The following is a 72,089-nucleotide window of genomic DNA, read 5'->3' on the forward strand; positions in this document are numbered from 1 at the left end:
CGTGGTTCAGCGGTTTCTTAAATCGTACCCCGAGTTGCCAGATCTGCTTGTGAAAGTACGCCGCCTGTCAGCTCATTTTCGCAAGTCGGCTACAGCTTCCGCCGCCCTTGCTGTGTTGCAGCAGCGTTTGCAGTTCCGGCACACCGACTGGTGTGTGATGTCCCCACACGTTGGAACTCTACCCTCCACATGTTGCAAAGGATTTGTGAGCAGAAGAGAGCAGTTGTGGAGTACCAGCTGCAACAAGGCCGTCGATATTCAGGTCAGACTCCACACATAAGACCTCAGGAGTGGACCTGGATGTCTGACATATGTACCATCCTGACAAACTTTGAGGAGTCCACCAAGATGGTGAGTGGCGATGACGCCATCATTAGTGTCAGCATCCCACTTGTCTGTCTTTTGCAATGCTCTCTGCAGAGAATTAAAGAAGAGGCATTGCAGCCAGAGTATGATAAGATGGATCAAGAAGCCGTAGCGGGCGATTACACACAGCCCAGCCTCATCTCATCCCAACGTGCATTGGGGGACTATGAGGGAGAGGAGGAGGAGGAGGAGGAGGAGGAAGAACAGGAGCTGCTATCATGCGTTGTAGACGGTAGTACCTGTACAAGTGTCATACCGTCGGTTCAGCGTGGGTGGCCTGAGGACAGGGGGGAGGAGGAAGAGGAGGAGGAGGAGGAGAGCATGGTCAGTCGTCATCTTGGTGAGGACACGGAAATCTTGCCCATTACCAGTCTGGCACGCATGGCTGACTTTATGTTACGCTGCCTTAACCGTGACCCTCGCGTTGTCAAAATGTTGGGTGACAGTCATTACTGGTTGGTGACACTTGTAGACCCCCACTACAAGGAGAACTTTCACTCTCTTATTCCTGAGGTGGAGAGGTCTACAAAAATGGGGCAATACCAGAAGGCCCTTGCTGCAGAACTCTTAAAAAAATTCCCATCTGAACACGCTAGCGGCAGAGGTCACAGTTCGTTGCCCAACCAAGGCGTACAGGCGAGAGAGATGCCACTCCAATCCAGCAGAGGCAGGGGAACACTGTCAACGTTCTGGGACAGTTTTCTGACACCCGCCCAGCTTACAGGCCCTGAGGCGCGGGGTACTCTCACAAGGAGTGGAAAGTTTCAAAAGATGGTGAGGTAGTACCTTGCCGATCGTACCAGCGTCCTCCGTGATTCCGCTGTGCCTTTTAATTATTGGGTATCCAAGCTGGACACTTGGAATGATCTCGCTCTGTACGCCTTGGAGGTCCTGGCCTGCCCTGCCGCTAGCGTGTTATCGGAGCGTGTTTTTAGTGCCGCTGGGGGAATTATAACTGATAAGCGCACTGGCCTGTCAACTGACAATGCTGACAAGCTGACCCTTATCAAAATGAACAAGGGCTGGATTGGGCCAAACTTCTCATGACCACCAAATGACAGCAGAGTAACATAAAGTCAAATCCACTGTGTTATTTCGGGAGGTGTATTCACATGCACCGCTTCACACCCACACATGGGTATACGCTTCCTCGTTTCGGCTGTTTAATCTTCTTCTCCTTATCCTCAGCCTCCACCACCACTATACCACCAGGGTGCCAGCATTGCAAGTTCCTCCGTCCTTATTTTTGGCAGCTTTTGCTTCAAGGCATAAGCAAATACTATGGGACACCCACTCCCCAATAATGGGACTTATGTTTGTAATATGCTGCACTGCATGGCTCTTGTAAGGGGCATTGCATGTTGCTCCGTCCTAATTTTTGGCAGCTTTTGCTGGGAAAGCATAAGCAAATACTATGGGACACCCACTCCCCAATAATGGGACTTATGTTTGTAATATGCTGTACTGCATGTGACGCGCTCCCTGGGCCGTGTGTACACGTGTGTGGGATACCCGGTGTCGGGTCTCTGGGGTCTGTAGTCTCCGTGGCGGTGACCCGGTCCCGTGGCTCAGGCTGGTCAAACCAGTGGCAGTCTTTCTTAGGTTTTGAGGTTAATTGTCCGACTGCGCCACCCGTGGATTGCGGTCAGGGAGTACCACCGCTGCAAGGCAGACCGCTGAGGCTGGTGTTGTGTGCGCAGCATAGAATGGGATAACTCCCCTCGGGAGGAGTATAGCCTCAGGGCAGTGAGTGTGGATGATGGGGGTGATGGTGCACGAGCGCAGCAGGAATGACTCAGAGTCTTTGCAGAGAAGTTCAGGGTCTTTACTGATGATTATAAGGTAGACCCTCCCGGGAGTACTGGCAAGCATAAGAGGCCTGGTCAGTCTGTGAGCAAGCAGGAGTTCCCCTGGCCAGGTGGAGTTGTAGGCCTCCCCGTCTGTCTGCACTCTTCCTGGCTACCTTGCTGTAAGCGGGTAGAAGTAGCCCACGTCCCTGAGTGTACCGTGTAGTGCTCACCCGTATGGCTGGTGACTTGGGGCCTTCTGTTAGCCTCCGCTCCACGTCGGCGGTGCTGGTCCCTTGCTTGTGACTGGGCCTCCGGGCTTCTATGGCCAGAGGACCTGAAATCCCCTGCCGGCTGGTTTCTGCTGCTGGATATATAAGTCCTCACAGCTTCGGACTCCTGTGTCCGGTTCCTATTGTCTTCTGCTCAGCTTCCAGCCCCTGGTCATTAGCTCCTAGCTCCTACAGAGCTCCTTGCTGTTACTTTCCCTTGCTCTCACTCTGACTCTGACTGTTCTCTGACTCACTCAACCCTGCCCCAGATCCAGTTTATAAGGGCAGAATTCTCCCCTCCCAGGATTGGGGCAGGAGGATGTTGCATGTTTAAGGGATCCTGACCAGGAAACCTCCCACTTGCTCTCCGACGTAATATCTCTATTACTGTGGTGACCAGACCCCTGGGGTGCCACACATGGCTCTTGTAAGGGGCATTTCAGTTCCTCATAATTTTTGGAAAGCCTTCCATTCACTGCTTAGGCCAACAGTGCACGGGAGACCCAGTTGCTATAAATGGAAAAAAAGGTTTAGTTATCGCCCTCTTACCTCCATGTCATTTCCAAGGGGCATTGGAGTGGCTCGAAATTTTTGGTAGGCATTGCATTCACTGTATGTCCTATAACTGTGTAGCCGAACCGCTCCTTTTGTTACAGAAGCATATCCTACAAGACATATCTGGTTGACTGGCCTGATATTGATGTGAATGGTCCCTGTTCCTCCTGCTCTTTCTCCTTTGCCACTACCTCATCCATCATTTATCACCTGAAGCTTTGTTTTAACGGGAGTCATAGAACTTGGATAGTAGCAGGAAAACATCCAGCAATCCTCGGAGGAGGTAGGATATGCGCCAAAACGCTGACCACCTCAGCCCTAGCCGCTACTACATACATGCGCTTACATTACAACAAAACAAAGCAGATGCTAACTTCTATCATCCTCATCATGCTCCTCACCTTGGCACTCTCAACTCCCCTGATGGAGAAGCCAGGGCCCACCGGAGGAGTCTGATAGTCCGGTGGGCTCGGCCAATGCTGCCCTAAAGCAGGCCAGGCTAAGAAAAGTGTGGGAAAGGTTACCGGGACAAATAGGGGTGGCTGGGGACCAAGTATGGACACCCGGCCACCCCCTGGAGGCTGGGGAGCAAGCGGGGACACCCGGCCACCAGGCGGCTGGGGACTGAGTATGGATACCAGGCCGCCGACACAGCCATGGTGTGGTGGCCAGATTCCGCCTCCACATGCCTAAAAGGCCCAATTTCAAGTTCAAGCAAGCAAGCAGCATGGTATTGCAGCCTGGGGGTGGGTGGGTGGCAGGCTGCATACTTTAGCTTGTATTGCAAGGAATGGGGGAGGTACAATTGAACACTGCCCTGGGACTAGAACTTGCATGGGGATAGTTGCAAGTCTGCATCTTCTGATGCGGTAAGGATCACTTATGATGGGCACACTTTTAGACAGTGACCTGGGAGTCAGAGATGCTTCCAGGGGTCTTCCCCATGCTGTTCCCTTGTCTTTTCAGCACTTTATGCATGTGTCACACAGCACATGGCCAGATAAGGTTGTAAAATGTTAAAATGACATTTAACGGTGAATGCATTTGTCATAGTTGAAAGCAATACAAAAGTGCAAAAACGCATAAAAAATGCTACTTGTGAACATAGCCGAAGGTGTGGAGGAGTATTTTTGTTTTTGGTCATTTATTTTAACTTATACACAAGTCTTTACACTGGAAAGGATGTTCCTTAACATATTTCACAGGAAAAAAGTTTCACTTTCGTTTTTGAACGTTTTATTGTGAGCCTGTAAAAGTGGCTTAATACCTCTGACCACGTTGTTGACAGCAGTGACCTGGGGGTCAGAAATGCTTCCTGGGGTGATCCCCATGCTGTCCCCATGTCATTTGAGCACTGTCACTATCGTTTTGGGCACTTGTTAGGCTTTTAAAAGACTGCCGGGGGTGCCACCGCAAAAATGCTCGAGTCTCCCATAGACTAACATTGGGCTCGTTGCTCGGGTCGAGCACCCGAGTATCACGGCGAGCTCGGCCCGAGCTTCGAGCACCCGAGCATTTTAGTGCTCGCTCAACACTAGTCATTTATAATACCCATGTAGAAACCATTGTGTCCCTTCAGGGTTTGACTGGGACCATTCCACCTCCCTGTAGCGAACTCCCCTTTGTCACACAAGTAAACATTTGTGTCCCACCTAGGTTAGGGTTTCAAATTTCATGCACACTGCCATAACTACAGAGTTCCAACTCAATGCCCATAACCCTTTTCTCCACATTTGTATTTCCATGATGCCTTCAATGCATTCATATATTCTCTATTACTAAGGCATTCTCTAAGGCAGGGATCACCAGCCTGTGACTCAGGAGGCATATGTGGCTCACGGGACCATGACGTGTGGCTCGTGGCTGTCTGTCAACTTGGTGCATTAGTAGCAGGTCTACCAAACTGCTATGAAGAGCAGGTCTCAAGATTGTGACTTTTGTGAGTGACCCCACAAAGAAGATTAGATCTGGATGCTCATATACTGTCATGCTAGGTATGGGAAGGACCCAGCGTACGATGATGATAAGAGGGGGGAAGTCCAGCAACTGGGGAAAGGGGGAGTGGAGACCCCTAGGTAGATTTTACAACACCCTGGCTCCCCTATCGTCCCTAAATAGGTTCCTCACCTATCGCCGAGCAGGATACCTAATCCCTGACTGAGTCTAGAGCTAGGCCCTAGGTAGGGAGGGGGAGGAGAGAGCACTAGTCAGCCCCACTGCAAATAAAGACAAGCAAGGTAAACAGACAAGGGGATACACTTAGCTTTGGGAAGACACCAGAGCGTTCACGACAATATTCACAAAGGGACTCCAAGAAGAAACTAGACGACTGCTAGAACTCCAGGCCTGAACAGAGGAATATACTTTTATCACCAGCGATTCTTTGGAGAGACTGGGTGTTATTTAAAGGTCCAGCAAGAATATGCTAATTAGCAGCAGAAAGTGGAGCCCACTGCTGGGTCCTAGAGAGGGAGGGATGGTGAAAGGATCAAGAAGGTATCTGCAAGGCCAAGCACAGCAACCTTCTACAGCTGGATTCAGAATGACTGTCTGTCACATCAGACACACCCGTGACATATACTGGCCTTGGGGGTTTAGAGATAAATTAAGTTTGAAGCTGGACAAAGGATGATACTGCCAGATAGAAGAGATTCTTGAAGCTGGAAGCTATAGCGTGGTTGGAGTACCAGATGCAAAAATACTGAATGTGGATAAAGTGGGAACCCATAGTTGCAAATATACTGCCTCGTTGTGATTTAGTGCCTTATTTTTTCAACATACCTGGTCTAGTGCTAAGGCTGACATCTGGCACATACTATACAGATTATGGGTCATGGACTGTAAATTGTGAAGCATAGGCAATTTGGTTGGTTCTGGTTGGTGAATATTAAGTTAGGTATTGCATAAAATTATTTTTAGAAATGTGTTAATTTTTCTGATATATTTTATGTTTTAGGAAAGTCCTGAGTTTTAGTTAGGGTTTTATGAATGTGTGTATAAGTTGGGGTTAACATTTAATTATACATGTCCTGTTATGAATCAGGGCATTAGGGTAGTGCAAGACTTTCATTTAAATTGACTTTCTATAGCTGTAATGGTGAGGGAACTAATTTAACATTAGTGCTTTTAAAGTTAGAGACACACCAGTGTTAACAGCATTCAAATACAGATCCAAAGTCATAAAATGAGAATTTATGGGTCATTATACAACGGAAAAGATAAGTTTAACTTTCACTAATCTAAGTACGGACGAATTTGAATTTAATCAGCAAAAGCAAACCATTAAAGGGGTATTTCAGAATAAAAACAGTCAGCCTTTATGCTAGAAATAGCGTCATCCCTGTCCATGGGTCAGAAAACATCCTTGTTCAAGAGGCACTGCTAATACATAGGTATCAGTACACACAGGATATGCCATGAATGTTTGATCGGTACAACCTTTATCATTTGGCACTGGCTTTATTCTGCCACTATGGACAGGTTTGAGTGCCACGATGAGGGTACATAAGGCTTCATTTGCAAGGAGATTATATGTTCTCCCCATGTTTGCGTGTTTTTCCTCCTGGTGCTCTGATTTCCTTTTACACCCCAAAGACATATTGATAAGAAACTTGGATTGTGTCTATAAAGCGCTGTGGAAATTAATGTAGATAAATGAAGAAGTAGATTAAATGAAAAACAAATGAAAATACTAAAATTATGCAAAAATATTTGCAGGACTCTGGTTGAGCAGTCACATTAGCAATCTGTGGCCATCAGACCACAGCATTGTAGACATCTTCTTTCCTTTAAACATCACAAACTCTTCTTTTGATTAGTAGAAAATGTGACACCACCAATGTGCCCCAATGCATGCATGATGTCGAGCTGAGATTACTACTCTGAAAATATTTTGGGGATTTCGGCAGGAAGGAGGGGGTTCGCAGGTCTCTAGTCCGGTAGCATGCACTGCAGAATGGCTGATGGACCAGGGTCCTGTGAATCTTTTCGCTCAGTGCTAGAAAATAGTAATTGTGACTTGTCTACTTATTGTAACTTGAACTTACATTGTTCATTAATCATGGCCTTCTTTAGTGATATATTGGAAATTTGACATGCTTTTCAGTGATCTACCATAAGTAAAAATAAATCTGCCAAAATACAAATTCTGCATATTAACTTCATTAGCATTGAATACTTTTGTTGAAAATTGAATTGGCAGGAAAAGGGTTAAAGAAACCATCCTATACTCACCTCACTGAGGAGAGCTGAGTATAAGGTTATGTTCACACAGAGTATTCTGAGGAATTAGTTTTTTTTCTTTTCCTGAAGAGGTTTTGAAAAATGCCCGGTGCGTGAGATGGGGGGAGGGAAAGCGCATGTCACTACTTTAAAGTGGATCCTGATGAAATCCACTTTAAACTAGGCACTGTCAAGTTCAAAGGCTGCAAAAAAAGCACCTTAGGATGAAAAAAAACTCTTCCAAAACTTTTGAAAACCTCTTCGAAATGGTTCAGGAAAAACAAAACTCATCCAAAACCCTCCTTAAAAAAAAAAATCAGTTCCAGAAATGGTTATCACTTGAAAAAGTCCCTCTAACAACTCCAGCAAAATGGTGGCCCACATGGTGAGAGCGAGTGAATGGTGAACGTGCCAGAAGGAAGATCAAAAATAGAAGAAAAAAGCAAGGAGACAGAAGACAGGAGATCGAAGAGCTGAATGCAAGAACGGGAGCGGCAGGATATGTAATAGCATGGCCGAGATGAAGTGAGTATAATCATTTTTTTAACCCTTTCCTCTAATGGCTGACCATTATTATGCTGGATTTTCCTTGAATTCTAAAATTCAAGCAAATACAATTTGCCTCGAATCGATTCTCTCATCTCCAATGATGACCATCCAATTTTTACCACAAATGAAAAACTGTAGAGTATGTCACATAGGTTGAAGACACAGGCCCATCAGGTTTCACTTTTCTCGTTCATGTAAAATAATTGAGAAGATATTTTAGGTTCTTATATACCCCTACTTAGTTCTAAAGGCCGGGTAAGCCATATTAGAGTATATATGTAACTGTTTAACTGGACGGATTTTCATCCCATAGAGCCCAAAGATAAGCAGCTTTACACAGACCAGCCCTCTCCCATGACCCTTTGACAAAGATTATGACGAACAAGACTCCACAAGGTGAGTAATGGATTTGGAGGAGATGTCAAATGCCACATTAAAATTACAATTCAAAGTCTCCCTAAAGTGAACTTTTTCTTTATTAATGCCTGGTTACCCTTACATCAGCTATAAGATATGGTCCACTAATCAACTGCAGCTAGATTTATATATGGACTGACAGGATAGATGTCTTGTCCATGTTTGTACAATCTGGGGCTTCTATTTTTACAATGTTTCATTATTCTTAATGACTCCACAAACATAGAGGAAAGTTTTAGCAGTATCAGTTTTCTTCCAAAATGCATCCTGTTAGAAGTTACCATGATAAATCCATGAAAATGTCTGGACAAAGTGGAAGTCAAAGTAATGAAAAAAATGTTGTACTCAAACACCATGAGAAATATCTGCTTTTTTAAGTATGGTCTCATCATGGGAACTCTTTTTTTTATATACTGGAGTTGGCACAGTTGATGGAGGTCCAGTTTCAAAAACTTAATCTGTTAACGCAGTTGCATCCAGCCATACGCTACTGATGAATAGCCATCTATGTAATACAGGAATCACCCAGGTCTGCCTGATTGAGAGCTGCTGCTTGTGGTGACTTTCTACTACGTCTAAGAAAGGGGGTTACAAAGTATGGACACCCCATCTAAGTTGCTTTGAAGAGACAGCCCTTTCAAAAAGTGACAATGAGGCAATTAGTTGACTTGTCCAGTTCCCACTTTCAGTACCCCGCAAACAACTGATTTGGCCAGGGGGAAGTCTAGACCAGCGAAACTGTTCCCCTTGTATTCTATAATTTGAGAGAATTGGGCCGATCAGAGTTTGATCAGAGTGTAAGCATTGAGTGATTAATTCTTTCAGATGACGAGAAGATTGACAATTAAATTTCTTCTCCATTCTGTCTGTCCGTGGAAATCGGACTGCACTCAGATATCATTAGAGTGCAGTTTGATGGCTTCCTCGGGATCATTGACTTTTATGGCTGAGTGAGATCTGAATATCTGATCCAACTCGAGCGCGCAGCAATTATTTCCTTGGACCGGCTCTGTCCAAGTAAAAAATCGGACATATGCACTGCCCCATAAATTAGCATAGGGATGAGTGCTATCTGCAAAAACAACAGATAGCACTCATCCAATTATTACGGTCGGGTATGTCGTAGAGTGCATCTTCTTACAGTCACCACTGTACTTACGAGAGCTTCAATCAGCAAGATATCTTGAGCAAACAGTATTTACTTCATACTGGTTAAACATGAGATACAATTAAGTGTCACACAGTCCGTGTGCTGCTGACATAACACATTCAGGAAAAAAAAGAAAACACAGGAAGTAAGAACAACCAACAATTGAGAGCTTTCCTCCCACCATACAGCAAGCATATAACTTTACACACTATCACCATCTGCTGTCTGGTTAGAATAAAGTCCTCCTTACACTTATAATAAGTCCTAATCTGTTGTATATGCCAACAGGGTATACGAACTCTAATTGAAATGTATTAAAATGTGGCAACTGTTCTAATGAGTTTCTGGCTCACCTTTCTGGCTTGTAGAGGGAGATCCTGTTTACTATAATGTAGTATAGTGAAAATTTTTTGTTGAGTTAACCTTTTAAGAAGAGTGATTTATTCCCATAGGACTAAGGAACTTCAGACAGATGCAGCAGTTTAGATCATTAGATTCAATATTATAGTAAAAATAGATTTACATAGTGTAAATTGAGAAAAGGTTGGACTCCAGTATTTAGCTGAAAAATGATTGAGCTGTGGTTTCTGCGCCCACTGACAGATCCCATCACAACAATTTATAACTACCTCAAATATCTGGGCGTCACATCGCGGTTTATTAGCTGCTTTCTTTCTAATAATTACGGGATTTCGTTAGATGAAAGATATGCCACACTCACCGTCCTCCCCGTGACATAAAATATATATATATAATTCAGATTTGCATGTGTAAACAAACTTCTATACCCGAGACGAGGCGACTCTCAACATTAATTATCTACTTTAAGACCAGTTTCTTGCCTAAATTTTACAGCAAATAGCCTTCTGAGGCGCGAGCCCTTATCTCCATTAAGCAGAAATATGTGTTTTTTATGCCAATAACTGTGGTAATGTGGTACATTATTGATAGGGTCTGAACTATTTTATGGCTAATTATAAAAAAATGAGCTGCTCATCAAAGTAACTTAATGTTTGAACTCTGCTTTAAAAAAAAAAAGAAGAAAAATCATCTTTTTCCTTCTATCTGACAGTTCACACGTTCCCTTGAACATCACAGGAATATTGTCTGAGTGAGGAATGGAATAGACCATGCTGGAGATTATGGTATTATCACACATTCTCTACAACGCTGTATGGCTTGATAAAACACAGGAAGCTTGTGTGTTCATATTTTATCTGCCAGAGACCGGAGACACAAGACTGCCAGTCATTGGCACATTGCAGAAGTAGATATATTAATAAATACATTCATACAGTGTATATATGTATGTATATATATGTTATATATGTACATTATATATACAGTATATATGAATATATATATATACATATATATGTATATATATGTTTATACATATATATATTTATATATATATATATATACATATATATATATATGTATATATATATATATATATATATATATATACAGTTGTGAGTTGTGCTCAAAAGTTTACATACCCCGGCAAAATTTTTCCTTTCTTGGCCTTGTTTCAGAGAATATGAATGATAACAAAAAAACTTTTTCTCCACTCATGGTTATTAGTTGGGTGAAACCATTTATTGTCAAACTAACGTGTTTTCTCTTTTTAAATCTTAATGACAACCAAAAACATCCAAATGACCATGATTAAAAGTTCACATACCCCTGTTCTTAATACCGTGTATTGCCCCCTTTAACATCAATGACAGCTTGAAGTGTTTTGTGGCAGTTGTGGATGAGGTTCTTTATTTTCTCCGATGGTAAAGCTGCCCATTCTTCTTGGCAAAAAGCCTCCAGTTCCTGTAAATTCCTGGGCTGTCTAGCATGAACTGCACGCTTGATGTCTCCCCAGAGTGGCTCCATGATATTGAGGTCAGGAGACTGAGATGGCCACTCTAGAACTTTCACTTTGTTCTGCTGTAGCCAATGACAGATAGACTTGGCCTTGTGTTTTGGATTGTTGTCATGTTGGAACGTCCAAGTACGTCCCATGCGCAGCTTCTGGGCTGATGAGTGCAAATTTGCCTCCAGTATTTGCTGATAACGTGCTGCATTCATCTTTCCTTCAACGTTTACCAAGTTTCCTGTGCCTTTGTAGCTCACACATCCCCAAAACATCAGCGAGACACCTCCGTGCTTTACAGTAGGAATGGTGTTCTTTTCATCATAGGCCTTGATGACCTCTCTCCAAATGTAACGTTTATTGTTGTGGCAAAAAGTTAAATTTTGGTCTCATCATTCCAAATTACCTTGTTCCAGAAGTTTTGAGGCTTGTCTCTGTGCTGTTTGGAGTATTGTAGGTGAGATACTTTGTGACTTTTGCGCAGTATTGGCTTTCTTCTGGCGACTCGATCATGCAGCCCATTTTTCTTCAAGTGCCTCCTTATTGTGCATCTTGAAACAGCCACACCACTAGTTTTCAGAGTCCTGAATTTCAGCTGATTTTATTTGTGGGTTTCTCTTTGCATCCCAAACAATTTTTGTCTCATCTGACCACAGCAACTTCTCCCAATAACTCACAGAATCATCCAGGTGTTCATTGGCAAACTTCAGATGGGCCTGCACATGTGCCTTCTTGAGCTGAGGGACCTTGCGGGCACTGCAGGATTTTAAACCTTTAATGCGTAATGTGTTACCAATAGTTTTCTTGGTGACTGTGGTCCCAGCTGCCTTGAGATCATTAACAAGATGTCCCCATGTAGTTTTAGGCTGATCTCTCACCTTCCTCATGATCAAGGATACCCCACGAGGTGAGATTTTGCATGGTGCCTCTGATCGATGTTGATTGGCAGTCATTTTGTATTTCTTCCATTTTCTTACAATTGCACCAACAGTTGTCTCCGTCTCACCCAGCGTCTTACTTATGGTTTTGTAGCCATTCCAGCTTTGTGCAGGTCTATGTTCTTGTTCCTGACATCCTTAGAAAGCTCTTTGGTCTTGCCCATGTTGTAGAGGTTAGAGCCTGACTGATTAATTGAGTCTGTGGACAGGAGTCTTTTATACAGGTGACTATGTAAGACTGCTGTCTTTAATGCAGGTAACGAGTTGATTAGGAGCATCTAACTGGTGTGTAGGAGCCAGAACTCATAGTGGTTTATAGGGGATCAAATACTTATTTCTCACCTCAAAAGGCAAATAAATTTATCTAATTTATACAATGTTATTTTTTGATTTTTTTTGGGATATTCTATCTCTCAATGCTAAAATTAACCTACCCTTAAAATTATAGACTGTTCATGTCTTTGTCAGTGGGCAAACTTACAAAAACAGCAAGGGATCAAATACTTATTTCCCCCACTGTATATACTCATCTGCATTGAAATTGCAAAACCAAGAAGGAAAAGTCGTGGAATGATGGAAATCACAGGATGGATAGACATGTTAATGATATGCAAACGGTGAAAAAATGGAAACAAAATTTACAAGGATCTCGATTTACTTAATATAGAGTATGAGCGTCATGTGCAGAAATCCCCGCACTTACTGCCTCGGATGCAATCGGTGAAGTTATTAATGGTTGTCTGAGGAATGTTCTGCCACACTGAATGCACTTGAGCAAATCATCAAGATCCGCTGCTAGCAGCATCCTTTGCAATTGTCGACAAATGACGTCCCAGATGTGCCTGATGGGAGATAAGTCCGGAGATTCTGCAGGCCATGGTAGCACGTTCAGGCCATGCAGGCTGCTCACAATAGTATGAGCACCATGAAGCTTGTCATTGCTGTGTTGAAAAACGGCTACTGGGACACATTTTGAGAAATGGTCGTAAACTGATTCCAAATGGATGTAAGGCCGATCTGTTAGGACCTGGAATGAAGACTACAGAAGTCCAGCACCCCACATTATACCAACGCACACCAAAATCCTGGGAGTAGGATGAATGTGACTTTCCATTGTAAAGCCCTCTTCATGGTGTTGCCCACGAGATCTCCTGACCAATCTCTGGTTGTCATGGTGCACAAGAAAAACCATGACTCATCACTGAAGAGGCCAGACCTCCATTCTAGCCTCCATTTCCATCTTGCTCTATATCGTAATAGCTTCTCAGAGTGGTGGAGTGAGGTCAATGGAAGACCTGGATGTCTGACTCGCAGTCAAGTGTCATGCAAATGCCTTCTGATGGTTTGTATGGCTTGGTATGTGATGTCCAATTTCACTTTCAATACAAAATAGAAATATTTTTGGAACCAGTGGTACTGTCATATCTCCACAGCATCCCAGGCTCTGTTTTTCAACATGAGAATGCCAGGGCACATGCGACTTGTATTACTGTTAGCAGCCTGCATAGCCTAAACGTGCTACCATGACCAGCAGCATCTCCAGACTTGTCTCCCATCGAGCACATCTGGGATGTCGTTAGTTGACTGCATTCAGCGTGCCAGAACATTCCTCAGATAACCATTATTAGGGTCCGTGCCCATGATGCGTTTTTCAAGCGTTTATGCTGCGGAATTTTTGCAGTGTAAACGCTTGGGAAATGCTTGGTAATCCTTCCCCCATGGTCCCCAATGAAATTCCGCACTTTCAATGCTTGTGCTGCGGATTTTTCTGCAGCGTTTTTGATGCGCTCAAAAATCCGCAGCATGTCCATTATTTACTCATGCGGAATTGCCATCTCCAATGCATTAGAGAACGCATGGCAATTCCGCATGTGCAAAACGCTCGAAAAACGCATGTCAAATTCCACACGCGTTTTTCAGAGCAAGGAAATGCAGAAATGAAGCAGAAATTTTCTGCTTCATTTCTGCATCGTGGGCACATAGCCTTAACCCAATTGATAGCAGCCAAGACGTATAAGTGCGGGGATTTCTGAACGTGGTGCTCATTCTCTTACAGAATAAATCGAGACATTTTGAAATTGTTGTTTCCATTTTTTCAGCATTTGCATATCATGAACATGTCCATCAATCCTGTGATTTTCATCATTCCATAACTCTTCCTTCCTGGTACTGAAATTTCAATGTTGGGGAGTGTAGTTGTGAATATATTGATGAAGAAAACTGAAAAGACTATTAAATGGTTTTGTTCTGGAGCTAAATATAACACACAATCCACATCGGCTTCTTTTTTCCAGGTGTGAAAAAACGAGGTAAAATATCCTTGTGTTTAGGTAGACAGCATCAGGTCTGGTGAATAGGAGAGCATTGTGTTCAGATCAAGCAGGGCTGTTTTTTCTATTGAAAATTTAGCGGCTTTAAGAAATAAAATGCCATTATTTATTCCAGCACATATTTAATTAGATTCTTACATTAGTAATGGATTACAATAGGCTACTGATTTTTTAAAATATGTTCACTGTTTGCTAATTAATTCTCTGGTTCTTATAGCATGACATGAAAAAAAAAATCCTAAAAAGCCAATATAGCTGAGTCCATTATTGGAACATATTGTGCTCTCTGTATTGTGTGTCCACAGTGCATGCTCAATAGCACAGCTTGCTGCCCTATTCCATTGTTAAGAATGCATGTTGTTTGAGGGTCAGGTACACATAATATTAGCTGGATTGTGCTGTAGTTTTCGTCTCTTTTTCCTATAATGGTATAAATACAATTTTTTTCACTTTTAAATGTTTTATATAGTAATAATAATAATTGTACATTAAGTTATGCAGTTTCAACATATTGTGTAGGGATGAACAATTCCGAGGAAAAAAGTGTGTTCATACAGGAAAACATTTCAAAACACTAAAAAAAGACTAAAACAAAAGCATTACAACATAAGGAAACAGGGAAGACAATTGACAAAAAATGATGGTTTTGTTCAATGGAGTTTCAGGTGAATACAAGAGTGATTTATTAACTGTGAAGTTACCTCATATGAAAATAGGTTCTCTAGACTTTTGAAGCCCAAAGATTTATAACATTATAAAGAAAAATCGTATAGGAGTTAAAGAGGACCTTTTACTTGCCGTAAATATATATAAATATATCTTAGGAAATCCTAAATGCTGCTGTTCTCTTGAATCTGGCCTTCCTTTTCTTTTTTTGGGTCCTTTCCATTATGGCCCCCTCTTCATTGCATAATAATTTAGTAATTTTATTCTGCTGGGTGAGGTTTTCAAGAAGACTACTCTAAAGAAAACTTGAGGACCACAACCACTTGGCTAAAAATAATAGATTTATATAGTCTCAATACTGCAAAGCCACTAATTGCCCAGAAAGGACACTCTGAGGTCTCTTAATGTATTGAATCCCTTTTGAGCTCTTTAGAGATGAGCGTTGTTCTACTCGAACTGTTCGCCAATCTCAAATTCGAGCTGTTTTGGGCGGTGTTCGAGCCGGTCGGCGAACACGAACAATTTGAGAAAAATTCGGCTGTTCGAGGTTATGTTCGATAACTGTTTGTGCACCAAAATCATAACTGGATTTTTTCTCAGTAATGATGAAAATTAATGTTAATACGCAGTTTGAGTGTACAGCGGGGTGGGGGGAGGGGCAGGGGATGGATCTCTGCAGGAGCAATGAAGATCTCCATTTTTTTTTCTCTTTCCCGCATTTGCAGTGGGGAGGTGCAATCTGTCAGCCTATCAGCAGCGCACACACGGAGCGAAGTGCTTTTTTTCACACAAGCAAGGGCATGTGTGATTGGCAGTGTATGTCACATGTCCTTGCCCTATAAGACCAAGCCATTTTCCCCGTCGCCACCATTTTCTCACTGCTGCAGCTGCGTGTTAGACGGCACCGCTGTTGCTGTGTGCGCTATACCTTGTTAATTTCAAGCCAATTTTCGCACAAATATACAGATAGCTTGGGAGTAGGGAATAGTTGTGATTGCAGTCCTTTAAGGACTAGGTTACAGCATTTCCTACGACTTTTATCAGGCAGGTCTGTGCTCTTAAATAGATAGATTGTGGGAGTAAAGACTAATTGTAATTGGAGTCCTTTTCAGGACTAGGTTACATCAGTTCCTATCAGTTTTTGCCAGGCAGGTCTGTGCCAGTGCTGTGCAAGTTTTTTTCACAGCATTTGGCTGAATCTAGCAAAGCTAATCCTTTTTGGCCTATTGCAGAGTGTGTTAGTCAGTGGAGTAGCCTATCTGTGTTGCAAGATATACCACCTGTGTATAGAATACCAATTTTTTTACTACACCTAGTGAAGTAAAATCTTTTGGGCATAGCATCATTCTATTAGTCCATCTATACTGACCTCCATCAGGTTGCAAACTGAATATAATTTTTTTCTGCATCTAGCTCTGAAAAAATATTTGGGCTTCTAGCGGTGTGTGGGACTTGGTCTATTAGTCCATCTATACTGACCTCCATCAGGTTGCAAATTAAAAATAATTTTTTTCTGCATCTAGCTCTGAAAAAATATTTGGGCTTCTAGCGGTGTGTGGGACTTGGTCTATTAGTCCATCTATACTGACCTCCATCAGGTTGCAAATTAAAAATAATTTTTTTCTGCATCTAGCTCTGAAAAAATATTTGGGCTTCTAGCAGTGTGTGGGACTTGGTCTATTAGTCCATCTATACTGACCTCCATCAGGTTGCAAATTAAAAATAATTTTTTTCTTCATTTAGCTCTGAAAAAATATTTGGGCTTCTAGCAGTGTGTGGGACTTGTTCTATTAGTCCTTCTATACTGACGTCTAGCAGGTTGCAAATTGAATATAATTTTTTTCTGCATCTAGCTCTGAAAAAATATTTGGGCTTCTAGCGGTGTGTGGGACTTGGTCTATTAGTCCATCTATACTGACCTCCATCAGGTTGCAAATTAAAAATAATTTTTTTCTGCATCTAGCTCTGAAAAAATATTTGGGCTTCTAGCAGTGTGTCGGACTTGGTCTATTAGTCCATCTATACTGACCTCCATCAGGTTGCAAATTGAATAAAAAAAATTTCTGCATCTAGCTCTGAAAAAATATTTGGGCTTCTAGCGGTGTGTGGGACTTGGTCTATTAGCCCATCTATACTGACCTCCATCAGGTTGCAAATTAAAAATAATTTTTTTCTGCATCTAGCTCTGAAAAAATATTTGGGCTTCTAGCAGTGTGTGGGACTTGGTCTATTAGTCCATCTATACTGACCTCCATCAGGTTGCAAATTAAAAATAATTTTTTTCTGCATCTAGCTCTGAAAAAATATTTGGGCTTCTAGCAGTGTGTGGGACTTGGTCTATTAGTCCATCTATACTGACCTCCATCAGGTTGCAAATTAAAAATAATTTTTTTCTGCATCTAGCTCTGAAAAAATATTTGGGCTTCTAGCAGTGTGTGGGACTTGGTCTATTAGTCCATCTATACTGACCTCCATCAGGTTGCAAATTAAAAATAATTTTTTTCTGCATCTAGCTCTGAAAAAATATTTGGGCTTCTAGCAGTGTGTGGGACTTGGTCTATTAGTCCATCTATACTGACCTCCATCAGGTTGCAAATTGAATAAAAAAATTTTCTGCATCTAGCTCTGAAAAAATATTTGGGCTTCTAGCGGTGTGTGGGACTTGGTCTATTAGTCCATCTATACTGACCTCCATCAGGTTGCAAATTAAAAATAATTTTTTTCTGCATCTAACCCAGCCAATAGTTTTGGCCTAATACCACAGTTTGGCCACTCAGCTCTGCTCGGTTACCATCCATTGTTTTTTTGTGCAAACAACTCCAGAGTTGTGAATTAGTTAACCACCAAAATGAGTGGAAAAAGGCCTGCTGCTGGTGGAAAGGGGAATAGGCGTGTTGGGAAGGGGAAAAAAGGTTGTGTCCGTGGGGTAGGTGCAGAAGAAAGACCATCTTCCAGCCAAACTAAAATGTCTACTTCTTTTAGCGGACAATGTGATAAGATCCCTTTCTTACGGCCACGCCAATCGCTACAAATTCCAGATGAGGCACAAAAACAGCAGGTGCTTCAACGGATATCAAGTGCTCCTTTAAGTGGGCTCTCCTCCACATTAACTTCAACATCACAAATACTCCAGTCCTCAAAGGTGTCACCCAAATCGCACTTGCTTCCTCACAGCTCCCAAATCTCCAGCTGCCCGTCTGAGTATGAGGTAGAACAGATGGTTGAGTCTGCAGAGCTGTTTACTCATACTATAGCCTGGGAATCAGAGGTCGACTCCAGCGCTTCTGTGAATCCAGACGAGGAAATGATCTGCACTGATGCCCAGAATCTTTATGAGTCGGATCCAGGACCAGACGCAGAAGGTTCTGACCATAATGTAGACCCTCATTCCCAAACTGTAACTCCTGTTGGTGGAGACAATGAGGAAGACGATGATAAGACTCAAATACCTGATTGGAGCGACAACTTTAGTTTTTTGTCAGGGCAGGAACAGGTTGGCTCTGAGGACGACGGGTGTGATAACGCACAGGGTGATGATGATGAGGTCGGAGATCCCACTTACTGTCAACCCACAGTCAGCCAAGAGATGAGGTCAGCAGAGGAGGTGGAGGAAGATGCTAGTGACGACGAGGTCAGGTTGCGCCTTCCTGGACAGAGACGTAGTACTGGAAGCACGTCAACAACTGCATCCTCAAACACAACTCTGCCTCTCACCACAAGTCGTGGTGGCTCTTCAGGTCGCATGGGTGCTAAGCCTTGCATAGCCTGGGCATTTTTTCAGATCGATAAAGATGACCCAACTCGTGTTATCTGTAACATTTGTCAGCAAAAGCTAAGTAGAGGCCAAAAAATACATAGTTTGAGTACTTCATGCATGAACCGGCACATGGACATGAAGCATAAGTTGCAGTGGGAAGCTCAGTGTGCTACAATGCGGTCTAGCCGGCCGGGCCAACCACCGTCTGCCATATCTTGTGCATCCGCGGCCTCTTCATCCTCTGTGACTGGGGGGACAGCAGTCACACCTGTTTTGGGGCGCACACCTGCCACCTCTTTACCCGCAACAGCCAGCGTGATTGGCAGGTCATCATTTTCTTTGGAGGTGGTAACACCAGCTGGTCTTGAGCGCTGTCCGACATCGATAGCACCACCTTTGGATCAAGGCAACCTAACATGTCCGCCTGCATCTTCCTCACAGACCGGCAGTTTGCCGGGGACACCCTTATCAACCCCGTCTAAGCACAATAGCCAGCCCTCGGTCCCTCAGATGTGGACAAGTAAAAGACCATTTCCTCCTAGCCATGAGAAAGCTAAGAGGTTGAATTTCACCATCTGCAAGCTCTTGGCTACAGAAATGCTGCCTTTCCACCTGGTGGACACAGAGGATTTTCGAGACCTTATGTCCGTCGCAGTGCCCCAGTACCAGATGCCCAGTCGGCACTACTTCTCAAAGAAAGGTGTGCCTGCGCTCCACCAGCATGTCGCACACAACATCACCGCTTCTTTGAGAAACTCTGTGTGTGACAGGGTGCATTTCACCACAGACACTTGGACGAGTAGGCATGGACAGGGGCGTTACATGTCGCTGACTGGGCACTGGGTAACTATGGTGACAGCTGGACAAGGGGCTGCTGTCCAAGTCTTGCCGTCCCCACGAGTTGTGCGTCAATCCTCTTTATGTCATTTTTCCTCCACTGCTTCTGCCTCCTCAACCTCCTCTCGGTCTTCCACCTGCACCCAAAGCCTGTCTGGTCATGCCACAAGCTTTCTAACTGCGCAGAAGGGATCCTGCACACCTCCTTACTATGCTGGCAGTAGGGCTCAACGTCATCAGGCGGTTTTTACATTGAAATGTCTGGGAAATGTGAATCACACAGCTGAGGAGTTGTGGTCAGCTCTGGAGAACCAATTTCATGAATGGTTGTCTCCACTGGACCTGAAACCAGGGAAGGCCGTGTGCGACAATGCTGCAAACCTGAGTGCGGCCCTTCGCCGGGGCAATGTCACACACGTGCCTTGTATGGCTCACGTGTTGAACCTGGTTGTCCAGCAATTTTTAGCCCACTATCCCAGAGTAGATGGCCTTCTGCAGAGGGCACGGTCGCTGTGTGCTCACTTCCGCCGTTCGCATCCCGCAGCTCAGCGACTTACATCTCTACAGAAGTCGTTGGGCCTGCCACTTCACCGGCTAAAATGCGATGTGCCTACCCGGTGGAATTCAACTCTGCACATGTTGCAGCGACTGTGGCAGCACCGACAAGCCCTGGTGCAATACGTTCTGACGTATAGCCTGGGCCAACGAGATTCAGAGGTGGGGCAAATCACGCTGGAGGAGTGGTCTCAGATCAGGGACCTATGCACCCTTCTGCACAGTTTTGAAATGGCGACGAAGATGTTTAGTGCTGACGATGCCATTATCAGCATGACTATTCCGGTGATTTACATGCTGGAGCACATGTTAAACAGAATTCGGAGTCAGGTGGTGGCACAAGAGGAGGTGGAGGAAGTAGAGGAGGAGGAGTTGTATGCGGAAGGGCTAACATCTGCAAGGTCCAGACGGTCGGCAGCACCAAGGCGGCAGGCATGTGAGGGTGGGGGAGATGGTTTAACCAGGGCGCATGGTAGCAGCCAAACTAGTGAGGAAGGTGCAGGAGCCCAGGAAGAAGTGGAGGACGAACTGATGGAAGACTCATCAGATGAGGGAGACCTTGATCACATTTCTGTTGTGCGAGGTTGGGGGGAGAGGACAGAGGAAGGAAGCATGATTGTTACCTCGCCACCAACACAACAGGGACTTGGTGCTCCTGGATGCGCAACACACATGAGTGCCTTCTTGCTGCACTACCTGCAACATGACCCTCGAATTGTGAGAATTAGAAATAATCCTGACTACTGGGTTGCCACACTGTTAGATCCCCGGTACAAAAGTAAATTTGCAGAAATTATTCCTGCCATAGAAAGGGATGCACGCATGCAGGAGTATCAGCAGAGACTGTTGCAGAATCTTACATGTGCTTTTCCACAAAATACCAGTGGTGCACGTAGTGAATCTCACAGTTCCAACTTGCCAACCGTGGGACCGTCAAGTGTTCAGCACTCAAGCCGTAACAGAACCACAGTATCTGCTGGTAACATCAATTTTGCGGAATCATTTCACCACTTTTTTAGCCCATCCTTTGCAAGGCCACAGGAGACAAGAAGTCTGACACATAGTCAACGCCTAGAGACGATGGTACAGGAGTATCTCCAAGTAAACATTGAAGCCACGACTGTGTCACTGGACCCTTGCTCTTTTTGGGCTTCCAATCTGGATAAATGGCCGGAGCTAGCCACTTACGCCTTGGAGATCTTGTCATGCCCCGCAGCCAGCGTTCTGTCTGAACGTGTGTTCAGCGCTGCTGGTGGTGTGCTGACAGATAAGCGCACGCGGCTCTCCACTGATAATGTAGACAGACTCACGTTCATAAAGATGAACAAATCATGGATCCGAAACGACTTTTCTACCCCTGTGTCATCCTGGGGAGAGTAAAAGCTTGATGATTGGTTAAAATCACCCTACCAACCGTTTTAAGCTTTCAAATTACTAATCATGTTTATCTGTATCTTGACTGGAAAATAATTTGGGCTTTGTAGCAGTGTGCAGCACTGATCCTATTAGGCCATCTATAATAAGCTTCACCAGATTTAAAATTAAAAATAATTTTTAGCTGCATCTAGCCCGGAAAATAATTTTGGGGCTCCGAGATGCGCAAGACACATAAGTGCCTTCTTGCTGCACTAACTGCAGCATGACCCTCATATTGTCAGAATTCGAAGTAATCATGACTACTGGGTTGCCACACTCTTAGATCCCCCAAACTTTTCGATCAACCTTTTCATTTTAATAAAGACCAAAAAAATGGTCATTTTTGAAATTATAAGCATTAGCAGATTGTTAGAAACTGAAATCAAACAGTTTTCAACTCAAAACTTTATTCTAGGTGATGTTACATTTTCACATAGGACCCCTTGTTCGAAAGGAGCTTCTGAACTCTCTCGTCCATTGAATTTGTCAGGTTTTGGATGGTTTCTGCTTCAATTGTTTTGCATGAGGACAGAATACCCTCCCAGAGCTGTTGCTTAGATGTGAACTGCCTCCCGCCATCATAGACACTCCTTTTAATGATGCTCCAAAGGTTCTGAATGGGGTAGAGGTCAGGGGAGCATGGGGGTCACACCATAAGTTTGTCCCCTTTTATGCCCATATCAGCCAGAGATGCAGATGTTTTATGTGCAGCATGAGATGGTGCATTATCATGCAGAAAATTGATCTTGCTGTGAAATACACGGTTCTTCTTGTTGAACCATGGCAGGAAGTGCTGTTTGAGAAAATCCACATACATTATGGAGTTCATCTTTAGCGCCTTCAGGGATCCTAAAGGGGCCGACAATCTCTCTCCCCATGATTCCAGCCCAAAACATTACTCCACCTCCTCCTTGTTGGCGCTGTAGCCGTGTTTGCGTGGGGTGTCCATCAACCAGCCATCCTCCACTCCATTCATCTGGACCATCGAGCGCTGCACGGCACTCATCCGTGAACAAAACAGTTTTGAAATCAGTCTTCATGTAATGTTTGGCCCACTGGAGCCCTTTCTGCTTGTGTGAAGTGGATAGAGGAGGTCGACAGGATGGCGTATGCACAGCTGCAAACCTCTGAAGGACCCTGCATCTTGTTGTTCGGGGGACGTTGGAGGCACAAGCAGCTTCAAAAACTTGTCTGCTGCTATGACAAGGCTTTTTTGCCGCTGCTCTTTCAACCTGACGTAATTGCCTTTAGGAAAGAGTCCTCAATTTGCCCTTATCAGCACGCACACGTGTGTACTGTGAATCAGCTACATACTTCTTGATTGCCAAGACACTTCATCCTGATCATCGCACAATGTTGATTGTAGTCATGCCTTGACCTAAACACTCCACAATTTGTTGCTTCTCAGCAGCCGACACATCCTTTTTCTTTCCCATTTTGGCAGAAAATGTAGGCTGCTTAATAATGTGAGAGAGCCTTCTTAAGTAGTCTTGCCTTTATTGGACACACCTGCCAAACTAATTAGCACAGGTGTCTGCAATTGCTTACAGTGATATAAAGAGCCCTGACACACATCACCATCAATGAGTTTAACTGACAAACAAACAAATTCTTCCCTTATCACTCCTAAACACTTTTTGCATAATAATTTGGAACGCGGTGTACATGTGCTTTTCCACAAAACACCAGTGGTTGACGTAGTGAATCTTACAGTTCTAACTTGCCAACCGTGGTCTGTATGGAATTGTTCAATAAAGGGCCCAAAATTAAGATAACATAGATGGGAGAGGTCTCTATGAATAGGAATTCCTAAGTATTTGATACCCTGTGAGGGCCAGGCAAAGGGAAAGTTGGACTGGATGGAATCCTATATGGATTTAGGGAGGGAGACATCGAGGGCCTCAGACTTCGCTGCATTGATTTTAAAATTTTACCATGTAACAAAGTGATCTATTTCAGCCATAACAGCAGGGATGGATATATGTGATTGAGTGATATATACTAGGACATCATCAGCAAATAGAGAGCACTTGTACTCGGTGCCTCCCACCTCAATCCACCTAATATTGGGGTTATGGCGCATTGATGAGAGCAGGTGCTCCGTCACTAGGATGTATAAGAGAGGGGACAGAGGACATCCCTGCCTTGTCCCATTGGTGATTGTGAAAGGTGATGAAAATGTTCTGACGCACCCCCTGGGCCTTGGGATACCCGGAGCCGGACCCTTTTTGGTGGATGCTGGTGGTTGTAGTCTTCGTGGCGGCGATCCGGTTCCGTGGCTCAGGGCGGTCAAACCAGTGGCGGAACTATTTATGTGGTTTTGATGTTTAAATGTCCGACTACGCCACCCGTGGATTGCGGTCAGAGTGAACCGCCGCTACAGGGCAGACCGCTAAGGCTGGTGTTGTGGGTGCAGCAGAGCGTAGCATAACTCCCCACGGGAGGTGTATAGCCTCAGGGCAGTGTATGCGGAGGATGGGGGTGATGGTGCAGGGCAGCAGCAGTAACGACACGGAGTCAGTGATGCAGTTCAGGGCCTTTACTCACAGTTCTTATTATCCAGACCACGTCTGCAGGTAACGGCTGCCCACGTCGTACTGTGCTCACCAGGTGAGGGGCTCAGACAACTCCCAGATAACTTTGGAGCGCTTCACAGGACCCCCTTTGTGTGTCCTTTGTCTGGCCTTTCTTACCAACACTTCTGTCCGGCTGCCTCGGGCCTCCTCTTGGTAAACTTGGCGCCAGTTTCCCTGACCCTATGTGGTGCCTTCCTAGCGGGTGGAGCAAGGGGCTGCGCCACATAAAATGTCAGAGCCTCCGGTTTCTAGCTGAGGGTCGTTTCCTGCCTCCACTAGTTCGGGGACTGGTCTCCCCCTTTGGCCTGACCCCTCCACGCAGGTGGATTCGGGCGTGCGGTGGCGACTCGCCCGTCCGCACCCCTGGGATCCCTTCATTCCTCGTTCCTGGAGCCTTCTCCGCTCCTCTTCCTTCCTTCTCCCTCTTGCAGGCCTGGGCCTCTGTTACTAGGCCCGCCTCCGGAGCAGAGCTCATGCAGAGCCCCTGCTCCCTGCCACTTCTGCTCAGACTTCTCTGCACTGAACTAAGATGGTGCCCACCTTTTATACTCCCTTCTCAATGCACCCAGGAACTGCTTCCTCCCTGCTCCTGCACTGCAGGGTTCCCCTTCCTCAGTGTTCCCTCCCCCCACTCCAGCCAGGGACAGGGACTGTCGTGCCCATCTCAGGGGCATATTGGTCGCCCTGCCCCACGGCAATGTGGTGTAATGCATGCAGGTGTCGGGTCCTGATCCACACTCCATCCTTATCTGAGAGTGAGATATCACACCTCTGGGTGAGGTGCAATACGTCTGTAGCAACCGAGCCCTCGGTGCTACAGTTCCATTTATCTTCAGCCTAGGTGACGTATTGTGATACAGGGCCGTGATTTTGGCTATAAAAGGGTCCCCTAGACCCCTACCCCAAGCTTTTTAAGAGAATCATATATGGCGTGCCAGGAGACTCTATGGAATGCTTTCTCAGCATCCAACGAGAGTATCTACTTACAAATTTTTAACTGCATCTAGCCCAGGAAATACTTTGTGCCTAGTAGCAGTGTCTGCTAGTCAGCGGATTATCCCGGCTGTTAAGCAAGCTACACCACCTGTAGTTTGGACACTTAATTTTTTCAAAGGAAATGCTTCGGGACCACGGGATACTCAGTGAAGAGCATCAGGAGGCACCCCAAGGCATAGGGGCTGGGACTGGCACTAGGATGCCTTGCGGTGGACAGCCGAGCTCGATCCTTATAAAAGCTTTTTAACTGCAGCAGCTTTAGTGGACGCTACTGGAGCTGGAATTACGCGGCTGCTGGCATGAGACTTGCCCTCCAATAGATCCTTGTAAATGGATTTAAAGTGTATTCATTCAAATTAGAGGGACAATTTAAATTAAAAAGCTTAGAGCTGCCTCCACCACAGGGGGGCTCTCTCGACCCACCAGCGGACAGGCACCAGTATTGGGAGAGGGGGGCTGGCCGTCAGGGTTCACCGCGGCTCTGGCACAAACCCGGCGACACGGAGGTGGCACGGGCAGGAGCGGACTGGCCGTCTCGGCTTCTCACTTTTTGGATTTTAGTAGGGCATGACATGCCTATATCTGTGTCTCCCCCTCCTTTTACTCCTCCACCTCTTTTCTTTTCGCATGACTATATGTACTTGTCACTTTTCCATGTGTTAGTTGTGTCTTCTGAGCAGTTTGTCAGCTTTTGGACACCTTTGAAGGTGTTTTCTATGTGTTTCTATGTGTTTTTGTTTGCCTGCCATTGGTTTTAACGGTGTTCGAAGGTGTTCGACGAACAGTTCGACGAACTGTTCGGCGAACACACGGGTGTTCGACGAACCGAACCGAACTCGAACACTACGGGGGTGGCTCAACACTACTCTTTAACACAAACACAAAATTAGGACAGAGGGGTTTCAAACTGCCCTCCATGCTTAAAGTGTGTCATGAATTTAAAAAAAATTGATGTTATTAACCCCTTTATGACCTGGGGCGTACTAGTACACTCCAGGTCATCACCCCCGGTTCAGCGCGGGCTCAGGTGCTGAGCCCGCACTGAATCGGGCACATGTCAGCTGATTTATACAGCTGACATGTGCTCGCAACAGCTGCAGGTAGTATTGCGATCCACCCATGGCTGTTAACCAGTTATCTCTGACAGTGGCATTTAACATAGCTGTGCCGGAAGTGCGGCATTAGCCCCGCCCATCGGTGACCCCGTCACATGATCGCGGGTCACCGATGGGTTGGCATGAAAACCCAGGGTCTGCAGCAGACCCCTGTGGTTGTCATGTCCTGATTGCTATGAGCGCCGCCCAGTGGTTGGCGCTCATAGCAAGTGAGCAAATCTGCTGCATACAGGCAATCTGCTCATTGCCTGTATGCAGCAGAGCCGATTAGGCAGGTGCTGCTTCTAGTTTCCCATGGAGACTATTAAAGCAAGCAAAAAGTAAAAAAAATGTTTTTAAAAATCTAAAAAAAATATAAAAGTTTAAATCACCCCCCTTTTGCCCCATTCAAAATAAAATAATTAAAAAAAAACACATACAGATATTTGGTATCACCCGATCTATCAATATAAAAAAAAAAAATAATCCAATCGGTAAACGGCGTAACGAGAAAAAAATTCTAAACCGCAGAATTACATTTTTTTTGTCGTCGCAACATTGCAATAAAATGCAATAACGGATGATCAAAACATAGAATCTACCCCAAAATAGTATAAAAAAAACCATCAGCTTGACACGCAAAAATAAGCCCTCACCCAGCCCCAGATCCCAAAAAATGGAGATGCTACGGGTCTTGGAAAATGGCGCCATTTTTTTTTAGCAAACTTTTTTTTTTTTTTCACCACTTAAATAAAAAAGAACCTATACATGTTTGGTGTCTACCAACTCATAATGACCTGGAGAATAATAATGGCAGGTCAATTTAGCATTCAGTGAAAGGGGTAAAAAAAAAAAAACAACAACTGTGGAATTGCATTTTTTTTTGCTATTTCACCGTACTTGGAATTTTTTTCCCATTTTCCAGGATACGATATGGTAAAACCAGTGAAGTCGTTCAAAAGTACAACTTGTCCCTGATATGGAGGTGCCCTGTCATTGCCTTGGGCACGCCTGCATGACTGAAAACCAGCACCTCCTGGGAGAAATAAAGTTTGTTTTCTACCCGGAGTCGTACTTTCAGTACTGTGGCCCAGAAACTTCATAACGCTATTAAGCTTCAGATTAATAGCAGGCTCATGGCATTATCGGATTCCCTTTAAGGTACTGTTACAGCAATATATTACAGATCAATCAATTCTTAGTCGCACCTACTCTGCAGGACTTCCACTCCCATTTTCAATGTTTTTCAGTGCTGCTGTAGTACACCTCATTCAGATTAAGGCCTTTAAATGCCCTATTTGTAAATGATGAGCTGTGCGCTCTGACCTCCTGTCTCTATGCTGTAAAATTCTATAACATCTGCAGTAATCTCTAGCCTCATCTTTTATAGTTTCTGTGATAGTCACTCATGATTGGCTGCTCTATTTCATATGATAGCAGCAAGGCATTATGGGGATGCCTGCGCCATCCACATATCAGTCACTATGGCTCAAAATTGAATTTCCTTATCTAAACTAATTTTGTAGAAAGTCAATAAAAGGGATTATGCAGAACTAACACATTAATTTCAGGGACCCACTGGCAGCATGATATGACCGCTAATCTGTAAACTTTTACCAATCGGTGGTTGTTTAATAGCCTGTTTACACTGGCAAACCAAAGCAAACGATTCACACTGAGCAATCTGTAATAGTTTGTTTAGTGCACATAGGCTGCCATTGTCCTCGGCAGTGCAGAGAGTTCAGTTGGGAAGCAGGTTTACACAGGACCTTGCACAGCCAAGAATGATTATTTTTTTTTGCACTGTGCAAAAGATCATTTCACCCAATGAACAAGCGTTTTGCTCGATCATCAGGTAATTGGAAGCCTGAATGCTCGTTCACGATTAACTGATTCAATGTAAATGCAGCTTTAGTTTAATTTTTGGTAGTCCAAACCCCTTGATGATCAGCAGTGTTCAGGCTGTAGCTTTTCTGATGTTCATTCAGACAGAGCTGCTTGTCAGTATATGTGACTGATCCTGGTACTGTAGTCATTGGATTTCTAAAAGCAACTGAAGTACATTGAAAAAATAGAGAAAAATACACAAATTCCATGAATTTACATAAGAAACAATAAATCAACAGCTCATATATGTAACATAAATATCTTATAGCATTTTCATGGGAGTTTATGTGTATTTTTGTTATGCGAGTTGTGGAAAAGACTTGTGCAACACAAAGGGAAGAGGGAAAGGGAGCCCAGACTCTAGGGAAAGGGGGGAGGGGAGACCTCCTAGGTTGATCTAGCGTCACCCTATCTCCCTTAATGTCCCTGTATAGCTCTTCATCGATCGCCGCACGTGTGCCTCACCCTGCCTTTCCCTGGCGTATGACTAAGGCTAGGGAAGGGAGGAGATGAGCACTAGTCGATCCCCACTGAACACTAAAGACAACAAGGGAGGACAAGCAGGGGGAAATTGCTTAGCTTTATATGGCTCCAGAGAGGAAAAGGTACTGCTCTTGAGAAAGCCTTCACAAGAAGTAATGAATATTGCCGGCACCTCCCTCTGGAACACAGCAAGTATTTATACACCCAGGCCAGGGTTTTAATTAGCCAGAGGAAGGTAGCCGCTGGGTCGTAGAGACAGCCTCTAAGAAGATGTCTGTAATGCCAAATGTAGAGATCTCCTGCAACCAACTGCAGGGCAACTTTATGTCACTTCTGACACACCAGTGACCATTTTAGGCTTGCTTCTACTACAAAGCCTGGCCAGAAAAAGAACAAACCACCAGAACTACATTATTGCGCTATGACAATATGAGGAGGATTTTATGGAACTATTTTTTTCTGTATAAAGTGCACCATATAGTAAAAAAAATAAATAAAAAAAATTCAGATTTCAATGAAAAGCTGTGGATGCATGTTCTCCACGGCTGAACAGTAAGACAAATACTTCTCACATATTAAGCCTTATGCTTTTATTTTCTTTTTTTTAGACATTTTGAGAAATCATTCTCATAAAATAACACTAGATTAAGTGAGATTTTACAGAATCCAGGTCAGAACTAAGGTTTATGTGAGAATATAAAGTAACCTTTAAAAAGTGCCTGGTTTAAAATGTCTCAATTTAATATCCAGACAATGGGAGGTTCATTTCAATGACCTGAAAATAACAGTTTATTGTATTAGTTACTATCATTTTCTGTTTGCCAAGAAACAATTATGTTTAATGCAGTTCCTGGAATTAATGTGTTAGCGGCATGGGATTAGCACTTGTTGTTCTGAAATTAATAGGCTTCTTGTCAGACATTCATATTTTACCTAATCCATGCTGGCTCCTATGTAAAAAGGGGGTTTTCTTAATTAGGCAACACTCTCTTAATTAAATGCTATAATATGTAAAAAATGTAATATATGAAATTGGAACTGCATTACTGCTGTAGAAAACATGTTAATAAATGAAGGTACTTAGTGCAAAAATTGACCAATTCATGTGAGCCCAATAGTCAGCAAAAAGGCGTACTCCTTTGTTGGGACCCTAAACCTAACATGATGCTTCTCCTGGGCTAAAAGCCTACAATTATATGGGCAGAAAGGGGAAAGAGCCTAGGCTCTGAATAGAAGATCCGTCACAAATATAAGGGCAAATAATATACATTTTATTGGAAAATTACAATTAGGGGTGAAAAAACATACATGGAAGACACACAGTGTGTTAAAATAGCATGCACAGTGGAATGAAACACTCCATAAGAAACATAGTTAACATAGTATCTATAGTCACATCATATATCATTAATATGCATAGTGCTTGATTATGTATGTCGCTTATGGAGGCTTGATAGGGTATGTAAATCAACCATGGTAAACATGTCTGAAAGAGGCCTGTTGCCTCTGAATAGAGATTACATTGAATGTCTGCCCACGTGTGCGCCAACCCCGATGCGCGTTTCGGCGATCAGCCTTTGTCAAGGGGTATGAATTATATGGGCAGGTATGATCAAGCTGTATTTAAAAATGCCTTAGGCTGATGGGGAGGAGGAGTGCTCAGTCAGAGGGCGTGTATTACAAATATAAAAAAACTGAACGGCAGTTCCAAACAGAAATAGACAAGTGTGAACAGGTGCAAGCTAAGAGTGAAACACTATAATATGTAAACATTGAATATATGAAATTGAAACTGCATTACTGCTGTAGAAAACATGTTAAAAATGAAGGTACTTAGCACAAAAATTGGCCAAATCATGTGAGCTCAACACCTGCGACAAGGCGTACCCCTTTGTTGGGACCCTATTTGTAGTACACACCCGCTGACTGAGCACTCCTCCTCCCATCAGCCTAAGGCGGTTTAAAATAGAGCTTGATCCTACCTGCCCATATAATTGTAGGTTTTTAGCCCAGGAGAGGCATCATGTTAAATTTAGGGTCCCAACAAAAGGGTAAACCATGTCGCTGGCTGTTGGGTTCGCATAAACTGGTAAATTTTTGCACTAAGTACCTTCATTTTTTATCATGTTTCTACAGCAGTAATGCAATTCCAATTTCATATATTCATTGTTTACATGTTATAGAATTTCAGAGTGAAGCTTTAATTTGTTATACATAGGGTGGTTCTCTTAGATTGCACCTGTTCACATTTGTCTTTTTCTGTTTGGAAATGCAGATCAAATTTTTGATATTTTGTTTTTGACATTTTTTGATATTCTCTTAATTAAAGGGATTGTGTAGGATAAGAATAACATGGCTGATTTATTTTAGAAACAGCACCACCCCTATCTATGAGTTGAGTCTGGTATTGCAGCTTGGAATCATTTCAATTCCATTAGACTTTCTAGAGCTGATATATTTGTTCTGGTACCAGAGATACAAGTATTATTGTTCACACCGACATGCAAAAAATAGGCAAGTCTTGTGCCATAATCCAACTTGTAGCCCATTTGCTGGTATTATTATCATATATGCAGCAAACACCTACAACCTCGATGTAACCTGAGAGAAAATTCTTATACAGCTGTAACTGCCGTGATTGGAGATAATGATCATCAAAGAAGTTAAACCCCTTAAATGCTGTGGTCAACTGCACTGCCACATCTAAACGGTTACATAGGGAAGGGGATAGTGCTGCTCCACATTTGTACCCCAAGGTAGCATGGCCGCAGGTTTATGATTGGCTGTCATGATAGCCGGCAGCCTAATAAAGGCCTCCATGATCAAGTCCCTTTGGAGCTAATATATAGGATGTTTTAAACATTTCTTTTTACAAATATTAAAGAAATATATATAAAACTTTGAATCCACCCACCACTTTAACTATTTGTTAAAGGAAACATTCTAAAACAAATAAAATAAAAATTGGTATCACAACATCTCTAAAAGTCAGAAATATTAGAATATAATATTAATTATCCTGCAAGGTAAACACCTTAAAAAATAAATTAAAAAATTACTATTTATTGCCCGGCCTCTCCTCTCTGTCAATCTCTTCACTGGCTCCCCATTGTCCAGAGACTCCAGTTCAAAACCCTAACCATGGCATACAAAGTCATCCACAACCTATCTCCTCCATACATCTGTGACCTAGTCTCCCGATACATACAGTACCTGCACGCACCCTCCGATCCTCACAAGATCTCCTGCTCTACTCCCCTCTCATCTTTTTCCCACAATTGCATACATGATTTCTCCCGTGCTTCCCCCTACTCTGGAGCTCTCTACCCGAACATATCAGACTCTCGCCTACCATGGAAATCTTCAAAAGGAACCTGAAGACCCACCTCTTTCGACAAGCCTGCAACCTGCATTAACCATCGCTCCACCATACCGCTGCACAACCAGCCCTACCCTCACCTACTGTATCCTCACTCATCCCTTGTAGACTGTGAGCCGTCGCGGGCAGGGTCCTCGCTCCTCCTGTACCAGTCGCCGTCACGTTTTGTTCAAGATTATTGTAATTGCTCTTGTATGTATACCCCTTTTTCACATGTAAAGTTCCATGGAATAAATGGCTTTATATAATAAATAATAATAATAATAATTTATTTTTGTCACCTTATCTTCACCAAAAATGTAATAATAATCTATCAAATGGTTAGACTGATAAAATAAAAATGACAGTGAAAATATAAAAATGGCTGCAGCAGAAGGAGACTACTTTATAGTGACAATTGTAATAACAACTATATCAACACAGAATATATACCATTCTACATATGTGGCACTTTGTTATGGACTCTAAAATATTTCTACCATGTTCAACTTTTGTTATAAAACACAAAATAATGGCATTGGTGTGGAAAATTGAACATGATGTTAAATGCGACTTTAAAAAGTAACCGTTGTTTCACATTTTTTCTCATAAATCAATAGTACACTTGAAAATAAGAAGCTTTGTAATGTATCTTATCAGAGAAATCTGCTTCTTTCTCCTCCTGGACTGATCATTTGTATTCACTGAATGCAGATTTTCCCATTACTGGATAGGAGATGACAGTTGGTGCTTTTAAAATTTTATGGAGAGGGGAGTGGGAGGAAGAAGGAGGGAAAAGGTAGAGGCAGACACAAACATTTTGCTGCATGTTCCTAAACATGTTATGAGCACCAACTGCCATCTCCTATCTCAATAATGGGAAAATCCGTATTTACTCAAGACAGATTTTACCCCTGAATTGAAACATTTGAGAGAGAATGATCAGTCCAGGAAGAGAAAGAAGCGAATTTCTCTGATAAGATATATTACAAAGTTTCTTATTTTCACATATATTATTGATTTATGAAAGAAAATTTAAAACGACGGTTACACTTTAAGCAATTCTTGAATTATTTTACTAAGACTATCACATACAATACATCAGGGTTATAGATTCTGGAGTACTGTAAATGTGTCATTTTTATTTGTTCATTAGCATTGTCCTTACAGCCCTGAAGGCTCCTTACAGCTAAGATAAGGCATCAATTACACAGTGATACATTGCAACAATGTCATACAATGCACTATTTTCTCAAAGCAATAAGCACTGACAAGACATCTAATGATATATGAGTTTTTACTGGTTTTATTAACAATTCATGAATGATTAGTCTGTAGGCATTTGCCCTCAAGCAGGTGCCTAAGTGAATTCCAAGAAAATTAGGATTTTATTGATCCATATTGTTTAACCTTGGTAATTAATTGTGCCTGTACATGTAAGATCAAAGTTAGATGAAGCCATAGTTTTGGGGCACCGGTTTACTATCTAATTTATCTCATTTTTAATTAATATCTAATATATTGTACGGGGCACTCTAGACTGAGTCAAATTGAATTTCAACATGTCTTGATCAAAGCCAACGTACTTGTTATTAGGGCAGGCAATGCAGGACCCTGCTGTCTGGCAGTAGGCAATGGTTTGATTATGTCCATTCTGCTGTGCTTGCTAGCAGGGAGTGGCTGTCTGGGGATGATTGGGAGGTATTCAACACCTGATCACTAGGCGGCTATTTAACCCTGCTCCCTGCTCAGTCATGTGCTGTTTATTGCAATTCCTATGTGCTGTGTAGGTGAGTGGTGCCAGCAGTGTATTGCTATCTGTTCAGGGGTTTTCTCATTTTCTTTTCATGTTACACTTCCTGGGGTTCTTGCAGAGGTACTCACCTGGCTGTTAACTAGGCACCGACCACGTCACCAGACGTCAGCTGTCCGGCGACAGTGGGACTGGGAAGGGCTCTGTCAAAGCCCCCCTTCTATTTACTGTGAGCTGGGTGAAGAGTATTCCAGGCCCTCAAGGGCTCACCTAGCTGGGCAGCTTGTGCCAAGTGTGTGACGCCTCTACTCGAAAGCCCTTTTCTTTACCCTGGGAGATAGGGGACTCGGAGTCGGGTCCTGAGATGGAGAGATGGGGTGCAGCCATGGCCCGGACCCGCTCCGTGCCCAGGGCCGTCACATTAAAAGAAGGGATGGTACGGGCTTATCCGGGTTGAGTGGCTGATTTCGACTACGCCACCTGTGGCACCTGGTGAAGGCCACCAGCGCTGCCGCAGTCCGCTGAGGCCTGGTGTTAGGGCAGCCGTCGTTGTTACTACTCCCCACAGGCGGAGCAAGGCCTCAGGGCAGAGGGACAGGAATGACAGTGGTAGTAGTCTAGAAAGTCTGTGTCGTGCGGTGTAGCGCCGAATAAAAAAAGTCTGGAGGCCATAGGGGTGAACTTCCAAGGCTTTACCCACACAAGAGATGGCAGAAGGAAGGCAACTCCCTGCTCCTCGCGGAGTTCTGTGGCCACCAGAGACGAAGGGGGTCCGACAACCTCCGAGTAAGTCCAGTGTTCAATCAGGACCCCGCACAAGAGTGTTCCTAAACTACAGAACGAGTGCTTTCCTGTCTGTGTGTGTGTAGATAGGCCGGGTCTCCCTCTGAACTTCTCTCAGAAAAAGGGTACGGGTGGCAGCTCCACTCCTTCCGATACCCGGTGGGATCCTCAGGGCCTACCGGGCTTTCCCGACGAGGAAGTGGAGTAGCAAGGTCGGGTGTCGGGGGCCGGTACCACTCTTGCAGCCGGAATCCCTCTGAATAGATCAAATCGGCGAGGACAGGTGGCGTATACCGCTCTGTCTGCATCCTCCCTGGGACCCATTTGTGGTGGAGCTACACTCTTAAGCTCCTGGCCTTCTTGGTCATGGTCCTTGACCGGGCTGAGACATACATTATCTGCAGCCTGCCCCTCGACCCAAGGCCAGGGTACGAGGGCCGTGTCTCCATCCGCTGCAGGTCCACACACGATCCACGTTCAGGGAGGGAGATCACAATCAAAAGAACGATCAAAGAACCAAGAACCAAAATGGCTTTTTATTAAATATGAAATATTAAGTGTCACTAAAATGTGAGTCCTCCACCCTCACCCACTAAATAGTTCCCCTATCTCTTGGTTCCCCAGTCTCCCTGTAACCAGGAGGGCAGCACCTAGTGCATTCTAGCCCCCTCTGGTGGGAGAAGTGTGGTGTTGGATGTGAAGGACGGGTCCTGACCATCGCACTGTTCTTACCTCAGAGGAGGAACACCACACTCCATTAGCGAAGTGCAACATCCCTGTGGCGGTCGAACCCTCAGGGGCGCCACAAGTGCATCTGTGGCTGCGCCTTTGCTAATTTGGTGCCAGTCTTGTTGGGTCTCTCTGCGTAGCGCAGCATAACAGATATGTGAAGAAATATGTTTTAACCCACATTTTGCTCGGCAATAAGATCTCCATATTCATCTTCCTCCTCTGCCAGTCTGACAACCTTTTAGCAGTACATGGAGAGTGCGCCCAAGTGGAAAACAAATAAACAATGTGAAGGTTTAAGCTGGAGATAAGACCCTTCATGCTTAAGCCCCCGTCACACTAAGTGAGATCGCTGCTGAGTCACAAGTTTTGTGACGCAACAGCCACCTCAGTAGTGATCTCGCTACGTTTGACACTTAGCAGCTACCAGGCCCCTGCTGTGAGATCGCTGGTCATGTCGGAATAGTCTGGACATTTCTTTGATCGTTGAGGCCCCGCTGGGTAGAATGCATCGGTGTGTTTGACACCTTACCAACGACCTTGTTGACAACTCAGACACAGAAACACATAGGCGTGCATCGTTATACAGATCGTTACGGATCGCAGCATCGCTGCTGCGTCATTGGGAAGGTCTGACTGTTTGACAACTCACCAGAGACCACATAGCGACGCAGCAATGATCCCTGACAGGTCGTATCATCGTCGGGATCGCTGTAGCGTCGCTTAGTGTGACGGGACCTTTAGGAAAGAAGAGATATATTTCTTCACATACAGTATGATAGCCATGCTCCTGGCTGACAACTAAGGTATGTATGATACAGCTATTGTCAGTTGAGACACATGTATCGGGAGTTGAATATCTTCAGTCTGCAGCACGTTTTGACACATGACTAGCACTGGCTGCAGTTTGAGTTATATCAGGGATGTGATATTATCTCATTCTCTGAGAACTCCTTTAAATTTAATGCAACAAAAATCTAGTTCCTGGTGCACGGTTAATTTCTTTTTAACACATTAGCAGGTGGCACAAAGGGTAGATGCCCCGATTCATCAAAGCGTTTATGCCAGAAATCTGTAGAAATTTGATGGCAAACCCTTTGAAAAGTATTAAAATGTTTATGCAACTCTAGGTTGTGCCAGGATTTTTTAACTTTTGCCAGTTTTATGGCAGTTTCCTCCAACTCCACCAAAATGGAAGGAGCTGGGATGTGACGCGCCCCTGGGCCTGTGTCGCGCTGCGTTGCGCATGCGGGAGCTTACCCGGAGCCGGATCTCTTGAGGGTTGTAGTCTCGTGGCGGTGACCCGGTCCGTGCCCAGGGTGTCAAACTAAGTGGCAGTCTATGGCAGTAGATGTTAACTTGGATGTCGACTACGCCACCCGTTGAGTGCGGCTTTGCAGCCGCCGCTGCAGAACAGTCCGCTGAGGCCGGTGGTATGGGTGCAGCGATGATGTTATAACCCCAAATGGGAGGGGTATGGCCTCAGGGCAGCAGGGATAGATGATGGGGTGATGGTGGTACACGAGCGCAACAAAGACAACTCGGAGTCTTGGTGGTGCAGTTCAGGGTCTTTACTTACGGTTACTCGGTTACTGCTCCAGGCCACCGCTGCAGAGGTGGCCGCCTGTGTCGCGCTGTGCTCACCAGGTGAGGGGCTCGGTTAACTCCCAGGTCTTTCTGGAGTGCTTTGCAGGACCCCCTTTATGTCCCCTGTCTCTGGTCTTCAACCCCACTAGTGACCACGCTTATGTCCAGCTGCCTCGGACCTTCTTGGTGGGCAAATGTTGGCCTGCGTTTCCCAGGTGCTATGTGGTGCCTTTCTAGCGGGTGTGGTGAGGGGCTGCTCCACATGTAATGTCGCAGCCTCCGGTTCTTAGTTGAGGGTAGTTTCTCTCCTCCACTAATTTGGGATCCGGTTCCCATCTTCTTGACCTGACCCCCCTACTCAGGTAGCGGCGGGCGTGTGGTGGCTACCAGCCAGTCCACACCCCTGGGGTCCCCTCTGTCCTTCCTGGAGCCCAGTCTGCTCCTCTTCCTCCTTCTTCCCTCCTCCAGGCTCAGGCCTCCTGACAGGGCCTGCCTGTGGAGCAGAGCCCATAAAGCAGCTCTGCTCCCTGTCTTCTCCTCTCTCAACTCACTCCCTTTCCAAGATGGTGCCTCCCTTTATACTCCTGTACAGAGTGCACCCAGGATCTACTTCCCCCACACACACACTACCGGGTTCCCTTCTCTAGGTGTTCCCTCCCCCCACTCCAGCCAGGGACATGCTCACTCGTGTCTGCATAACTAATGGGAGCACCGTCGAGCTGTCCCCCGGAAATGTGGTGTAGTGCATGTGGGTGTTAGGGTCCTGAGCCACACTCCATCCTTACCTGGAAGTGAGATATCGCACATCTGGGTGAGATGCAATACCTCTGTAGCAACCGAACCCTCGGGGTGCTACAGATGTAACAGGTACGGAATGGGATTTGGCGATGCCCTCTCATCTAATTCATGACAAGCTGCAACGTGCAATCTGTGATTGGAGTAAAAATTTTTCCAGACGTGCCTGATTCATTAAGAGGCGGGTGCCACCTCATCAAGCCGTGAACATCTGCAGCCTTGATGAATCGGGACCAGAGTTTTTAGCAATAATGGGGAATCTTATATGTAAAAATATTTGCAGTGATTTTTCTGCTACTCTTTGAAAATAAAAGATAGCTTTAATAAACATAATTTGAAAGAAATTTTAGTGTTGCTCTTTTTTTCTAACTTCCACCTTAATATGTATTCTAATAAAAATACAGGAATCTTGTAGTTTTGCAATTTTTACTCTGACCAATGGGCTTCATATTAGGCTGACTCTTCATCCTTTTTTTCAGAGATCACTTTTCAGTAGTTATTTTGTTATCAACACTAACTGAATTACAATGTACTTGCCAACATTTAGAAATTCTCCTTTGGGGAAAACAATTTTTTTAAAGCACAAATTTACTCCTTTTTATATGTTATGGTGCTTTTCATGGCCACATCTCCTGAATGTACATCTGTATGCCAAAGCTGAACACAGAAAACATCAAGGGGTCATTGCTTTCCACGAGGTATCTGCATCACCCATAAAATTTCCCACTTTGTAGATTCTCCCTTTTTCCTGCAGCTTACTGTATATTCCAGAAATGTTGGCAAGTATTACAATGAAAAATAACAGTTTTTTATAGATAACACAGAATAAACCATTCACAACTAGTTATGACCAAAATGTACCTCTATCAGCTCTCTGCACAATAGCTTCTGCAGAAATCAAAGAGCATTCACAGAAAACTCCCCTACAGAAGTCAACGAACAATTACAGACTATCGGTGTCTATGGTCCATGTGGGTACTTGCTGGTCCATGTGAATGCTCAGGCACAATGATTGCCTCATAAGTCATGTACAGAAAATAAAAATATGAAAAAATAAAGAAATATATACAATCAAATAATAATAAAAAATATGCATTGTCATTTAGTTTTAATAAATGAATTATAATACATTCCTTTAAACATAGCTGGTCAACAAGTCTATAAACGGTCTACCACAAGGGACGCAAAAGTTGCAGAGTTTATTGTTTGTTATCTAAACTACATTCCACAATGGCTTTCTGCAACTAGAAAAATAAATTGGAGAATTGGATGTGCTGAAAATCAGTTTACAAGCTTAGCCAATCACGCCAGTAATATGACAACATTTTGGATACCTTTAACGTAAGCACATAGTGGCTGTAATATTCTCACTACATCCAGACCTCCTACATAGAGTTCGGTGGATCATTTGAAATTCGAATTCTCTAGCGTTGCCAAATTTTTCTCAAAAGTGTGATATGTAGTGAATAAATTAGCTGCAAACTGCAATACTGCAAAGCTTTGAATTGCCTGCAAAAGATGTGTATATCGCTCTAGGTCTCCTTGGATGGTATTGAATCTCTTTTGAGCTCTTAAATAGAGATGAGCGTTGTTCTACTCGAACTGTTCGCCAATCTCAAATTCGAGCTGTTTTGGGCGGTGTTCGAGCCGTTCGGCGAACACAAACAATTTGAGAAAAATTCGGCTGTTCGAGGTTATGTTCGATAACTGTTCGCGCACCAAAATCATAACTGGATTTTTTCTCAGTAATGATGAAAATTAATGTTAATACGCAGTTTGAGTGTACAGCGGGGTGGGGGGAGGGGCAGGGGATGGATCTCTGCAGGAACAATGAAGATCTCCATTTTTTTTTCTCTTTCCCGCATTTGCAGTGGGGAGGTGCAATCTGTCAGCCTATCAGCAGCGCACACACGGAGCGAAGTGCTTTTTTTCACACAAGCAAGTGCATGTGTCATTGGCAGTGTATGTCACATGTCCTTGCCCTATAAGACCCAGCCATTTTCCCCGTCGCCACCATTTTCTCACTGCTGCAGCTGCGTGTTAGACGGCACCGCTGTTGCTGTGTGCGCTATACCTTGTTAATTTCAAGCCAATTTTCGCACAAATCTACAGATAGCTTGGGAGTAGGGAATAGTTGTGATTGCAGTCCTTTTAAGGACTAGGTTACAGCATTTCCTACGACTTTTATCAGGCAGGTCTGTGCTCTTAAATAGATAGATTGTGGGAGTAAAGACTAATTGTAATTGGAGTCCTTTTCAGGACTAGGTTACATCAGTTCCTATCAGTTGTTGCCAGGCAGGTCTGTGCCAGTGCTGTGCAAGTTTTTTTCACAGCATTTGGCTGAATCTAGCAAAGCTAATCCTTTTTGGCCTATTGCAGAGTGTGTTAGTCAGTGGAGTAGCCTATCTGTGTTGCAAGATATACCACCTGTGTATAGAATACCAATTTTTTTACTGCACCTAGTGAAGTAAAATCTTTTGGGCATAGCATCATTCTATTAGTCCATCTATACTGACCTCCATCAGGTTGCAAATTGAATATAATTTTTTTCTGCATCTAGCTCTGAAAAAATATTGGGCTTCTAGCTGTGTGTGGGACTTGTTCTATTAATCCATCTATACAGACCTCCATCAGGTTGCAAACTGAATATATTTTTTTCTGCATCTACCTCTGAAAAAATATTGGGCTTCTAGCTGTGTGTGGGACTTGTTCTATTAATCCATCTATACAGACCTCCATCAGGTTGCAAACTGAATATATTTTTTTCTGCATCTACCTCTGAAAAAATATTGGGCTTCTAGCAGTGTGTGGGACTTGTTCTATTAATCCATCTATACAGACCTCCATCAGGTTGCAAACTGAATATATTTTTTTCTGCATCTACCACTGAAAAAATATTGGGCTTCTAGCTGTGTGTGGGACTTGTTGTATTAGTCCATCTATACTGACCTCCATCAGGTTGCAAGCTGAATATATTTTTTTCTGCATCTACCTCTGAAAAAATATTGGGCTTCTAGCTGTGTGTGGGACTTGTTGTATTAGTCCATCTATACTGACCTCCATCAGGTTGCAAACTGAATATATTTTCTTCTGCATCTACCTCTGAAAAAATATTGGGCTTCTAGCTGTGTGTGGGACTTGTTCTATTAATCCATCTATACAGACCTCCATCAGGTTGCAAACTGAATATATTTTTTTCTGCATCTACCTCTGAAAAAATATTGGGCTTCTAGCTGTGTGTGGGACTTGTTCTATTAATCCATCTATACAGACCTCCATCAGGTTGCAAACTGAATATATTTTTTTCTGCATCTACCTCTGAAAAAATATTGGGCTTCTCGCTGTGTGTGGGACTTGTTCTATTAATCCATCTATACAGACCTCCATCAGGTTGCAAACTGAATATATTTTTTTCTGCATCTACCTCTGAAAAAATATTGGGCTTCTAGCTGTGTGTGGGACTTGTTCTATTAATCCATCTATACAGACCTCCATCAGGTTGCAAACTGAATATATTTTTTTCTGCATCTACCTCTGAAAAAATATTGGGCTTCTAGATGTGTGTGGGACTTGTTCTATTAATCCATCTATACAGACCTCCATCAGGTTGCAAATTGAATATAATTTTTTTCTGCATCTAACCCAGCCAATAGTTTTGGCCTAATACCACAGTTTGGCCACTCAGCTCTGCTCGGTTCCCATCCATTGTTTTTTTGTGCAAACAACTCCAGAGTTGTGAATTAGTTAACCACCAAAATGAGTGGAAAAAGGCCTGCTGCTGGTGGAAAGGGGAATAGGCGTGTTGGGAAGGGGAAAAAAGGTTGTGTCCGTGGGGTAGGTGTTAAAGCAACAGTAACATCTGCAGAAGAAAGACCATCTTCCAGCCAAACTAAAATGTCTACTTCTTTTAGCGGACAATGTGATAAGATCCCTTTCTTACGGCCACGCCAATCGCTACAAATTCCAGATGAGGCACAAAAACAGCAGGTGCTTCAACGGATATCAAGTGCTCCTTTAAGTGGGCTCTCCTCCACATCAACTTCAACATCACAAATACTCCAGTCCTCAAAGGTGTCACCCCAATCGCACTTGCTTCCTCACAGCTCCCAAATCTCCAGCTGCCCGTCTGAGTATGAGGTAGAACAGATGGTTGAGTCTGCAGAGCTGTTTACTCATACTATAGCCTGGGAATCAGAGGTCGACTCCAGCGCTTCTGTGAATCCAGACGAGGAAATGATCTGCACTGATGCCCAGAATCTTTATGAGTCGGATCCAGGACCAGACGCAGAAGGTTCTGACCATAATGTAGACCCTCATTCCCAAACTGTAACTCCTTTTGGTGGAGACAATGAGGAAGACGATGATGAGACTCAAATACCTGATTGGAGCGACAACTTTAGTTTTTTGTCAGGGCAGGAACAGGTTGGCTCTGAGGACGACGGGTGTGATAACGCACAGGGTGATGATGATGAGGTTGGAGATCCCACTTACTGTCAACCCACAGTCAGCCAAGAGATGAGGTCAGCAGAGGAGGTGGAGGAAGATGCTAGTGACGACGAGGTCAGGTTGCGCCTTCCTGGACAGAGACATAGTACTGGAAGCACGTCAACAACTGCATCCTCAAACACAACTCTGCCTCTCACCACAAGTCGTGGTGGCTCTTCAGGTCGCATGGGTGCTAAGCCTTGCATAGCCTGGGCATTTTTTCAGATCGATAAAGATGACCCAACTCGTGTTATCTGTAACATTTGTCAGCAAAAGCTAAGTAGAGGCCAAAAAATACATAGTTTGAGTACTTCATGCATGAACCGGCACATGGACATGAAGCATAAGTTGCAGTGGGAAGCTTAGTGTGCTACAATGCGGCCTAGCTGGCCGGGCCAACCACCGTCTGCCGTATCTTGTGCATCCGCGGCCTCTTCATCCTCTGTGACTGGGGGGACAGCAGTCACACCTGTTTTGGGGCGCAGACCTGTCACCTCTTTACCCGCAACAGCCAGCGTGATTGGCAGGTCATCATTTTCTTTGGAGGTGGTAACACCAGCTGGTGTTGAGCGCTGTCCGACATCGATAGCACCACCTTTGGATCAAGGCAACCTAACATGTCCGCCTGCATCTTCCTCACAGACCGGCAGTTTGCCGGGGACACCCTTATCAACCCCGTCTAAGCACAATAGCCAGCCCTCGGTCCCTCAGATGTGGACAAGTAAAAGACCATTTCCTCCTAGCCATGAGAAAGCTAAGAGGTTGAATTTCACCATCTGCAAGCTCTTGGCTACAGAAATGCTGCCTTTCCGCCTGGTGGACACAGAGGATTTTCGAGACCTTATGTCCGTCGCAGTGCCCCAGTACCAGATGCCCAGTCGGCACTACTTCTCAAAGAAAGGTGTGCCTGCGCTCCACCAGCATGTCGCACACAACATCACCGCTTCTTTGAGAAACTCTGTGTGTGACAGGGTGCATTTCACCACAGACACTTGGACGAGTAGGCATGGACAGGGGCGTTACATGTCGCTGACTGGGCACTGGGTAACTATGGTGACAGCAGGACAAGGGGCTGCTGTCCAAGTCTTGCCGTCCCCACGAGTTGTGCGTCAATCCTCTTTATGTCAAAGTTCCTCCACTGCTTCTGCCTCCTCAACCTCCTCTCGGTCTTCCACCTGCACCCAAAGCCTGTCTGGTCATGCCACAAGCTTTCTAACTGCGCAGAAGGGATCCTGCACACCTCCTTACTATGCTGGCAGTAGGGCTCAACGTCATCAGGCGGTTTTTACATTGAAATGTCTGGGAAATGTGAGTCACACAGCTGAGGAGTTGTGGTCAGCTCTGGAGAACCAATTTCATGAATGGTTGTCTCCACTGGACCTGAAACCAGGGAAGGCCGTGTGCGACAATGCTGCAAACCTGGGTGCGGCCCTTCGCCGGGGCAATGTCACACACGTGCCTTGTATGGCTCACGTTTTGAACCTGGTTGTCCAGCAATTTTTAGCCCACTATCCCAGACTAGATGGCCTTCTGCAGAGGGCACGGTCGCTGTGTGCTCACTTCCGCCGTTTGCATCCCGCAGCTCAGCGACTTACATCTCTACAGAAGTCGTTGGGCCTGCCACTTCACCGGCTAAAATGCGATGTGCCTACCTGGTGGAATTCAACTCTGCACATGTTGCAGCGACTGTGGCAGCACCGACAAGCCCTGGTGCAATACGTTCTGACGTATAGCCTGGGCCAACGAGATTCAGAGGAGGGGCAAATCACGCTGGAGGAGTGGTCTCAGATCAGGGACCTATGCACCCTTCTGCACAGTTTTGAAATGGCGACGAAGATGTTTAGTGCTGACGATGCCATTATCAGCATGACTATTCCGGTGATTTACATGCTGGAGCACATGTTAAACAGAATTCGGAGTCAGGTGGTGGCACAAGAGGAGGTGGAGGAAGTAGAGGAGGAGGAGTTGTATGCGGAAGGTCTAACATCTGCAAGGTCCAGACGGTCGGCAGCACCAAGGCGGCAGGCATGTGAGGGTGGGGGATATGGTTTTACCAGGGCGCATGGTAGCAGCCAAACTAGTGAGGAAGGTGCAGGAGCCCAGGAAGAAGTGGAGGACGAACTGATGGAAGACTCATCAGATGAGGGAGACCTTGATCACATTTCTGTTGTGCGAGGTTGGGGGGAGAGGACAGAGGAAGGAAGCATGATTGTTACCTCGCCACCAACACAACAGGGACTTGGTGCTCCTGGATGCGCAACACACATGAGTGCCTTCTTGCTGCACTACCTGCAACATGACCCTCGAATTGTGAGAATTAGAAATAATCCTGACTACTGGGTTGCCACACTGTTAGATCCCCGGTACAAAAGTAAATTTGCAGAAATTATTCCTGCCATAGAAAGGGATGCACGCATGCAGGAGTATCAGCAGAGACTGTTGCAGAATCTTACATGTGCTTTTCCACAAAATACCAGTGGTGCACGTAGTGAATCTCACAGTTCCAACTTGCCAACCGTGGGACCGTCAAGTGTTCAGCACTCAAACCGTAACAGAACCACAGTATCTGCTGGTAACATCAATTTTGCGGAATCATTTCACCACTTTTTTAGCCCATCCTTTGCAAGGCCACAGGAGACAAGAAGTCTGACACATAGTCAACGCCTAGAGACGATGGTACAGGAGTATCTCCAAGTAAACATTGAAGCCACGACTGTGTCACTGGACCCTTGCTCTTTTTGGGCTTCCAATCTGGATAAATGGCCGGAGCTAGCCACTTACGCCTTGGAGATCTTGTCATGGCCCGCAGCCAGCGTTCTGTCTGAACGTGTGTTCAGCGCTGCTGGTGGTGTGCTGACAGATAAGCGCACGCGGCTCTCCACTGATAATGTAGACAGACTCACGTTCATAAAGATGAACAAATCATGGATCCGAAACGACTTTTCTACCCCTGTGTCATCCTGGGGAGAGTAAAAGCTTGATGATTGGTTAAAATCACCCTACCAACCGTTTTAAGCTTTCAAATTACTAATCATGTTTATCTGTATCTTGGCTGGAAAATAATTTGGGCTTTGTAGCAGTGTGCAGCACTGATTCTATTAGGCCATCTATAATAAGCTCCACCAGATTTAAAATTACTAATCATGTTTATCTCTATCTTGACTGGAAAATAATTTGGGCTTTGTAGCAGTGTGCAGCACTGATCCTATTAGGCCATCTATACTAAAGCTTCACCAGATTTAAAATTAATAATAATTTTTAGCTGCATCTAGCCCGGAAAATAATTTTGGGGCTCCGAGATGCGCAAGACACATAAGTGCCTTCTTGCTGCACTACCTGCAGCTTGACCCTCATATTGTCAGAATTCGAAGCAATCATGACTACTGGGTTGCCACACTCTTAGATCCCCCAAACTTTTTGATCAACCTTTTCATTTTAATAAATACCAAAAAAATGGTCATTTTTGAAATTATAAGCATTAGCAGGTTGTTAGAAACTGAAATCAAACAGTTTTCAACTCAAAACTTTATTCTAGGTGATGTTACATTTTCACATAGGACCCCTTGTTCGAAAGGAGCTTCTGAACTCTCTCGTCCATTGAATTTGTCAGGTTTTGGATGGTTTCTGCTTCAATTGTTTTGCATGAGGACAGAATACCCTCCCAGAGCTGTTGCTTAGATGTGAACTGCCTCCCGCCATCATAGACACTCCTTTTAATGATGCTCCAAAGGTTCTGAATGGGGTAGAGGTCAGGGGAGCATGGGGGTCACACCATAAGTGTGTCCCCTTTTATGCCCATATCAGCCAGAGATGCAGATGTTTTATGTGCAGCATGAGATGGTGCATTATCATGCAGAAAAATGATCTTGCTGTGAAATACACGGTTCTTCTTCTTGAACCATGGCAGGAAGTGCTGTTTGAGAAAATCCACATACATTATGGAGTTCATCTTTAGCGCCTTCAGGGATCCTAAAGGGGCCGACAATCTCTCTCCCCATGATTCCAGCCCAAAACATTACTCCACCTCCTCCTTGTTGGCGCTGTAGCCGTGTTTGCGTGGGGTGTCCATCAACCAGCCATCCTCCACTCCATCCATCTGGACCATCGAGCGCTGCACGGCACTCATCCGTGAACAAAACAGTTTTGAAATCAGTCTTCATGTAATGTTTGGCCCACTGGAGCCGTTTCTGCTTGTGTGAAGTGGATAGAGGAGGTCGACAGGATGGCGTATGCACAGCTGCAAACCTCTGAAGGACCCTGCATCTTGTTGTTCGGGGGACGTTGGAGGCACAAGCAGCTTCAAAAACTTGTCTGCTGCTATGACAAGGCTTTTTTGCCGCTGCTCTTTCAACCTGATGTAATTGCCTGTAGGAAAGAGTCCTCAATTTGCCCTTATCAGCACGCACACGTGTGTACTGTGAATCAGCTACATACTTCTTGATTGCCAAGACACTTCATCCTGATCATCGCACAATGTTGATTGTAGTCATGCCTTGACATAAATACTCCACAATTTGTTGCTTCTCAGCAGCCGACACATCCTTTTTCTTTCCCATTTTGGCAGAAAATGTAGGCTGCTTAATAATGTGAGACAGCCTTCTTAAGTAGTCTTGCCTTTCATTGGACACACCTGCCAAACTAATTAGCACAGGTGTCTGCAATTGCTTACAGTGATATAAAGAGCCCTGACACACATCACCATCAATGAGTTTAACTGACAAACAAACAAATTCTTCCCTTATCACTCCTAAACACTTTTTGCATAATAATTTGGAACGCAGTGTACATGTGCTTTTCCACAAAACACCAGTGGTTCACGTAGTGAATCTTACAGTTCTAACTTGCCAACCGTGGTCTGTATGGAGTTGTTCAATAAAGGGCCCAAAATTAAGATAACATAGATGGGAGAGGTCTCTATGAATAGGAATTCCTAAGTATTTGATACCCTGTGAGGGCCAGGCAAAGGGAAAGTTGGACTGGATGGAATCCTATATGGATTTGGGGAGGGAGACATCGAGGGCCTCAGACTTCGCTGCATTGATTTTAAAATTTGACCATGTAACAAAGTGATCTATTTCAGCCATAACAGCATGGATGGATATATGTGATTGAGTGATATATACTAGGACATCATCAGCAAATAGAGAGCACTTGTACTCGGTGCCTCCCACCTCAATCCATCTAATATTGGGGTTATGGCGAATTGATGAGAGCAGGTGCTCCGTCACTAGGATGTATAAGAGAGGGGACAGAGGACATCCCTGCCTTGTCCCATTGGTGATTGTGAAAGGTGATGAAAATGTTCTGATGCACTCCCTGGGCCTTGGGACACCCGGAGCCGGACCCTTTTTGGTGGATGCTGGTGGTTGTAGTCTTCGTGGCGGCGACCCGGTTCCGTGGCTCAGGGTGGTCAAACCAGTGGCAGAACTATTTATGTGGTTTTGATGTTTAAATGTCCGACTACGCCACCCGTGGATTGCGGTCAGAGTGAACCGCCGCTGCAGGGCAGACCGCTGAGTCTGGTGTTGTGGGTGCAGCAGAGCGTAGCATAACTCCCCACGGGAGGAGTATAGCCTCAGGGCAGTGTATGCGGAGGATGGGGGTGATGGTGCAGGGCAGCAGCAGTAACGACACGGAGTCAGTGATGCAGTCCAGGGCCTTTACTCACAGTTCTTATTATCCAGACCACGTCTGCAGGTAATGGCTGCCCACGTCGTACTGTGCTCACCAGGTGAGGGGCTCAGACAACTCCCAGATAACTTTGGAGCGCTTCACAGGACCCCCTTTGTGTGTCCTTTGTCTGGCCTTTCTTACCAACCCTTCTGTCCGGCTGCCTCGGGCCTCCTCTTGGTAAGCTTGGCGCCAGTTTCCCTGACCCTATGTGGTGCCTTCCTAGCGGGTGTAGCGAGGGGCTGCGCCACATAAAATGTCACAGCCTCCGGTTTCTAGCTGAGGGTCGTTTCCTGCCTCCACTAGTTTCGGGGACCGGTCTCCCCCTTTGGCCTGACCCCTCCACGCAGGTGGATTCGGGCGTGCGGTGGCGACTCGCCCGTCCGCACCCCTGGGATCCCTTCATTCCTCGTTCCTGGAGCCTTCTCCGCTCCTCTTCCTTCCTTCTCCCTCTTCCAGGCCTGGGCCTCTGTTACTAGGCCCGCCTCCGGAGCAGAGCTCATGCAGAGCCCCTGCTCCCTGCCACTTCTGCTCAGACTTCTCTGCACTGAACTAAGATGGTGCCCACCTTTTATACTCCCTTCTCAATGCACCCAGGAACTGCTTCCTCCCTGCTCCTGCACTACAGGGTTCCCCTTCCTCAGTGTTCCCTCCCCCCACTCCAGCCAGGGACAGGGACTGTCGTGCCCATCTCAGAGGCATATTGGTTGCCCTGCCCCACGGCAATGTGGTGTAATGCATGCAGGTGTCGGGTCCTGATCCACACTCCATCCTTACCTGAGAGTGAGATATCACACCTCTGGGTGAGGTGCAATACCTCTGTAGCAACCGAGCCCTCAGGGTGCTACAGTTCCATTTATCTTCAGCCTAGGTGACGTATTGTGATACAGGGCCGTGATTTTGGCTATAAAAGGGTCCCCTAGACCCCTACCCCAAGCTTTTTAAGAGAATCATATATGGCGTGCCAGGAGACTCTATGGAATGCTTTCTCAGCATCCAACGAGAGTATCTAATTACAAGTTTTTAACTGCATCTAGCCCAGGAAATACTTTGTGCCTAGTAGCAGTGTCTGCTAGTCAGCGGATTATCCCGGCTGTTAAGTAAGCTACACCACCTGTAGTTTAGACACTTAATTTTTTCAAAGGAAATGCTTCGGGACCATGGGATACTCAGTGAAGAGCATCAGGAGGCACCCCAAGGCATAGGGGCTGGGACTGGCAGTAGGATGCCTTGCGGTGGACAGCCGAGCTCGATCCTTATAAAAGCTTTTTAACTGCAGCAGCTTTAGTGGACGCTACTGGAGCTGGAATTACGTGGCTGCTGGCATGAGACTTGCCCTCCAATAGATCCTTGTAAATGGATTTAAAGTGTATTCATTCAAATTAGAGAGACAATTTAAATTAAAAAGCTTAGAGCTGCCTCCACCACAGGGGGGCTCGCTCGACCCACCAGCGGACAGGCACCAGTATTGGGAGAGGGGGGCTGGCCATCAGGGTTCACCGCGGCTCTGGCACAAACCCGGCGACACGGAGGTGGCACGGGCAGGAGCGGACTGGCCGTGTCGGCTTCTCACTTTTTGGATTTTAGAAGGGCATGACATGCCTATATCTGTGTCTCCCCCTCCTTTTACTCCTCCACCTCTTTTATTTTCGCATGACTATATGTACTTGTCACTTTTCCATGTGTTAGTTATGTCTTCTGAGCAGTGTGTCAGCTTTTGGACACCTTTGAAGGTGTTTTCTATGTGTTTCTATGTGTTTTTGTTTGCCTGCCATTGGTTTTAACGGTGTTCGAAGGTGTTCGACGAACAGTTCGACGAACAGTTCGGCGAACACCCGGGTGTTCGACGAACCGAACCGAACTCGAACACTACGGGGGTGGCTCAACACTACTCTTAAACGCAAATACAGCCTTATTAATGTCCAAGTGACGTTAACCCATCTGGATAAAGGAAACCAATGGTAACCAACAGTCCACTTAGCAACATATAGCAGTAACAGACTTTGTAGGCTTTTTAAATTGTAAAAACAGTCCAAAAATTATCCCTTTAAGATGCCTGCCTTGCTTTTGTTTATATGCAGGCGGTGCAAACGGCCGAAGACATGGCATTTTCACAAGGCGTTGTGCTAGGTACGTTCATGTTCCAAAAGCTATCACCTGCAAAATGCACCTGTATCTGAGTGGAGTGTTCAGTTTCTAATATTGAATTATGACAACAAAGTGTGCAAAAATAAAAAAAATATTTTCTTCAACACACACACTTTGTGAGGTAGACAGTTGTGTTTAAATTTCTAAACTATGGAGATTTTTCTTTTCTCTTTACTTTTTGTGACACACAAGTCTTGATTCTAGGATTCGTGTTTAGAAGCAAAATTAGGTCAGAGGGGTATTAAAATTCCCTACTTGTCTGCAGTGTATGAAGAATGAAAAAGACTGTTATCAAGGTGCTGTTACTGCAGTATATCACAGATCAACCAATTCACAGTCACAATGACAATGCAAGTACTGCACCTCCTTATCATTTGAATCTTTGAATTTCTATTTACAGAATGAGACTAGCACTCCCATTTTCAAATTTCTTCAGCACTAAAGTAGTACATAACAATCAGATTAGGTATTTTTCTGTCCGTATATGGAATGATCTGTGCCCTTCTATCCCTACACTGTACAAGGATAAAATGGGGCTAGTTGGCCAGCCATTATCTTTTATTCTGGCTATGATAGTCTTCCCTGATTGGCTGTGCAAGACCATGTGATGGCATTAGGGAAAAGCCTGCATGGCCATGTTTGACATTATTAGCCCACATTCTGAATCTTCAGCAGTGTGTGAAATGGTGCCTTACATTTTTTTTTAAATTCTCGTGAATTGAATCGCAAAGTGTTTCAATTTGCAGAGAACTGTGAATTTAAGGAAATTCGACTCACAGTTGATCCTCCGCAGATCGATTTGCTTATCTCTACTCCTGCAGTTCTGGAGAACCAAACTTAGAACAACATACAGTTTTATATTAAAGGGGTTTTCTAAAGTTGCCTCTTGAGCAGATCAGAGCTTTGTAGTCTCCTTACTTCCTGGTTTCCGGCAGGGGGGGCACTCCTCCATAAGTGACAGTTCTGGAGAGCAGCATAACTGGAGTATTAACAGAACTATAAAGCTCAGCACAAATTCTGCTGTAACACTTTTGTTTATCAGTGGTTTGTTCTGGAGCGTACAATGCAATTACTATATTTACACACAGAGATAACAAGGTATTTGAACACACACCACACAGCTTAGGACAATGAGGGTAGAGAACCATGATTAAGAGAACTATTCATACTGCAGGATTGGTGATTTTGCAAGATTTATAATATCAGCTTGTCAGGAGCTGAGAGGGAGGGAGAGGAAGGTGAGCAGCTAACTGCCCTTTAAAAATCAATGGGCTGAAGATAGTTGGCTGGTATGTTAGGAGTTAACCCCTCTCCAGGGATGTAACTACTGTGCACTCTCAAGCAGAGTCTGGGCAGTCACTTGTGGTCGAACTCCATGGAAACCAGCTATACAGTAGGAAAGATAGAGGTGAATTGAAAATGAAATTATGTCTAACTAATTAAAGAAATGTAATAACTTGAAAAAAAACTTTTAAGGTCCACCACGAAGTTATAAACAAGTTCTCCGTTAGTAATGGTTAAAGTTATAAGTTGAAACGTTAATATTATAATACTGTCTAAGCAAACAGGAGGAAAATGTATTCACTTTCTATAGGACTTCTGGTTATCAGTATGTGAATGTCAATGTATGAAAAAATAAATTCACCTTCAATGAAAACATCTTGCATTCCATTCAGTATTTGTGCTAGTTATAAAGTAGCTTTGGGGCTACTCTCCTTTCAGTCTCAGAGGAGAAGACATTGGCCAAAGGCCTCGGTTTATATGGTGCAGGTCATTTAATTGTGACACCTCAATCTGCAAGAACAGAATGCTTGGATGATTCAACATATAACAAACCCGAAAACAGACAAGTTCCTAGAGTTTCATTTGCCTGAGAATTAACTGGCAAGAATGTTGAGCTCTATCTGGTTGCTGAGGTTACCTGCATTGTACGGAATGGGAAAACAGATTTTTTTTAAATGTTGGGAGTCATTGGAATTACAAACAGCTATTCAATTGAAGTGCTAAAATTCTAGTTTATTCTTCATTAGAAAGAGGTTTTCAGTTAAAGGGGAATAGAAAAGTAGTCTAGACAGCCAGCATGGGTCATGCCAAAATCAGTAGCAAGACTGGTTTCACACTGTCTGCATGGTGTCCTACTTTAACTCGGTCTCATATATTTTCATTAAGGAGTGCAAATGTCAGCAGTCTGTGATGTTCTTTTAATTGACAAGTGACAGTGATACACTGTCTACAAGCAGAACACACACAATAACAATTACTTCCAAATATACACAAATGGAAACATTAAACAAAGAAAATTGGTTTCATGGTATGGTTAAAATGCAATCAGATAGAGACTAACGTGACCAATGTTACGATTTTTGCTCAGTATCAGGGGTGACCTTGTTACTTACTTATCCAGACAAGAATTAGGATAGATGATATAAAGGTTAAGGAGTTAACACATTTAAAATGAGCCCCCAGCCTGTACTAAGGGAAGGCCATTGATGCGTGGGGTAGATGTTCCGAGTCTGGAATCTTTCATAGTAACCTTGAATGACCTTGAAGAAGAAAGAACATCTTTATGTAACAAGTGTTATGCATATTTGTGTGTGGCCTCTAAAGTCTATTTTACAATCTACTGTTTTGTTTTGTTTTTTGCGTTAGGCACTAGATTTCCATATAATCATGGCTATACAACACCATAGTACTTAATGATCTAAATACAAAAATAATTCAAAAGTCGAAAAATTGTTTTGATAACATTTTAGAATTCACAAAAGGTTTGTCCTGCATGTTTTCTATGTTTACTTTAGATATTTAAAGATGACCATACACATTTGATTAATGTAAGTAGAACCTAGCATACCATGTTTTGTGTAGGAGGTGTCCCAGCGTAGGGGCTTTCCCCAATGGCAGATGTTGCTGGTGGAAAGGGTTGGACTGTTAAATTTCAATGTCCTATCCTTTTTCCTTAGGCAAATAAGTTCTCACTGGAGAGGTATACTCCCCTCTCACCAATAGGAATACATGCAAACTACCTGTTAAGGGGACGGTTGCAAACAACTTTATTAAATAATGGAAAGCAACCAAACCAGGGATCCGCGATGCAGCCTGGAGGACTGCGGCCGAACACCTTCCGGGTAAGAAGGTAAAACAACCCACTGAAATAACTATCCCTTCCGTGTTACTGCACACCGGAACGGGAATAGGGATTCGTACTATCTCTGTTAACTGACGAGAGATGTGCGATAAATAATGTATCTATAGCCCTGTTTACAGCACAGGGACTACACAGCAGGTGCTAGGATGCATGTCTGATACACGCCGGCATATATGTGCTACCGGACTGAGGAGTATCTCTCCACGTGGCTTCCAGGCGGTGCCGGGGATACGGCGTCTGGAGACTGCTAGGGGTGTGTGGTGACCCCTTTGTCGGAGCCAGACTGTCAGACGAAGCTACCTGTCTCCCTCCATCTAAGGCTGCCTATCCCCCGCTAAACCTGCCTGACAGAAGCTAAAGCACACATGGAGCCCAAACGACCAAGCGTCCACACAACAACACCATCACAGCTCAATGATCAGAGCGCACCGCCATGTTTGTGGGCGAGCTATTTAAAGATTAAGCCCTGCCCACCGTGGCACCATTGCTGACGTCACCCGCGACGAATCAGGCGGTGCCAGGTCACCGGATCAGCTGACTCCCAAACCACCAATCACGGTCCGCCATGTCACGGGCATGCTCAGTGCAGTGAATCCTGGACTTAGGCTGTAGCAGCCCTGTTTCCCTCCGCAACTTACGCTTCATGTTGCTAGGAACAAAGACCCAAGAGACAACTTGTACATCTCGTGCACCAGCTAGGTGTTGGGACTGATGATGATGCTGAGCAGCATCAGCCCCAGCTGAACCGGAATGGGAGACCACAGAATCCGCTGATGGTTCTGAACTCATTTTGAATCCAGCAAACGCCCAACGCCTAACACTACCCATGTTGGGAGGAATAGCTGTTGACTACTTGAGTGCTCAACCGACAGCTGCCGAAATATTGTGACTAGCTTAAAAGGGTTGTCCCACAAAAATGTATCACCTATCCACAGTTTAGTTGATAAATATTTAAATAATAAGGAACAGCTACCTAGACCTCATAGTGTTTCCAAAGTCCCATATGTGAGTATCACAGTATTGAGCATGTGCGACCACAACTCTTAAACAGTGAATGGAGTGGTGGTCGCACATGCTCAATACCACTTGATTCATACAGGGGACCTTGAGACCCCAGTTTTCATGATTATTGGTAGCCCCAATTGTTGAAACTCTAGTGATAATATATACATTTATCACCTATCTTGCTCCTGTGGTCTCTAGAGAATATATATGCTGTTTATTGGATGAACCTTTTAAGGTACATGCACAAATGATGGTGTTTCTACCACTGATGTAGTTAAAACAACTGCTAGGAAGTTCATTAAAAGGGGAAGTGTCAAAAGTTTGTCGCCCTAAGAGCCAGCTAGTATCAGTGTTCATGGTTGGTGTGGTTTGGCATGGATACTTACACAGCTAAATGCTACCAAACCTCTATTGGCATTGTCGAAGTCAAGAGTGGGGTGGACTAAGAGTATAAACCAGTACCAAAAGTGTGAATCTAACTTGCTTTGACAGTCTGTTCATTTCCCAGACAAAACTATTGCGATATGGAAGAATTTTGAAAATACTACACTGTATTCGTATATTTAATTAATGAAGCACTCCCATTAAAGTTTTTATTCTTTGAATATATTGCAGTCATCATATTATATAGCACTCTCTACTTACAATTGATCATTTTGCCTTTCTACCCAGCTATTTCTTCTCTTTTCCATTAGGTCTATGACATCACATGGTTAAAAACAGACTAATTGCATCGTTCTTTGCTCTATGTAGAAAAAGGAGGTCAATTTTGCCTGCATGAGTCATCATTAGAACTAAAATCCTAATATTTTAAGTGGAATTATTTTTTTAGTTCTAATTTAAAGGGAATTTGTCAGCTGATTCACACTGCCCAAACCACAGGTAGCGAAAATCAGAGCCTGGCTGCACAATTGCATCTAGGTATGTTTTTCGCTGAAGCATTTAATAATAATAATAATAATAATAATCTTTATTTATATAGCGCCAACTATTCCGCAGCGCTTTACAATTCAGATGTTCATATACAACTGTCATAAGTAACATAGCTAAAGATAATACAATAATTAAAGCAAACATAATGACGACCCTGCTCGTAAGAGCTTACAATCTGCAATGAGGTGGGGGTGACACAAAGTACAGGAGCTTATTTACAATGGTGATCCAGCAATCTTGAGGGGTAGATAAAGGCTGCATGAGCTCGTCACCGGCCAGTATCTGTAGAGCTTTTGGGTGCGGTGGAGTTTGGTGGAGATTTATGTTTGAAGAAATAATGAATGGTCTATAAAAATAAAAAAAGGACTTTGATTAGGGAACGTGATAGGCCAACCTAAAACTGTGTAAGTTGTGTTTCGTCCTAATTTCTTGGGGTAGAGAATTCCTGTAACATACCTGGCGGTGTCTTTGCATAGTGGTCCATCTCCCACTGTGCAAGAGTGCGTACTTGATCTCCAGTCCAGTCTGTTAGCCTGACTTCAATCCATGCTGTCTGCTTGCCTCTGCTTCTGCTGCTTAAGGGCGGCGCCCGATCACTTCCTGTTTCTTGTACCTGCTGCGGGCACACCCCTTGTGCGTCCTCAGCCTATTGCTGTCTGTCACCTGGTATTTAACCCAGCTGCTCCAATGAATCCCTGCCCGAGCATTGTGTTTCATTCAGTGTGCTCTTTCACTCTGAATGTGCCAGGTCCTTTTCTGTGTTTGCTTGCCTGCCTTTCCTGGAGGCTGTATTTCCAGGCCTGTCAAAACTCGCTCCTTGCCTGTTCGTTCCGCCTTCGAGGGGCCGCATACCTAGACCCGCTCCTGTATCTTGTCTGTCCTGTCTGAACACGCTCCTAGCCTGTTCCTCCCACCTTCTAGGGGCTGCATACCTAGACCCGCTCCTGTATCTTGCTACTGTGTCTGTTCTTGTCTGTATACTCTTCTAGCCTGTTTCCTGTGTTTCTCTATGTCCGTACCTTTCCTTTTTCTGCAGAGTCTGAACTCGTACCTAACTCCTGCTCGTTGTCGCTGTACTTCCGTTTGTGAGTTTGTGGTCCACTCGCTACTTCACTGCAAGTACCCTGTGGGTATCTGGTTCTGCCTTTCCCTTCCTGCCTGTTCCGTGTGTACAGAGCCCTGTCCCCCCTGCTCTGCCTTGCTCACCGCTCCGGCGGTTCTAGCCTGCTCTGCCTTTCTCACCGCTCTGACGGTTCTAGCCTTCTCTGCCTTGCTCACCGCTCCGGCGGTTCTAGCCTGCTCTGCCTTTGCTCACCGCTCCGGCGGTTCTGGCCTGCTCTGACCCTTTGCTCACTGCTCCGGAAGTCTTGCTCCGCTCTGACCCTTTGCTCACTGCTCCAGCAGTCTCACTCCGCTCTGACCCTTTGCTCACTGCTCCGGCGTCTCGCTCCGCTCTGACCCTTTGCTCAATGCTCGTTAAGTCTCGCTCCGCTCTGACCCTTTGCCCACTGCTCCGGCAGTCTCGCTCCGCTCTGACCCTTTGCCCACTGCTCCGGCAGTCTCGCTCCGCTCTGACCCTTTGCCCACTGCTCCGGCAGTCTCGCTCCGCTCTGACCCTTTGCTCACTGCTCCGGCAGTCTCGCTCCGCTCTGACCCTTTGCTCACTGCTCCAGCAGTCTCGCTCCGCTCTGACCCTTTGCTCACTGCTCCAGCAGTCTCGCTCCGCTCTGACCCTTTGCCCTCTGCTCCGGCAGTCTCGCTCCGCTCTGACCCTTTGCTCACTGCTCCGGCAGTCTCGCTCCGCTCTGACCCTTTGCTCACTGCTCCGGCAGTCTCGCTCCGCTCTGACCCTTTGCTCACTGCTCCGGCAGTCTCGCTCTGCTCTGACTCCTTTGCTCACTGCCCCGGCAGTCTCGCTCTGCAATGACTCCTTGCTCACTGCTCCGGCAGTCTCGCTCAGCTCTGACCCTTTGCTCACCGCTCCAGGCGGCCTTGTCCTGCTCTACTCTTGCTCACCGCTCCAGCCGGCCTTGTCCTGCTCTACTCTTGCTCACCGCTCCAGGCGGCCTAGTCTTGCTCTACTCTTGCTCACCGCTCCAGGCGGCCTAGTCCTGCTCTACTCTTGCTCACCGCTCCAGGCGGCCTGGTCCTGCTCTACTCTCGCTCACCGCTCTAGGCGGTCTCGTCTTGCCCTGCTCTCACTCACCTCTCTGGGCGACCTCACTCTGCTGTGTTTGTCCGCCACATCTGTGGTTCTGTTCCTGAGTCCCAGTGTGTACTGGGTCCTATCCCGCCTGTGTTCCAACCTGCTAGTGCCTCCCTGTCTGCACTCTAGCCGTGCTTGCCTGTACCCCCCTGCCTGCATACCCGCCTGCCTGCATACCAGTCGTGCCTGCCTATACCCACCAGTCTGTGTGCCAGCCTAACCTGTCTGTTCCTGTATTCCCCTGTGTGAGTCAACAGCCGTGTCCGGGGTCTGTCCTGGAGTAGCACCTGGTCCCTCTGCTCGGTTCCTCCTTGGTGCACTGGCATCATATGCCGTCGTGCGACCCTGGTCGGATCGGGTGAATACCTAGTTACGCCCCTCCAGGCATTCACTCTCCGGCACAGTCCAGTGGAATCACACGCACACGCCGCTCAGCCCGGGCGTGTGCATTACAGCATACTCATGCCATGGTTCCCGTTGAGCCCCAAGGCCTTCGCTCTCTGAGACGTTTTCCAGCGAATACCTGCATTAAAAATAAAAAAATAAAAAATAAATAAATAATAATTTCTTTATCTGAGTTCCAGGCGAAGTACGCAACTGTCCAAATGAATCTATCAGCACTCGTTCCTGCGGATCCGCCACGGTACTTTGGGGATCCAAAACAAAGTCGTGCATTTGTGGAGCAATGCATGCTACACTTCAAGGCCTACCCTCTCTATTTTCCTTCCGATTGGGCTAAAGTGACCTTTATGATTGACTACCTAGCGGGTGATGCCTTGAAATGGGTCACCCCCCTATGGGAAGCATGGGATCCTGTCGTCCTTGACCTGCAGGCCTTTCTGGTGGCCTTTCGTATGGTCTTCGAGGACCCTAACCCTGAAGCCCCTGCTGAAGCTTCACTTCCCAATATCCCGGAGCAGCCCCGACGGGTAATGTGTGTGGGTAGCGCACTAGTCCTCCTGCCCGAAGAGACTTCTGCCCACCTAGAATCAACACAGGATGACTACGCTCTCCGGAATACTTCTCACGACTTCAAGAGGCAGTCCAGACGTGCTAGGCATAGAGGCAAGCCGTCACGCCTGGGTCTGTCCTCCCAAAGACCTCCTGATCCCAACCTTGAAGTCCCTGCTGAAGCTTCATTTCCCTGTATCCCGGATCAGCCCCTACGGGTAATATGCGTGGGTAGCGCACCAGTTCTCCTGCCCGAAGAGACTTCTGCCCACCTAGAATCCTCCGGGATACCACCTGATGACAAATGGAGAGAGACTTCCCTACACCCGGTACCCGATACTTCGTCCGCTCCGTCCTGTGAGCCTGACAATGGGTACCTCAAAGCGGTAGTTAACCCTGAGTCTCTACACCCCTCCGACCAGGCGGAGGACCTCCAGTTGTCTCCAGAACCCTTCAGGGTGCTACCTGATAGCGAATGGACAGAGACTCTCCTATACTCGGTACCTGATACCTCGCCCGCTTCTTCCAGTGAGTCCGACCTAGTGTACTCCGAAGCAGAGGTTACCCCCGAGTCTCTGCACTCTTCCGACCCGGCGGAGGACCACCAGTTGTTTCCTGAATCCTCCGGGGTAACACCTGATAACAAAGAGACAGTGACTTTTCTACACCTTGTACCTGATACCTCACCCATTTCATCCTGTGAGCTTGACAAGATGTACCCCGAAGCAGAGGTTACCCCCAAGTCTCTGCACCCCTCCAACCCGGCGGAGGGCTTCCAGTGGTCTCCTGAACCCTCTGGGGTGCTACCTGAAAATAAGTGGAGAGAGACTTCCTTGTGTGCTGTTCCTGGTACTCCACCCGTTTCGTCTGTTGCTGAGGATGGCTGGATAGGAGGTAGCATCCTAGCTACCCAGAGGAGACCAGTTTTTCCTGTGGACAGTGGAAGTGATCTCCTTGAAGTGAAGGATTGGCCCTCGAATTCCCTGCGGAATATTCTGGCAGGCCTGAAGAAGAGGGGGCGTAAGGGGGGGGGTACTGTAACATACCTGGCGGCGTCTTTGCATAGTGGTCCATCTCCCACTGTGCAAGAGCACGCACTTGATCTCCAGTCCAGTCTGCTAGCCTGGCTTTCCTCCATGCTGTCTGCTTGCCTCTGCTTCTGCTGCTTAAGGGCAGCACCCGATCACTTCCTGTTTCTTGTACCTGCTGCGGGCACACCCTTGTGCGTCCTCAGCCTATGGCTGTCTGTCACCTGGTATTTAACCCAGCTGCTCCAATGAATCCCTGCCTGAGCATTGTGTTTCATTCAGTGTGCTCTTTCACGCTGAATGTGCCAGGTCCTTTTCTGTGTTTGCTTGCCTGCCTTTCCTGGAGGCTGTATTTCCAGGCCTGTCTGAACTCGCTCCTTGCCTGTTCGTTCCGCCTTCTAGGGGCCGCATACCTAGACCCGCTCCTGTATCTTGTCTGTCCTGTCTGAACACGCTCCTAGCCTGTTCCTCCCGCTTTCTAGGGGCTGCATACCTAGACCCTCTCCTGTATCTTGCTACTGTGTCTGTTCTTGTCTGTATACTCTTCTAGCCTGTTTCCTGTGTTTCTCTATGTCCGTACCTTTCCTTTTTCTGCAGAGTCTGAACTCGTACCTAACTCCTGCTCGTTGTCGCTGTACTTCCGTTTGTGAGTTTGTGGTCCACTCGCTACTTCACTGCAAGTACCCTGTGGGTATCTGGTTCTGCCTTTCCCTTCCTGCCTGTTCCGTGTGTACAGAGCCCTGTTCCCCCTGCTCTGCCTTGCTCACCGCTCCGGCGGTTCTAGCCTGCTCTGCCTTTCTCACCGCTCCGGCGGTTCTAGCCTTCTCTGCCTTGCTCACCGCTCCGGCGGTTCTAGCCTGCTCTGCCTTTGCTCACCGCTCCAGCGGTTCTGGCCTGCTCTGACCCTTTGCTCACTGCTCCGGCAGTCTTGCTCCGCTCTGACCCTTTGCTCACTGCTCCAGCAGTCTCACTCCGCTCTGACCCTTTGCTCACTGCTCCGGCGTCTCGCTTGCTCTGACCCTTTGCTCAATGCTCGTGAAGTCTCGCTCCGCTCTGACCCTTTGCCCACTGCTCCGGCAGTCTCGCTCCGCTCTGACCCTTTGCCCACTGCTCCGGCAGTCTCGCTCCGCTCTGACCCTTTGCCCACTGCTCCGGCAGTCTCGCTCCGCTCTGACCCTTTGCTCACTGCTCCGGCAGTCTCGCTCCGCTCTGACCCTTTGCTCACTGCTCCAGCAGTCTCGCTCCGCTCTGACCCTTTGCTCACTGCTCCAGCAGTCTCGCTCCGCTCTGACCCTTTGCCCACTGCTCCGGCAGTCTCGCTCCGCTCTGACCCTTTGCTCACTGCTCCGGCAGTCTCACTCCGCTCTGACCCTTTGCTCACTGCTCCGGCAGTCTCGCTCTGCTCTGACTCCTTTGCTCACTGCCCCGGCAGTCTCGCTCTGCTCTGACTCCTTGCTCACTGCTCCGGCAGTCTCGCTCAGCTCTGACCCTTTGCTCACCGCTCCAGGCGGCCTTGTCCTGCTGTACTCTTGCTCACCGCTCCAGGCGGCCTTGTCCTGCTCTACTCTTGCTCACCGCTCCAGGCGGCCTAGTCCTGCTCTACTCTTGCTCACCGCTCCAGGCGGCCTAGTCCTGCTCTACTCTTGCTCACCGCTCCAGGCGGCCTCATCCTGCTCTACTCTCGCTCACCGCTCTAGGCGGTCTCGTCTTGCCCTGCTCTCACTCACCTCTCTGGGCGGCCTCACTCTGCTGTGTTTGTCCGCCACATCTGTGGTTCTGTTCCTGAGTCCCAGTGTGTACTGGGTCCTATCCCGCCTGTGTTCCAACCTGCTAGTGCCTCCCTGTCTGCACTCTAGCCGTGCTTGCCTGTACCTCCCTGCCTGCATACCCGCCTGCCTGCATACCAGTCATGCCTGCCTATACCCACCAGTCTGTGTGCCAGCCTAACCTGTCTGTTCCTGTATTCCCCTGTGTGAGTCAACAGCCGTGTCCGGGGTCTGTCCTGGAGTAGCACCTGGTCCGTCTGCTCGGTTCCTCCTTGGTGCACTGGCGTCGTATGCCGTCATGCGACCCTGGTCGGATCGGGTGAATACCTAGTTACGCCCCTCCAGGCATTCACTCTCCGGCACGGTCCAGTGGAATCACACGCACACGCCGCTCAGCCCGGTCGTGTGCATTACAATTCAAAAGAATAGTTGCAGCTCGGGAGAAGTCTTGGAGCCGGGAGTGGGAGGTACGGATTAGTGCGGATGTTAGTCGAAAGTCGCCACACATGGAGAGAGAGATGTCAAATTTAGGGAGGTGAGTAGATGGCGGGGGCAGAAGAAGTTCAGTTTTGGAAAAGTTGAGTTTCACATAGAGAGAGGACATGATGTTGGAAACTGCGGCCAGACAGTCACTGGTGTTCTGTAGTACAGTGGGGGTAAGGTCAGGAGATGAGGTGTATAGTTGTGTGTCATCAGCATAAAGATGGTACTGAAAGCCAGATTTGCTGATGGTCTGTCCAATTGGGGATGTGTAGAGAGAGAAGAGAAGAGGGCCAAGGGCTGAACCCTGAGGAACCTCAATATGGAGAGGAAGGGGGGAAGAAGTGGAGCTAGTGAACGATACACTGAAAGAGCGGTCAAATACAGTACAGACCAAAAGTTTGGACACACCTTCTCATTTAAAGATTTTTCTGTATTTTCATGACTATGAAAATTGTACATTCACACTGAAGGCATCAAAACTATGAATTAACACATGTGGAATTATATACTTAACCAAAAAGCGAACAGTTTGAGTCGAACACCGCTCATCTCTACTTTTGACACCATTGGCCACCACCTCCTACTCTCTATGCTCCACTCAATCGGCTTAAAAAACGTTGCTCTCTTCTGGTTCTCTTCCTACATACAGTACAGACCAAAAGTTTGGACACACCTTCTCATTTAAAGATTTTTCTGTATTTTCATGACTATGAAAATTGTACATTCAAACTGATGGCATCAAAACTATGAATTAACACATGTAGAATTATATACTTAACCAAAAAGTGTGAAACAACTGAAAATATGTCTTATATTCTAGGTTCTTCAAAATTGCCACCTTTTGCTTTGATGACTGCTTTGCATACTCTTGGCATCCTCTTGATGAGCTTCAAGAGGTAGTCACCGGAAATGGTTTTCACTTCACAGGTGTGCCCTGTCAGGTTTAATAAGTGGGATTTCTTGCCTTATAAATGGGGTTGGGACCATCAGTTGTGTTGTGCAGAAGTCAGGTGGATACACAGCTGATAGTCCTACTGAATAGACTGTTAGAATTTGTGTTATGGCAAGAAAAAAGCAACTAAGTAAAGAAAAACGAGTGGCCATCATTACTTTAAGAAATGAAGGTCAGTCAGTCCGAAAAATTGGGAAAACTTGGAAAGTGTCCCCAAGTACAGTTGCAAAAACCATCAAGTGCTACAAGGAAACTGCGCACATGAGGACCGCCCCAGGAAAGGAAGACCAAGAGTCACCTCTGCTTCTGAGGATAAGTTTATCTGAGTCACCAGCCTCCGAAATCGCAGGTTAACAGCAGCTCATATTAGAGACCTGGTCAATGCCACACAGAGTTCTAGCAGCAGACACATCTCTTCAACAACTGTTAAGAGGAGACTTTGTACAGCAGGCCTTCATGGTAAAATAGCTGCTAGGAAACCACTGCTAAGGACAGGCAACAAGCAGAAGAGACTTTTTTGGGCTAAAGAACACAAGGAATGGACATTAGACCAGCAGAAATCTGTGCTTTGTTCTGATGAGTCCAAATTTGAGATCTTTGGTTCCAACCACCGTGTCTTTTTGTGAAGCTGAAAATAGTGAACGGATGGACTCTACATGCCTGGTTCCCACCGTGAAGCATGGAGGAGGAGCTGTGATGGTGTGGGGGTGCTTTGCTGGTGACACTGTTAGGGATTTATTCAAAATTGAAGGCAAACTGAACCAGCATGGCTACCACAGCATCTTGCAGCGGCATGCTATTCCATCCGATTTGCGTTTAGTTGGACCATCATTTATTTTTCAACAGGGCAATGACCCCAAACACACCTCCAGGCTGTGTAAAGGCTATTTGACCAAGAATGAGAGTGATGGGGTGCTACGCCAGATGACCTGGCCTCCACAGTCACTAGACCTGAACCCAATCGAGATGGTTTGGGGTGAGCTGGACCGCAGAGTGAAGGCAAAAGGGCCAACAAGTGCTAATCATCTCTGGGAACTCCTTCAAGATTGTTGGAAGACCATTTCCAGTGACTACCTCTTGAAGCTCATCAAGAGAATGCCAAGAGTGTGCAAAGCAGTCATCAAATCAAAAGGTGGCTACTTTGAAACCTAGAATATAAGACATATTTTCAATTGTTTCACACTTTTTTGTTAAGTATATAATTCTACATGTGTTAATTCATAGTTTTGATGCCGTCAGTTTGAATGTACAATTTCCATAGTCATGAAAATACAGAAAAATCTTTAAATGAGAAGGTGTGTCCAAACTTTTGGTCTGTACTGTATGTAGGAAGAGAACCAGAAGAGAGCAGCGTTTTGGCCAATGGTGTCAAAAGTAGAGATGAGCGGTGTTCGACTCGAACTGTTCGCCAATCTCAAATTCGAGCTGTTTTGGGCGGTGTTCGAGCCGTTCGGCGAACACGAACAATTTGAAAAAAAAATCGGCTGTTCGAGGTTGTTTGATAACTGTTTGTGCAACAAAATCATAACTGGATTTTTTCTCAGTAATGCTGAAAATTGTTGTTAATACGCAGTTTGAGTGTACAGCGGGGTGGGGGGAGGGGCAGGGGATGGATCTCTGCATAAATAATGAAGATCTCCATTTTTTTTTCTCTTTCCCGCATTTACAGTGGGGAGGTGCAATCTGTCAGCCGATCAGCAGCGCACACACGGAGCAAACTGCTTTTTTTCACACAAGCAAGGGCATGTGTCATTGGCAGCGTATGTCACATGTCCTTGCCCTATAAGACCCAGCCATTTTCCCCGTCGCCACCATTTTCTCACTGCTGCGTGTTAGACTGCACCACTGTTGCTGTGTGCGCTATACTTTCAGTGTTAATTTCAAGCCAAATTTCGCACAAATCTACAGATAGCTTGGGAGTAGGGAATAGTTGTGATTGCAGTCCTTTTGAGGACTAGGTTACATCATTTCCTACGACTTTTATCAGGCAGGTCTGTGCTCTTAAATAGATAGGTTGGGAGAAAAGACTAATTGTAATTGCAGTCCTTTTGAGGGCTAGGTTACATCAGTTCCTATCATTTTTATCAGACAGGTCTGTGCTCTTAAATAGATAGGTTGGGAGTAAAGTCTAATTGTAATTGCAGTCCTTTTGAGGGCTAGGTTACATCAGTTCCTATCACTTTTATCAGGCAGGTCTGTGCTCTTAAATAGATAGGTTGGGAGTAAAGACTAATTGTAATTGCAGTCATTTTGAGGGCTAGGTTACATCAGTTCCTATCACTTTTTGCCAGGCAGGTCTGTGCCAGTGCTGTGCAAGTTTTTTTCACAGCATTTGGCTAAATCTAGCTAAGCAAATCCTTTTTGGCCTCTTGCAGTGTGTGTTAGTCAGTGAAGTAGCCTATCTGTGTTGCAAGCTACACCACCTGTGTATAGAATACAAATTTTTTTACTGCACCTAGCCAAGTAAAACCTTTTGGGCACACCATCATTCTATTAGTCCATCTATACTAACCTCCACCAGGTTGCAAATTCAAAATAATGTTTATCTGCATCTAGCTCTGAAAAAATATTTGGGTTTGGGCTTGTAGCAGTGTGTGGGACTTGTTCTACTAATCCATCTATACTACCCTCCACCATGTTGAAAATTCAAAATAATTTTTATCTGCATCTAGCTCAGAAAAAATATTTGGGCTTGGGTTTGTAGTAGTGTGTGGGACTTGTTCTATTAGTCCATCTATACTAACCTCCACCAGGTTGAAAATTCAAAATAATTTTTATCTGCATCTAGCTCTGAAAAAATATTTGGGCTTGGGCTTGTAGCAGTGTGTGGGACTTGTTCTATTAGTCCATCTACACTAACCTCCACCAGGTTGCAAATTCAAAATAATTTTTATCTGCATCTAGCTCTGAAAAAATATTTGGGCTTGGGCTTGTAGTATTGTCTGCGACTTGTTCTATTAGTCCATCTATATTAACCTCCACCAGGTTGCAAATTCAAAATAATTTTTATCTGCATCTAGCTCTGAAAAAATATTTGGGCTTGGGCTTGTAGCAGTTTGTGGAACTTGTACTATTAGTCCATCTACACTAACCTCCACCAGGTTGCAAATTCAAAATAATTTTTATCTGCATCTAGCTCTGAAAAAATATTAGGGCTGGGGCTTGTAGCAGTGTGTGCGACTTGTTCTATTAGTCCATCTATACTAACCTCCACCAGGTTGCAAATTCAAAATAATTTTTATCAGCATCTAGCTCTGAAAAAATATTTGGGCTTGGGCTTGTAGCAGTGTGTGGGACTTGTTCTATTAGTCCATCTATACTAACCTCCACCAGGTTACAAATTCAAAATAAATTTATCTGCATCTAGATCTGAAAAAATATTTGGGCTTCGGCTTGTAGCAGTGTGTGGGACTTGTTCTATTAGTTCATCTATACTAACCTCCACCAGGTTGCAAATTCAAAATAATTTTTATCTGCATCTCTCTCTGAAAAAATATTTGGGCTTGGGCTTTTAGCAGTGTGTGGGACTTGTTCTATTAGTCCATCTATTCTAACCTCCACCAGGTTGCAAATTAAAAATAATTTTTATCTGCATCCAGCTATGAAAAAATATTTGGGCTTTGGCTTGTAGCAGTGTGTGGGACTTGTTCTATTAGTCCATCTATACTAACCTCCACCAGGTTGCAAATTCAAAATAATTTTTATCTACATCTAGCTCTGAAAAAATATTTGGGCTTGGGCTTGTAGCAGTGTGTGGGACTTGTTCTATTAGTCCATCTATACTAACCTCCACCAGGTTACAAATTCAAAAGAATTTTTATCTGCATCTAGCTCTGAAAAAATATTTGGGCTTGGGCTTGTAGCAGTGTGTGGGACTTGTTCTATTTGTCCATCTATACTAACCTCCACCAGGTTGCAAATTCAAAATAATTTTTATCTGCATCTAGCTCTGAAAAAATATTTGGGCTTGGGCTTGTAGCAGTGTGTGGGACTTGTTCTATTAGTCCATCTATACTACCCTCCACAAGGTTGAAAATTCAAAATAATTTTTATCTGCATCTAGCTCTGAAAAAATATTTTTGGGCTTGGGCTTGTAGCAGTGTGTGGGACTTGTTCTATTAGTCCATCTATACTACCCTCCACCAGGCTGAAAATTCAAAATAATTTTTATCTGCATCTAGATCTGAAAAAATATTTGGGCTTGGGATTGTAGTAGTGTTTGGGACTTGTTCTATTAGTCCATCTATACTAACCTCCACCAGGTTGCAAATTCAAAATAATTTTTATCTGCATCTAGCTCTGAAAAAATATTTGGGCTTGGGCTTGTAGCAGTGTGTGGGACTTGTTCTATTAGACCATCTACACTAACCTCCACCAGGTTGCAAATTCAAAATAATTTTTATCTGCATCTAGCTCTGAAAAAATATTTGGGCTTGGGTTTGTAGCAGTGTGTGGAACTTGTTCTATTAGTCTATCTATACTAACCTCCACCAGGTTGCAAATTCAAAATAATTTTTATCTGCATCTAGCTCTTAAAAAATATTTGGGCTTGGGCTTGAAGCAGTGTGTGGGACTTGTTCTATTAGTCCATCTATACTAACCTCCACCAGGTTGCAAATTCAAAATAATTTTTATCTGCATCTAGCTCTGAAAAAATATTTGGGCTTGGGCTTGTAGCAGTGTGTGGGACTTGTTATATTAGTCCATCTATACTAACCTCCTCCAGGTTGCAAATTCAAAATAATTTTTATCTGCATCTAGCTCTGAAAAAATATTTGGACTTAGGCATGTAGCAGTGCGTGGGATTTGTTCTATTAGTCCATCTATACTAACCTCCACCAGGTTGCAAATTCAAAATAATTTTTATCTGTATCTAGCTCTGAAAAAACATTTGGGCTTCGGCTTGTAGCAGTGTGTGGGACTTGTTCTATTAGTCCATCTATACTAACCTCCACCATGTTGCAAATTCAAAATAATTTTTATCTGCATCTAGCTCTGAAAAAATATTTGGGCTTGGGCTTGTAGCAGTGTGTGGGACTTGTTCTAGTAGTCCATCTATACTAACCTCCACCAGGTTGCAAATAGAGATGAGCGTTGTTCGACTCGAACTGTTCGCCAATCTCAAATTCGAGCTGTTTTTGGCGATGTTCGAGCCGTTCGGCGAACACGAACGATTTGAGAAAAATTCGGCTGTTCAAGGTTATGTTCCATAACGGTTCGTGCACCAAAATCATAACTGGATTTTTTCTCAGTAATGATGAAAATTAATGTTAATACGCAGTTTGAGTGTACAGCGGGGTGGGGGGAGGGTCAGGGGATGGATCTCTGCAGGAATAATGAAGATCTCCATTTTTTTTTCTCTTTCCCGCATTTACAGTGGGGAGGTGCAATCTGTCAGCCTATCAGCAGCGCACACACGGAGCGAAGTGCTTTTTTTCACACAAGCAAGGGCATGTGTCATTGGCAGTGTATGTCACATGTCCTTGCCCTATAAGACCAAGCCATTTTCCCCGTCGCCACCATTTTCTCACTGCTGCAGCTGCGTGTTAGACGGCACCGCTGTTGCTGTGTGCGCTAAACCTTGTTAATTTCAAGCCAATTTTCGCACAAATCTACTGATAGCTTGGGAGTAGGGAATAGTTGTGATTGCAGTCCTTTTAAGGACTAGGTTACAGCATTTCCTACGACTTTTATCAGGCAGGTCTGAGCTCTTAAATAGATAGATGGTGGGAGTAAAGACTAATTGTAATTGCAGTGCTTTTCAGGACTAGGTTACATCAGTTCCTATCAGTTTTTGCCAGGCAGGTCTGTGCCAGTGCTGTGCAAGTTTTTTTCACAGCATTTGGCTGAATCTAGCAAAGCTAATCCTTTTTGGCCTATTGCAGAGTGTGTTAGTCACTGGAGTAGCCTATCTGTGTTGCAAGATATACCACCTGTGTATATAATACCAATTTTTTTACTGCACCTAGTGAAGTAAAATCTTTTGGTCATAGCATCATTCTAATAGTCCATCTATACTGACCTCCATCAAGTTGCAAACTGAATATAATTTTTTTCTGCATCTAGCTCTGAAAAAATATTTGGGCTTCTAGCAGTGTGTGGGACTTGTTCTATTCGTCCATCTATACTGACCTCCATCAGGTTGCAAGCTGAATATAATTTTTTTCTGCATCTAGCTCTGAAAAAATATTTGGCCTTCTAGCAGTGTGTGGGACTTGTTCTATTAGTCCATCTATACTGACCTCCATCACGCTGCAAATTCAAAATTATTTTTTGTCTGCATCTAGCTCTGAAAAAATATTTGGCCTTCTAGCAGTGTGTGGGACTTTCTCTATTAGTCCATTTATACTGACCTCCATCAGGTTGCAAATTAAAAATAATTTTTATCTGCATCTGACTCGCCCCCTGGGCCGTGGGGCACGCGGATCCGGGCGATAGGGGAAAGATGGGGGTAGTAGTGGCGGCCCGGTCCCGCGGCTCAGGGTGGTCAGTCCAATGGTAGTCTGCTACGTACTTCAGATAATGTCCGACTACGCCACACGTGGATTGCGGTTATTAGGTACCGCCGCTGCGAGGCAGTCCGCTGGGGCTGATGACGTGTGCAGCTGAGATGGTGTGACTCCCCACGGGAAGAGTGCGGCCCCAGGGCAGTGTAGTGGATGGTGGGAGTGATGGTAGTGAGAGTCCCAGTGCTGATAGTGCTGGAGGAGCGAAAGCGCACACAGACCACGTACTGCAGTCCAATGTCTTTTACTCACAGTTCAGGTACTCCAGGTCACTTCTGTACAGGCAGTGACCGCCCGAGCCGTGCTGCGTCCACCAGGTGTGGGGCTCGGTCAACTCCCAGGCAGTTCAGGAGCATGGCACAGGACCCCCTTTAATCCTTTCTCTGGCCTGCCTCACCAGTGACCCACTTTTGTCCAGCTGCCGCGGACCTGTGCGGTTAAACGTGGGCCCCGTCCTCCGCTGTCCTATATGGTGCCTTCCTAGCAGGTTTGATGAGGTGTCGCACCAATATATGATCACGACGACCAGTCTTTGGCTGAGGGTAGTTTCTCCTCCACCAACTTGGGATCCGGTACCCTTAATCTGCCTGACCCTTCACCCTGGATTCTCGTGGGTTATTAGGGTCCCTTCCACCTTCTTGTTCCTGAGCCCTTCTGTTTCTCTCTCTCTCCTGTTCTGTCTTCTCCTCCTTCCCTTGGCCTCTTCTCCAGGCCCACTTCTCCTTCTCCTCTCAGGCTCCGGCCTCTTCCCTAGGCCTGCCTCTGGAGCTGGGCCCAGACTGAGCCACAGCTCCCGGTCAGCCCTCTCTGGCTGCACTCCTTCTCTCTGAACACTGTTCTAAGATGGTGCCCACCTTTTATACCTCCCTCTAGCCATGAGCCCAGGTGACCGGCAACCAATGAGCTCCTTCCTACGCTCAGGAACCAACCCCTATCTGCTCCTACAGCACTGGGTGTTCCATCCCTCCCTCCCCACTCCAGCAGGGACATGGTCGGTCGTGCCTGCACTTCTGTCTAGTGGGAGCACCGTTGAGCTGTCCCTGGGAAATGGGGTGTGTGTGCTGCATGCAGCTAACTGAGCCCTGGTCCATACTCCATCCTTACCTGGGAGTGGAATATCACACCTCTGGCAGAGGTGCAATACCCCTGTAGCGGCCGAGCCCTCGGGGCGCTACATTCCCCCCTGGTAAAGCACAGCACGTCCTCGGGCTGGAAAAGAGCAAAAACAGTTATATACAGGACATGCAAAACTTTTTCAATAACTTTTTACATTTAGAAACGGACGACATTGTTCAACTCTCTTTATGGGACACACTTTTCTTTTCTTGTCACACTATTATAAAACACGTACTAATACTTCTGGAACTCTTTTGTATAAAACATTATAGAAAACTTTCACATTACTATTTAGCAGCATATAAAATCTAAAACATTTTTAATTAAAGCACATTCTTGTATTCTTGGTTCATGGTCGCGGTGCAACTTGCAGCCAGGTGTTCTTTCTTCTTCTAAGTGCAACAGTCCAGCAAATTTGTAGACTAGAGGTAGACGTTGCAGTCTTTTTATAAAACCAGTAGGGGGCGCTTTAAGAAGCGCAACTATTTACAAGGGATTGGCCGTTCCCAGTCCTCGGCCGGTGGGGATAGGGGAATGGCTGCTCACAGTCATCAGGTTGCTAGGGGAAGAGGGATGGCTGCTCTCAGTCCTCAGCCAGGCTACTTAGGGGATAGGGGATAACGTTCACACAGTTCTATATCAGTCCCAACGGGGACCACACTTCAATTGGAAACAGTCCCACACAGTTCCTTTGCACCCTTACGGGTAACTATTTACAATTCCACTTTACCGTTCACTGGTAACGGTGTCCTCCTTGCGCACCTTCCTCATAATCTTCAGACCCGTCCGGGTCCTCTTGGCTTACCTCGTACTGGTGGTACTGCAGCTCTTCCTCGGTTAGCCGGTTGACGCGGAGGGTGTACAGTCCTTTTGCGCCTGGGGTGTTCAGGCCTTGCGACCGGGTAAAGGTGACCACATCACCAGGGTACAGGTCACGGCCACGATGCCCCTCAGGTAGATGACTTTCGACGTCCCTGCGGGTCACAAAGACGTCGCCTGCTGTTTCTGGGCCCCTGATGAAGCCCCAGCCGTTCTCCATGTGGAACTTGACTATGGTTCCGGTGATTCGGGGACCACGGGCAGCTTTGGGGTCTTGGCGGGCCTTACGTTTCTGTTCAGCACTCTGGGCTTGGAGCCGTTCCTCCCTGACACGTCTCTCTCGTCGCTCCCACTCAAAGGTCGCCAGTTGCTGATGACAGGCCTCCAGACGACGGACCGCGTCTGCCCGAGTCTCTTGGGAGAACCCCATCAAGTTCTCGCCGGTGGGGTCCCACGCAAATTGGATGTCCTCCAGTGGGGGTAGGGGGACCTCCACGGGTTCTGGAGCCGGTAACAGAGGCTCGCGCGGGGGCTGGGTCTTCCATGGCTGATTGCTGATGACTTCGGCCGGCCACTCCAGGGGCAGTCCATCCGGACCGGTATGATGGGCAATCAAGTCCACACCCAGTCGTGGTATGGTAGAGGGACTTGATCTGGGGGCAGCGCCCGGGGGCACTCGGCCTTGCGACCAGGCCAGGGGTCTCTCGGTCGCGCTAGGTGGTAGTCCCGTCCGGGACAGGGGTGCAGGCTCAGCGATGGCGCCCGGGTCATCCAGGCCTTGCGACCGGGCCGATGACGCTTCTCGTTTTACGGCGCCCGGGGTCAAGGGGCGTGGCGACGGGCGGGGCGTGGCCGCGGCACTCACCGCTTGAGGCCTAGCTGGAAGTAGTGGCGGCACGGCAACAAGCGCGGTGAGTGGGGCTTCGGGTGCCGCGACTGGGGGCTGGGGCAGGCTTGCGGTTGCTGGGCTTGGGGTGGTGACGTCCCCTTCACTTGCCTCAGTCCTCACGGCTCCCTCCGCGGCGTCGCCTCCGGTCCTCTCTCCTCTTGCGCCGTCCTCCGAGGCAGGCAAACCGCGGGGTGCGGCTGAAGTCTGTCGCTGGTGGGTCTCGGCCTGCCGGGCCAGTTCTTTTCTCCACTCTGTGAGTGCAT

The sequence above is a fragment of the Phyllobates terribilis genome, unplaced genomic scaffold (assembly GCF_046119375.1).
Source record: "Phyllobates terribilis strain yellow unplaced genomic scaffold, ASM4611937v1 Scaffold_4__5_contigs__length_816908805, whole genome shotgun sequence".
Lineage (NCBI taxonomy): Eukaryota > Metazoa > Chordata > Amphibia > Anura > Dendrobatidae > Phyllobates > Phyllobates terribilis.